The sequence below is a fragment of the Pinus tabuliformis genome, chromosome 7, assembly GCF_031772625.1.
Source record: "Pinus tabuliformis cultivar Carrire ecotype Pingquan chromosome 7, CPIR1, whole genome shotgun sequence".
Classification (NCBI taxonomy): domain Eukaryota; kingdom Viridiplantae; phylum Streptophyta; class Pinopsida; order Pinales; family Pinaceae; genus Pinus; species Pinus tabuliformis.
The window spans coordinates 570341014-570413102 of NC_142293.1; the positions used below are offsets into that span (position 1 = coordinate 570341014).

A 72089-nucleotide genomic window follows, 5' to 3' on the forward strand; every position below is an offset into this window, starting at 1 on the left:
TGCTACCATGATGGGAATGAACTTGAGGAAAACCATTTTGAAATTTGTTGTTCAACTTCTGAAACTATCCTTCATACTGCTACCTACTTCATTCTTGTACTCATCACAATTATATATCAAGCAGATATGTATTTAAATTTTCCCTCTTGTAACTTTCTTTGGTGCCATAGATGCCATAAATGATGGTTTTCTCGTGGGTTTACAAGATGCAATGTTCATATGAGTATATCATTTACTTTGGCATTATGCATCGAAACTTGTGCACACAAGTGTCCTTTCCCAATAGAGATTTTCATATTTCCAACTATTGGAAAGCTAGAATCACTATGCTACCTGGTTGAATGATGAAAAATCACATGTGCTATCCTTATGAAAAATAGTGGATAACAGGTCATCAATAATCTAGCATAGAAATACCAAGGATATCTTGGGTGTAGCAACAATAAACTAGCCAAATTTCACCTTAGCTAGCTTTTTGTCACTTTGGGCTAGTGCATGCTAAAAATTAGAACTAATATTTTTATGGTTTTAAGTAAAAAATTCATTGGTGCCTTATTAAATTGGGTGAATGGAGAAAGAGGAGAAGAAAATATGCAAAATAGATTAGTTAATCCCAATCCTATTGATTAATAATATTTCCACAAAGAAACATTAACAAGAAAGAAATTTATCTAATTGATTAAGCATTCAACATAGAAGAGTAACTCCATTGGTTAAAAGAGAAAGCCTTGCATGAACAACTCTGAAAGTACAATTCACAAGATGACAAGTCCTTAGACTGACTTCTCAAGTTCACCAAAATCAACCTCCTATGTTGCTGCAATATTTGCAAGATGGAAAGAGAAAGAGGGATAAATAGATGAAATGTGAGAAGACTCCGGGACCACCAATCAAAAAAATCCTCACTCACCTCCCCATCTCTTACATAATGAAAATGGGATGGGAGCTTCAATGTCTCTCAAAATATTAAAGTAGATTATCCATAAGAACCCTTGGGGTTATGAAGAGGAGTGTTGAGCAGGGAGATGAAAATTCCCCTTATGAAAATTTATTAGTAGACAAAAATGACTAAAACAAGAAAACATCAAATCCATATTTGTTACGCATTATTCATCAATCCACTTCAAAATTTCTGGATGAGATACATGGGTGTTGTCTATAATAACACAACTCTATCTAGCCTTATATTGTCTTGAGGTATTTATGAATTTTCTAAATGTGTCTATGACTCATATCTAGATGTTACAACACTTGTCCAAGCTATTGGGGGCTAATTAGCATCAACATAATTTTTTTGTGGCTTCTTGGTCATCAAATTATTTTTAGGAAAGCACGGATTTGATAGTATTGGATGCTTGTCAATATCATATACCTTGTATCCATAAAACCGTGTTGCTTATTTTAGAGGAAGGTTTGGTATTGTCTGTGGTTATCCATACCTAAAGCACTGTGTGGAGACATAAATTTTTCTTGCAACCATTGGATCATGTGAGGTTGTTGTAGTTGTTGGGTTGATCCATGACACACTTGATGATACATACATGGACTATGATGAGTTGTTTGACATCTTTGGAAATGAAGTGGCAGATTTAGTACAAGGGGTATGCATTGTCGTGATTAATATTCATTGCTAGTTTCATTTCATACAAAATTCATTTTATGTTAATCATTTACAAAAAATGCATCATGTGTTCCATTTGGGTCTCTTCATTTTCGAGAGAGGCATTGATAGTATAGTATCAATGTTTTACTAATTTTTTTGTTTCTCTTGTAGATGTCCCATTCCCCTATATATTATTTTCCTTGTTGATGTTAAATCCATTTGTTGTGGTAATTTAAGTTGTTGAATTTTTTACATCTTTAATTAATGGTCAACTTCATGTTGACATGTGTCTAGAATAAGTTTGTTCAATAAGATTTCTTGTGACAAGAACAAAAAAAGTAAAATTGTTGAAGTAGACCGTCTCCACACAATGTTTCTTGCAATGATGGATGCGAGGGTAGTCTTGGTCGATTTGGAAAATAAATTGCATAAAATGAGAACCTTAGGAGTTATACCTTTTTCAAAATGACAATGATTTTCAGAAGAGAAACTAGAGATTTTTTCTCCCTTAGCCAACCAACTTGGAATTTGGAGTTGGAAAGCTAAATTAGAAGACCTCTACTTCAAATATTTGAAGCCAAGGGAGTATGGAGAGCTTTCTTCCAGGTTTGTTGAAGGCTTTATGGAAGCAACTATCATGCCTGTAATCCAAAAGTTGGATAAAACTTTGAAGAAGGAAAACATATCTTATTCTGATTTATGTGGTAGACCCAAGAGCATGTACACCATTCATCATTAGATGTTGAAGTAGGATTTCTCTATTCTTTGCGCAAAATGTGTTGTAAGAATCCATTTCCTTTTTAAGCTTCGAACTTAATTAATTATAACATTTATTGTTGATTCACTCTAGTTCATTGGGAATTTCAAGAATAAGCAGAGAATTGATGAAATCCATGACCTATGTGGTCTTTGGTTGATTGTCTTAGATGAGGCTGGCTACTATGCTACACTACAGATTGTTCACCATTTATGGCCGAGTATTCCTCGGAAGCTAAAGGATTATGTTAAGCACCCAAAAATTAACGATAATTCTAGTGTGAGTATTCCATTTTAATTATTCAATCATAATACATCATTCTACTCTATTGAAGTTATGTCATTTATAGATTAGGTTAGGCACAAACCAATTGGATTTTTTGGGGTTACTCACCTAACACTTGTTGTGGTCCAAACAATTTAGGTATCATTCTTTACATACCGCTGTTTTTGGGAATGCTGGTCTTCCAATGGAAATACAAATACAGACTAAAGATATGCATCAACAAGTTGAGTTTGGAGTTGTTGCACATTGGAGGTACAAGTAAGGTGAAGCAACACACTCTTCCTTCATTTTTCACATTGGTCAAGTGAACAAGATGGGTGCTAATGTGGAACAGTGAGATTATGGACACTAAACTACGGTTATCTCCCTAGGATGTAGACATGATACCACCTTACCCTTTCCCTTCCCATATAGACGGCTTCCCACATATGGATAAAATTTGTAGCTCACCATGTGGCACAAATGATGGTATCCTTGTAATTATGTTGGAATATGATAAAGTGAGTATGGTATTCTTAAAAACACCATATTATGATGTAGTTTCTTCGCAATCTACTTGTTTTGAAATTGATTTGCTAATCTTTTACACAATATTTTATGTATTTATTTCTACCATTATATCAATTTCATGAATAAAGGATTGCTTATTGTTGTTAAACATATGAATGTGCAAGAAATACCTTCAAATTCGACTGTGAAGGATTTTCTAGACAAAATATCTTATGGCAGTTCACTTTTTACATCATATGGTTTTCCAATACAAGAGGAGATGAGGCCAAGAGTGAATAACAAAACCATCAGTGATCCTTGTCAGAAGATGAAAATGGGCGATTTATTTGAATTGATTCTGTCAATGCCACATACATTTTTCACTGAATACAAGAAATAAATAAGTCAAATGTTTTGGTAAGGAAGATGAATGCCAACATGAAACGAGCCACGTGCTAGGAAATAATTCACAAGTTGTAGCTGTGACATCACTTATGTAGAAACTAGTCAATTTTTTTGGAGTGAATTAGAAATAATGGAGACCAAATTATTTACCTTGCTGAATGTCAGTCAACAACAAGGTTCAATGTCATTACAACAATATACTTGTTGTGAGTTCAACGTGTTAGTTATGGAAATTGAAAGTGGGTGGGAAGGATAAAAATCATTCCTCCCAACCACTAGAGATAAACCTTATTAAAAACTTTCTTTGTGGATCTTATAATAAATATCATGATAATCACAATTTTTTGTAGCAAATTCATTCCTCTTTCAACAATTTAAAGCATATTATTTTAACAAGGCTAGGAGATGGGTATGGATAACCATGAGAGGGAGACTTGGGATTGTCTGGGTTATTTCAATTCTCATCTTTCTATTTCACTTCTTTAGAGAAAACTATATATTAAAATACAAACTCAACACAAGTCAAACTAAAATAGAGAATCCTAATTATGAATATGTTTCTCTCTCCACTACCTTGCAATGACGTTATTTTTTCTGAAATCTACTTGAATTTCACTGATAATAACCTAGATTTATATATTTAATTTAACACCAAATTAACATCACTGTAAACATATGGATATCCCATTAAGTATGACCTAAATATTATTCAAATAATCTCCCCTTTAGCCTAAGCATGTGGCAAAGTAATTTCTGACGCGTGAAGTTTTATTAGAGGCGCAATTTGTTTGTTTATTTTGGTTCGAAAAGGGTTTTCTCTTGGTTTTATGTGACTTTCAATTTATCATTTGTAGCATGATGAGAAATGGGAAATAATAGTGTGTGACATTTATCTTGTAGAAATTGATGTTGAATGAAAGGATACAAAGTTTAACCAAGCTACAATTTTCTTTGGTAAAGGAAGGGGAACATCTTAAAAATCTACCTAAGAATACACCATACAAAGTTTGAACGCAAGTAATATATGGATTTTTCTTTTGTAGATATGTTCTTTTTTCTACCCAAGATATCACAAAAAGGAAAATATTGATATTGTAGGAATTGTTTAAGGACCTCATTGAGGTCGATTTTTCTGATGTCCTACTTGATTGATACCATCTCATGACACGAAGGATTTAAATATGAATTATTATGTTCCCGAAACAAATCAGATTCAAAGTTTATATATATATATATATATATATATATATATATATATCTATATATATATATATATATATATATCTATATCTATATATATATATATATATATATATATATAAGAATAAAAGAAATGTAAATTCCTTTTTTTGATTGTTACTTGAATCTGGTTTGGGCAGGTTACAGGAGATGGGATTGGAAAAAGGATGGGGAGACAATGTAGAGCATGTCTTGGATATGATTCATTTATTGTTGGAGATCTTTCAAGCACCTGATCCATCGAATTTGGACATGTTTCTAGTAGGGATCCTATGGTTTTTAACGTTGTGATTCTTTCACCTCATAGTTATTTTGTGAAAAAAGGAATGCTAGACAAGGCACTGGTCAACATGTAAACATATTTGTATAATTACAATGTCCATTCCATGATATCCTCTCTTTATTGCTTGTTTGTATTTTGATCATTTCCTTTGATTTTGTTTTGTCTTTCAACTATGAAATTGAAAATACTTGGTATCATGTCCATTTAAACAACATCCAAAGCTTAGAGATTAAATTATTATTACACAATATTAATTAAAATCCTTTTAGTTGTTTTGTGTTAAAATATTTTCATGGCTATTAGAAAAGTTTACTTTCATGTTGTTAGTTGAGCACAAGTTGTTTATGTACTTTACCAAGTTCATGCTTTATAAAATGAAATGTTTTTTCAAATAAAACGACAAGGATTAGACTTTACACCTCAAATTATTTGTTTTCACAAGTTATCTGCAACTTGAGTTTTTTAGCATGTAACTTAGTTGGCATGATTGTGCCTAATATTTTCCTGAAGGTTGAATATTAAGTTACTAAGTTGTTATTTTCTATGGTGACATTTTATTTCCTTTGTTTATATAGGTCACTAGCCTCATAGTGTCCACTATTACTCAACTGAACAAAACTTGTTTTGGTTTCTTGTTTTTATAGGGAAAAATTCCATTAACATTGTTGATGTTTAGGTATATGTCATATAAATCCTTTATAGTCTACATTAGTTTATATTGCATAGTTCATCATCTTTTATGTATTATACTCTTCAATGTTTCTTCTTTTGTTTCATAAGAGGAAAACAATATTGATGGTAAAAAGCAGGAATTGAAGAAAGAATGAAACAATAACACTGAAGTGACAAATGCAGAAAGAGAGAGATAAGAGAACCGGTATAGTGATACCCTTATAGCCAATATCTCGCATAAGACACATATGTAGAGACTAATGGTCAAGTATTCAGAGTTGGTGAATTCACCTGCAATGCCTTGGAAACACAATGATAATGTTTCGAAGTGATGAAACAATATTTCATGCGTAAATTGTAGTTCAACCAATATTAAGTTGGAAACTCATATTGTAATACTTGACATTTATATCATATAATTTATGTGGTTGAAATTATTTATAGTTGCACTTGATAATATTTAGTATTATAATTAACATATGTAACTTTGCGTTTTCATTTTAGATGAACATGCACATTGTATGTCATTTGTTTTTTAAAATTTAGTCGCAAAATCATACTAATTAATATATACTGATTAATAATGAACACATAAAATCAATCTAAAACTACTAAATTAGTAGTTTATATTAATTAATGATGAACACAAAAAAATGAATATTTCACTAAATTAGTCATTTACAATGATTATTAATGAAAGTAAATGAAATGAATATAAACTACTAAATCAATCATCTATATAATGAATATGATTCTACAAAAAAAAAGATAAATGTCTACTGGAAATGATAAATTTGTGAATACAAATGACAACTAAATTTTGCATATATAAAACTTATTAATAAGTAATTTACAATATCTTATAACACGAACACAATTTATTCATATTTCTTTGGTCATTAATTGGTTTGAAATGATGACTATAATTTGCATATATATGACTATTACTAGCTAATTTATAGTATCTTATAACACAACCAACATTTTGGTCATATTTCTTTGGTCATTAATTGATTTTCATGGGAGATCATATAGTAATATATTTTTTTGTATATTTGGTCATTAATTGTGGCAACTAATGACTAAATCAATGACTAAATTAATGACCAAATCTATGACTGAATTACTACTAGATGATACAATTGAGACAACCAATTAATGAATACGCTAAAAACAACTAAAAGTTGGTCGCGTTATAAGATACTGTAAATTAGCTATTATGGGTCACTGACTGAAAAATGGTCATTTATAAGCAAATTTTAATCCTTTTTTGGGTAACTAATTAGCCATTTTGCACTAGTGGAGGAATTTCACCTGTCATCATTCATCCATGGCTATGTTATTGTGTCAATAATGTGCCATATCTGTGACTTGTCTCGTCTCTACTGAAGATTCATATCATAGTCCAGTAGGAAAGGATTAAAAGAGGGTGTGCCACAAGACCCTGCCACTCTTTCCAAAATGACAGAGGCAAGTCCTCATGTCCAGGGATAGAACCTCTACCAGGCTTGATCCTTAGCGACCAAGCCATTGAAAATCATGCATTCTAGTCATAATGAATATAGTAGTACTCGACGCGTCTATCAAGAGTACTAATTAACCCTAACCACTTTTCCCTTCTCATTGGCCAAGTGAGAGGTACTTCCCAAGAGTCCCATACTACAAGGGTAGAATGTCTACTCGGGTTTCCACAAGGAAGGGTGAAACTCAACCTATTTTCATATAGTCTACTCCATAGGGGAAGGTGAAACACTCACCCTATGCTCACATGCTGGGGTATGTACTCCATAAGGGAAGGTGAACCACTCACCCTATGCTCATATAGCTCCAAGAAGTACCTCAGGTCCCTAGGAGCTCCCAAAGTTCAATGTCCAACTCAATTGGGACCCTCATGGGAGGGTCTTTCCATGACTCCAAGTCTCTCTTTGAAGGCTACTAACTTAGTCTATCCCAAAGGATTTGTTAGGATGTTAGCAATCTATTCATCCATCCTAATGTGTTATACCCTTATCACTCCTCGTTGTGCCATATTTTAGTTTAAATGACACCTAATATCAATATGCTTGGATTGGTCATGGAAAAGAAGATTCTATGAAAGGCGACTTCCACTTTGATTATCACAATAAATGAAGGTGGTATCCAGCACGTGCTCAAATAGGTCATTGAAGAGCTTCCTCAAACAAAAGGCTTCAAAATAAGCCATACTAGATGTAATATATTCAACCTCAATGGTGCTTAGTGCAAGAAAATTTTATTTTCGGCTCATCCATGAGATCGAAGTAGATCCAAAAGATAAAAAAATCTGGATGTGCTTTTTTTGTCCACCACATTGCTAGCCCAACTGACATCAGTATATCCATGTAATCTCATATCCACTATAGTGTACTTTAGTCTATGGTTGATAGTACCATGAAGATATCTTAAAAGGTTCTTTGCAATAACCTAATTTACTTGATGAGGCTTAAACATAAATTGATTCAACATATTAACAAAAAAGCATGTTACAGGTTATGTGTTCACCAAGAACATCAATACTCCACAAGTTATCTATATTTGGTAGGATTTTCCAAAACCAGACCAATGACTCTTCCACGTAGATTCTTGAAATTTAGTTCCTTTGGTGTATTCATAGAATTGAAGTCCACCATGCCACATGTTTCTAACAAATTCATAATATATTTTCCTTGAGACAGGAAAATCTCACCTGGAATTTTCCAGACTTCCAAGCCTAGGAAGTAATGCATCAATCCTAGGTCCTTCATCTAAAATTCACATGTCAACTCCCTCTTACATTGATAAATGATACGGTTTGCACTTGTGAGAAATACATCATCAACATATAAGAAACAAATAAGTGGCATGTACTTTTCAATCTTGAAGTACAAGTTTGATCAACATAGCTCCTTGTAAATCCTAGCTTCATGAGATAGCTATCAATCCTCTCATACCAAGCCATAGGGGCTTGCTTTAACCCACAAAGGGATTTCTTCAACCTGCATACATGAGTTTTTCTATTCTTATCTTCAAAACCCCAAGGCTGTTCCAAGTAGACTTCTTCCTTAAGTGAGCCATGTAATAATGTGCTTTTGACATCCATTTGATGCTGACTCCATCCTTGATTTGCAGGAAGAGAAACTATGGATCGTATGGTGGTGTATCCAGCAACATGAGAAAAAACCTCATCATAGTCGACTCCTTCCTTTTGTGAAAAGCCATAAGCCATGAACCTTTCCTTGTATTTCTACGCACTTTCATTAGCTCCATGTTAAATCTCTTAGATCCATTTAGAAGTGACTATGGACTTGTCCTTGGGTCATGTCTAAGAACCACTTCCAAAACATTGTTCTTCATGATTAACTCATATTCCTCAGCCATATTGTATTTCCATACCTAGTGCTTCACATATTCTTCGAAAGTGCAAGGTTCAATCTTAATGATAGTACTCATGGCAGTTGAGTATCCTTGATACATGGTATGCTTCTTAGTTTCTCAAAAATTTCCTCTTGGGGAAGCATGATTCTATGCGTCTTGAAGTGTATCTCGAAGCCATATTGGTATTTTATTTGAGATAGAGGGATCACAAGGAGGTGGATTAAGTGGATCCATCGGGCATAGGTTTATCCATAAGAGGTTATTCTTGAATTTTAGCAGCAACATCATCCTTCCTTGTGATGGGAATATCCCTATCAACTTACCATACATTTCCTTGGAAGTTCCTAGATAAAAATATAAGATATTAAATTCTTTTGAATGGATTCAACTAAGATTTTCTTATCTTTGACCTCTCCTTTTCTATACTTGATTCTAGCAGCAATAAGTGAATTTGAAGGAGGCTCCACCACTTTCCATTGCACATAATCCAAAAATTAATGTTCCTCCAAGGTCAAATCAAGATTCATCATCCAGACATGATAATATGATTTTTCATTGATCTTATCCTCTATTTTGAAATAAGAGTGAGTATCCATGGAGACTTGTTCCAATAGACCTTGTTCACCAACAAAAAATATTCAACAATGATTTCTTCTCTTGTTCCTTGGGATTGTCTTCACTTGGGCTCTGATACCATGTTAAATTTTATGGCATGTATGATGTTTGCAACAACTATTTCAATGTATTATTAGTCCAATAACAACTTTACTACAGATTCCAATAGCAATCACATTAAAACTTTAGTAGCATTTACATTAGATCATCATTGGCAGTAAATGTAGATAGAACATCATCAATAAGTACAAGAAGATATGAGATGATAAGTGAATTGTTTTAAAATGAAAAGTTTCAAGTGAATTTTATACTCAAGATACCCAAGAGACACGTATTTGTGTAGATTGGATCACATATCTTTGTAAATTAAATTCTAGTTTTTTCACATTTACATTTTTACTCATATTTGTTAAAGTGTTGGAGAACCCATAAATAATGTTGGGTAGTAACTCCTAGTAAATATATTTAATTACATCTTTTTCCTTATCCCATCTTTTACAAAAATAATTTCTTAAATTATGGTGGGTAGAAACTTATGATAAATGTGTTATTTAGGTGAGTATGAGTTATTTTCAACGAATAATAATTTCCTTAGAGACATGACCCTTCAACACTAATTATTAGATAATTATTCTTTATTTATGATTGTTATATATGTGTGTGTGTGTGTGTGTGTGTGTGATTCATAAAAGGCTTCTATAAAGGGAAATTAGCCCCTAGTTGCACTCTTTAACAAACATACCTCCGAATATGCATGAGAATATACTGACATGAAGGGAATTGACCCTAATACATATATGCATCACATTTACATTCAAGAAAATTCCAAACTAGTGAGACAACCTCAAAGAAGGATGAATCCCAATCTGAGAGAAATTGTTAAGGGGGAATTACAAAAATTGCTTAATGTGAATTTCATTTACCCGATATTAGATAACCAATTGGTCTCACCTTTAGTGATTTTTCCTAAGAAGAATTGAAAGTGGAGAGTGTTCATTGATTATAGAGAACTAAAAAAGACTACTTTAAAAGATCATTTTCTGCTACCTTTCACCGATCAAGTATTAGATACTTTAGTAGGGAAGAAATATTTTTCTTTTCTTGATGTTTCAAGGGAAATAATCAAATTCAACTCGCACCATAATATCAATATAAAATAAATTTTACATGTCCATAGGGTACGCATGGTTACATGGTACTTCCTTTTGCTTTATGTAATGCACCTGCAACATTCAAAGAGCAGTTTTAGGTATCTTTTTTGACTTGATTCAAGATTATGTAAAAGTTAACATGAATGATTTTGCTATCATGGAAACAATTTTGAAGAAGCTATGGATAAACTAGAAAAAGTTCTCACTAGATGCAAAAAATAAAATCTCTCATTGAGTCATGAAAAATGGTTTATGATGTTTAATGAGGAAATTATTTTGGGACGTCATATTTCAGGTGCTGGAATCAAGGTGGATGCATCTAAGGTAGAGGTAATCTCCAAAATTTCAGTTCCTACTTGTCGAAGAGATGTTAGTTTTTTCTTTGTTTTACAAGGTATTGTAGAAGATTCATAGAAAACTTCACAAAAATTACTTCTCCACTCTTTAAACTTATTACAAAAGATTGTGACTTTGTTTGGAATTCTAACTGCCAAAATGCATTTGAATCATTGAAAGAGAAAATTACTAAAGCACCAATATTGAGAGGGCCTAACTAGTCTCTCCCATTTCATATCTCAACTGATGCTTCAAGTACAACTTTAGAGGCTATATTGGGACAAAAATACTTAACTCCCTATGCTATTTATTATAAAAGTAAAAATTAAACACCTGCAGAGTTAAACTACACAATAACATAAAATGAATTTTCAGTTGTTGTTCATGCCATTAATAACTTTCAACATTATATTAATGGTTAGGAAACTTTCATTCATACATATCATTATGATTTTAGTTATATAATGAATAAACCAATTACTAATGGCATAATTACTCGATGGTTGTTATTATTACATGAATTCAATATTACTATCCTAGATAGGCCAGGAAAGGAAAACATAGTTGCTGATTTCCTTTCCAAGATGCACAATGATCTTATTGATACCCCTATAAAGGATATTTTTCTTGATGAATAGTAAAGGATAACTTTATTAATGAATATATTTTTGTATTATCTACTAAAATTCCTTCATTTTTAAATATTTCTAACTACTTGGCTACAAGAAAGTTTCCTCCACAATTATCAACCAAAGAAGGATATAAATTTATAAAGACCAGTGCACCCTTCTCATGGATAGAGGGAGAATTTTACTGAACTGGACATGATATGATTATCTAGAGATGTGTTCGAGAGGATGAAGTATCAAAGATATTAAAAGTTTTCCATGATGCATCATGTGGATGATACTTCACTGATAAAAGTACTGCATACAAATTGCTTCTTTTGGGATATTACTGGCCTTCTTTTTCCAAATATGGCAAAGAATATGTGAAAAGATGTGATAATTGTCAAATAATGGGAAAACCCATTCCATCAAATGAAATGCTTCTATAACCTCAGGTATTAATATAGCCTTTTGAAAAATGGGCTCTAAATTTTTTTGGCCCAATCAAACCTCCATCTAACCAAAAGAGGTATATTCTTACTTGTACAGATTAGGTTACAAAATGGGTATTTAAATTGCTACTAAAATTGTTGTAGTTACATTTATTTTTTGGGATATTTCCACTTGTTTTGGTGTCCCAAGGGAAATTGTGACATATCAAGGTTCTTAATTTACTTCCAAGTTGGCACAGAAATTATGAATCAATATAGGGTCAAACATCATAAATATAATCCTTATCATACACAAGTCAATTGGTAAGTGGAATCCACCAATAAGGTACTTGAAACTATACTAACCAAGACTGTACACTTGCACAAAAGAGGCTAGGCCAAAAGGCTTCCAGAGGCACTTTGAGAATACCGTACCATAATGAGAAACGCTACTAGACATACTCCTTATGAGCTTGTCTATGGAAAGAAAGTCTTGCTTCCAATTGAATTCCAAGTGGATACTTTTATAACAACAAAAAAGTTGGGCCTTGATCTATCTGAAGCTCAAAAACAAATATAAGCACATTTGAATGACCTAGATGAGATCCAATAGTATGCCATACAAAGAACAAACATAATTCGGAAATAGAGAACCAAGTGGCATGAAAAATTGATTAAATTCAAGAAACTCAAGCTAGGTGACTGGGATCTTCTTTTTTGTTATATGTTTAAGGATTTTCAAGGAAAATTTTAGACACATTGGCTTGGTCCCTATGAAATAGATACTATTTTTTATTACGGGGTAGTTAGAATCATGACTATTGATGAAGAAAAGGTTGCCTTCCTTGTTAATGGGCGTAGGTTAAAGTTATATTATAAGCCCTTGACAAGATAATAATTTGTCAAACATTTGCAAGAGAATTCTAATTTGAAGTTAGAGACAAGGGAATATTTTCTTCCTTATCACTAAAAGAATTGTAATTTCATTTTCTTCTAAAATTATATATATATATATATATATATATATATATATATATATATATATATATATATATATATATATATATATATATATATATATATATATATATATATATAAGAAGAAGAAAAAAAACATAGATATGAAAACCAACATTGTTGCCATTTCTAAGAAGAAAATCTTAGTTGAAAACCAACGGGTCCTTGGAAACTTAGATTTTCACATTTCCCTTGTTTCTTTTTCCCACTCTCTTTTATCGATTTCTTTCTTTGAATAAATTTGCATATATTTGAATAATTTATCTACAACAAGCAACATCATTAATATTTTTAGAGGTCGTCAACATCAATAAAGATTAGAGACATCAACAACAACAAGGTTTTAAGCAATTAATTAATAAGAAGCCGTAGAATTTGCAACATTTCGTAGCCCATTTCAAATTTTGCAGCCAATAATGAACTTGTAAGCATTCTGAGAACACTCCAAATCTACCAAAGTTTTTTAGACCTACATAAAAGGACACTAGTGCCAAAATGTATGTACTATAAGGTATGCATATAGGGTGTTAGATTGATTTTCATTTAAGAAGCAATAGATTTATAAGCTTGTCGAATTTTTATGATACTCCTTTTGTAATAATGAGATAAACTATGACCTCATTTATAATCTTATTCCATCACTCATATTCATATTCTTATCCATCATGTCAAAGAAACTTTCTTCGCATATAAATCATTTAAAATCACCTAGATTATAACGGTCCTATAAAATTAGATCTTTGAATCATGGAAAATCATTTATGTAAAAGGCATAGTTTTATTAAGAATTGACCACTGCCTTAGTAGCCTATTTCACTCCAACCCACTCACCATCAAACCATTCGAGTCCATCGTCCATTTTTTTCATCTACCCTTGTTGAAAGAGGCGATTCAAGAGCAAAACTTCCTTACCGCCATGGGTTTCATTGTTCTGTATGCGCCTAATGGGGGTAACTTTCTTCAAGCTTACCCACAAGTCCGAGATCAATTGCAGAAGGAAGGGTGGATTAGTTTCTTTGAAAAATTTGATGGGTATGAGGTTGAATTCACCAAGGAATTTTCTCATGCTTTTGACAGTGTAGGAGCCGATATTGGGGACACAAAGTTAATAATTATAGTCTTTAGTAGCATAGGTGATAGGATTTCCTAGAAATGAAGAAAGCCGGTTAAAAAATCGAAAGATCAAAGACAAGGATTGGAAAATATTCCTCCATAATATAGGTATGGATACTTCAATATTTAAGAAAGGAATAATAGTAACTACACCTAAATCCAAATGGAGGAATATTTTTCTAGTTCTTCGGAAATTTTTAACTTGTGAAGGTCAATATGGAAGACTTTTATTTACCATACTCAACTCTTAATGCACTTCAATAGAGTAAATGAGTTAGATATACCATATTATCTGATGTGTAGCCTTAGAAAAATGGCCTCTAGTATACAAAGAGACTCAAGGTATATTGGCAGGGCTCTATACGACCATGGGTTAGTGAAAATTCTTGTAGAGGTTCACTTAAGAACCATTGGAGATAATTACCAAAATTTCCTGGTTAGAAATCATTTCTTAGAGGCACCTAAAGAGGAAGAAGTGAAAAATACTAGGAGGATTCGACGCAGAGTAGTTCAAAACCCTAACCTTGAACCTATCATCGAAGAATAGGGTTTGACCATTAATGAACCAGTAGAGATGGAAATTGGACCGGATGAGATAGAGGATGATACTCCCCTTAGCCAGTTTTTGGAAAAGATTAAACATAAAAATGATAAACAAAATGTTAGAAGAAATAAATCCAGTCAAAATACCAAGCAACTAGAAACGATAAAGGACACAAAGGCAACACATAAGAAAAAAGTAAGATTGAGAAAACAAGGCAACAAAAGGAGGAATATACAAGAAGTGGTGGGGCCAGAATAAAAATTAATAAGCAAACAAATTTCCAAGCACTCAAATGAACATGCATGACAAGAACCTTTGGAGACTATTAATCTTGATGAAGAAGACCATGTTGATATAGAAGTAGCAACAAAAATATTCATTTGAACAAAGTCCAAGTCTAGCCAGAAAGACTCTTGAAGTTGATCCTGTTCAACAACAAATTTATTATTACTTGGAGACATTAAAATAGAGGGCACAAGAAAATGTAAATTCTCCTTTACAAGCTGAAGATCCTTTACATTATAAAGTTCCTGTGACCAATGTGGAAACCAATCCTCTCCCTAAGCAGAGAAAGAAACTGTTAATGCTCTAAAACAAGACATCTATCAATTAGAAGCATTAAACAAACATATGAAGGGAGAGAATGAGGTAGTAAAGGCACATAATGAAATCTTCAAATCTCAAAAGGATACCATGTTGTTGAGGATGTGCTATTGGAATAAAATAATAATAAAATTAAGACAAATAACAAGTATCTCAGGCAGAAAGTTAAAGCATTATAGGTAAGACTTTTGATGAGGAATATGAGGTGGTCACTCAAAGTACAAAGCAAGGAAACACAAACAAACTTGGATGTATTAATCCAAGCATTAGAAATAGTCCAATAACAAGTCAATTATCTAGTTTGGAAGTTTTGCTACATGAGGACATGCAACATCCTTAGTGTGGGGGAATGTTGAGGTCCTGAATTGTTCTCTTCAATGAAAACCCTTTTACCATCAGTTCCATATTTTTGATATATAATTTTGTTGCATTTTCAAGATATGAGGTCATCTAAAACATGATCAAGCATAGTTAAAGGTGTACTTCATTCATAGTATATAATCTATAGTTTCTTTGTGAAATTTAATTAAAACATCTCTATGGCTACTGAAATGTACAAATTTCATAGCTAATCAGTCTTTTTGCAACTCAACCCATGGTTAGACAGGTTCGTGTGAGCTTGAAGGAGAAAAAATATATGGATAAATGCCAAATGCCAAGCATATGGACATCCACCTATCACACCTACCTAGAAAATCACAAAGCTCGAGAATTTTGATGGTTCAACTAAAGTGCAACTATGATTATGATAGTATATCCTTGTGCATAATTTGAGGGCATACAATTTCTCACCAAGTGAGCATGGAATCAAGCGAACGTGAATCTAATTTCAAGGGGCTGATGTGTTGATAAAGATCCTTCTCATGATTTTATCTTCTCATATTAAATCTTGAGAATTTGATGTCCCATTCCAATTCAAATATTTAGTTTTCAATCAATGAACTTTCCTTTCAACGTTTATTTATTTAGTTGTTAAGAATTTGAGACATTATAAATATTGCCTCGATCTAGAAAATAAGGACAATTATTAAGAGCCTTAAGTTTGTATTTGTTTCTATTAAGACTCTGTTTTTAGAAATACAAGTTCTTTGTTCTGATTATACTTTAATGCATTGGTGGTTAGTTCATTGAATTGAGTTCTTTTGATCTTGTGCTCAATAGGAGGCCCCCCTAAAGAGCCATAAGTTAGCATAGTCATCTAATTTTATTTATTTCTTAGAATTTACTTCAATTGTTTCGATTTATTAGCAATAATTTACATGATTCATAGATGCTCTATTTTTTCATTTAGTTCACTCATCACTGTTTTGATTGTCGCAAGATTGAGTGTTCAAATAATATCAAAAACAACAAAAACATTTCCTTCACTAGTTGTTTGATTGAATTCATTCATAGATTAGTCTCACATTTATTTCTTGCTTGGATTAATTCTCATTAAACTGCACACACTAGTAATTTGTAGAGATTAGCCATTCATTACCTTTTAAGTTTGATCTTGTCTTATTTTAATTCCACTACTGTTAGGATAGTGAGTTAAAATCTTAAAATCAAGTCCTTGGCTTTTTCAACAATATGGATTTTCAATTATGAAAAAGTAGCTCAGACTTTCAATCTTGCAAAATAGTTTAGACTTTTGATTCTACAAGGTAGAATAGACTTTTAATTCTGTCCATTAGTATAGTTTCCGTTCTACTCAATTAGAATAAATTGTTAATTTCAGTTTAGTAAAATAGTCACTTCAATTCTTAGATTATGTAGAAAGAACAACAGGAAAATAGGAGAAGAAAAACAAAACAGAATGACCAAGAGATACGAAACTGAATTGGATCGGACTTTATTCAAGAATGATTCACTGTCTACATGAGCATTCGATATTTTTATGTCACTAACTACCATTATATAACTAAACATTCGGTATGTAATTGTCTATTTACAATTTTACCTAATTCGTTGTCAAAACTAACAAACTCCACCTTGACAACAATTTTCCCATTCATCATCTTTCCTGCAAGCCAAGAGAAGCTAAACACCACCGCAGCTTCTCTACTGTAACTGGCTTTGTGAATATGTCTGCACAATTTTCTCGTGTATGGACCTTTTTAAGAGCTACTTTTCCTCCATCGATCACATGTCTCAGAAAATGATACCTTACATCAATGTGCTTGGTTCTGCTATGATAGGCAGGGTTTGTAGCCAAGTGAATAGCCCTTTGACTGTCACAAAGTACATTCACTTTCTCTTGCGTCCTTCCAATCTCATCAAGCAAACCCTTTAACCAGATTGCTTCTTTACTGGCATCTGAAGCAGCTATATATTCAACTTCGGTAGTGGACAATGCAACCGTGTCTTGAAGCTTTGACATCCAACTAATTGCTCCACCTGCAAGAGTAAAGACGTAACCTGTAGTAGATCTTCTTTTGTCCAAATCACCTGCATAGTTAGCATCTACATATCCGCAGACTGATCCTTCACTACCATTAAAGACGATGCAATGATCACTTGTGCCTCTTAGATATCGAAGCACCCATTTCACTGCTTGCCAATGTTCTTTACCTGGATTTGCCATGAACCTGCTGACAACTCCAACTGCATGTGAAATGTTAGGTCTTGTAGATACCATCGCATACATTAAGTTGCCTACAGCGTTTGCATATGGTACATGAGACATATACTGCTTTTCTTCATCAGCTCTAGGACTCAAAACTGAAGAAAGCTTAAAATGGGAAGCTAAAGGAACATTAACAGGTTTCACATTATTCATAGAGAACTTTTCAAGTACCTTCTCCACATACTTCTGCTGTGACAACCAAAGCTTACCATTTTTCCTATCTCTGTGTATCTCCATGCCCAATATATGTTTTGCTGCTCCAAGATCCTTCATATCAAACGTCCTAGAGAGTTGAGCCTTTAACCTGTTGATCTCTTCCATGCTTTTGCTTGCAACAAGAATATCGTCAACATACAAAGCTAAGATAATGAATATGCCATTGAAACTTTTGAAGTACACACAATGATCATACTCACTTCTTATAAAGTTCTGGCTCACCATGAAGGAATCAAACTTCTTGTACCATTGTCTAGGAGACTGCCTCAGACCATACAATGATTTCCTGAGCTTGCAAACTAATCTTCTGTTGCGACCTCGTACAAAACCTTCTGGTTGTTCCATATATATATCTTCGTTCAAATCACCATGTAGAAAAGCTGTTTTAACATCTAACTGTTCTAACTCAAGATTAAGCAACGCAGTTAGTGCCAACACAGTACGTATAGAGACAAGTTTTACAACTGGAGAAAAAATCTCATGAAAGTCTATACCTTCAACCTGAGAATACCCTTTTGCTACCAGTCGCGCCTTATACCTTTCAATACTACCATCAACTTTCCGTTTCAGCTTGAAGACCCATTTACATCCAACAACACTTCTCCCTTCAGGAAGCTCTACAAGATCCCAGGTATTGTTTTTGGCTAAGGAGTCCATTTCTTCTTCCATAGCCATTTTCCATTTCTTGCTATCTGTATCATCTACTGCTTCCTGATAACAAGAAGGTTCCCCATCTTCAGTAATCAAAGCAACAAATGAAGCAGAATCTTCATACCTTTTGGGAGTTTTCCTTTCCCTTGTAGACCTTCTCAGAGCGACTGGTTGCTGAACTGGTTCAGAAACTTGCACTGGTTCAGAAGCTTCAACGGCTTCCTTTGTGTCTTCAACACCTTTGTCTCAAGAAGTCACTCCTTCCTTTCGACTGTCACCGAAAGATCTAGCCTCCAACTGAACTTGTTGACTCGGCGATACCTGTTCCTGTTCAATTCTTTCAACATTTGATTTTAACAAGGAGGATTCATCAAATGTTACATCTCTACTAATGACTATCTTCCGCAATGTAGGATCCCACAACCTATATCCTTTCACTACATAGTCATACCCAACAAAGACATAACATTTCGACTTTGGATCTAATTTTGAACGCTGATTTTTCGGAATAAGAGAATAAGCATCACAGCCAAATATCCTCAAATGAGAATAGTCACAAGACTGACCTGTCCAAACTTCTTCAGGAATTTTACAATCAATTGCTACTGAAGGTGATCTGTTAACTAAATAACAAGCAGTAGATACTGCTTCTGCCCACAACTCCTTTTGCAAGTTAGCATTGTTGATCATGCTTCTGGCTCTTTCCATAAGAGTTCAATTCATACGCTCAGCAACACCATTTTGCTGAGGAGTATAAACAACAGTTTTGTGTCTAACAATGCCCTCATCCTTACAGTATTGTTCAAATTCAACAGAAGTGAACTCACCACCATTGTCAGTTCTTAGACATTTAATAGATTTGCCTGTTCTTTTCTCTACCAATACTTTAAATTGTTTAAAGACATTTAATACATCAGCTTTCCTTTTTAGCATATAGACCCAAACTCTACGAGAGTAATCATCAATGAACGTTAAAAAATACAATGCACCTCCATACGACATAACAGGGGAAGGCCCCCACAGATCAGAATGAATGTAGTCTAAAACATCTTTACTATTATGATTGCCAACTTTAAATCTCTGTTTACACTGTTTTCCATACACATAATGTTTATAGAAATCTAAATTCAAGGATTTCAGACCGGGAAGAGATTTACGTTTCATCAGTATGTGAAGACCTTTCTCGCTCATATGACCCAAACGCTGATGCCACAGATGAGTACCTGCTTCTTCCTTTTCTGACGCAACCGCTGCTTCACCGACCTGAGTACTTCCTTTTAACCTGTAAAGATTTCCGACCTTTTCTGCCTTCATAACCATAAGGGCTCCTTTGAAGACTTTCAAGATGTCATCCTGACCTGTAAAATTATAACCATCTGAATCCAACACTCCCAAAGAGATTAAATTTTCTTCAAATCAGGTACATGTCTAACACTAGTTAATGTCCTAACTGTGTTATCATACATCTTAATCCTGATATCTCCCATCCCAACAGTCTGACATGACATATTGTTACCCATAAACACAGAACTACCGTTTACATTTTCATACGAAGTAAACCAATTTCTATGTGGGCACATGTGATGCGAAGCACCAGAGTCTAACAACCAGCTATCAAAACTTTGAGAGACATTACATTCAGGTGAAGTTTCATCTATCATACACAATTCTTCAGCAGATAAAACTTCGTCTACCATACCTGAATCAGCCTGATTCGCTTCGTTCTTCGGGTTTTCGGATTCCTTCCGTTTCCAACAGTCCTTCTTCAAGTGTCCAACTTTACCACAGTTCCAACATTTTGCCTTACACTTCTTGCCCTTCGATTTCGACCTGGATGACCCCCTTGGTTTTTCTCCTCTTTCCTTTGAGCGTCCTCTAGCGACCATGGCTTCTGATGCAGCTGTTTCAGTGCTGGATTTCCTTCATACTTCTTCAGACAGAAGAGCTCCCACGACTGATTCAAACTTTAAAGAATCAGCAGAGCTGAAACTGATTGAAGTTACGAAGTGATCCCATGATTTAGGCAGAGAACACAGCAAGGTTATGGCTTTATCTTCTTCCTGTATCTTGACTTCCATATCTGTTAATTGACAAATTAGTGTATTAAAAACATTCAAATGTTCTGCAACGTTTGAACCTTCTTTCATTCGAAGACTGTATAACTGTCGTTTCAGATAAATTCTGTTGGTTAATGATTTTGTCATATAGAGGTTTTCAAGTTTCTCCCACAATCCTAACGCCGTAGTCTCTTCAAAAATGTTGAAGAGAACTTCATCCGCTAAGCATAACCAGATGGTACTGAGAGCTCGGGCATCCAAGTCCTCCCAGTCTGAAGTAGTCATGGTTGTAGGTTTCTTAGTTGCCCCATCCAATGCCTTGTGCAACCCTTGTTGCAACCCTTGTTGCACAAGCAGATCCTTAACCTTTAGTTTCCAAAGAGCAAAATTGCTCTTTCCAGTGAATTTCTCCACCTCGAATCTTGCATTCGACATCTTGGCCATTTTTCCTCCTTCCTAGGGTTTTAGTCTTTCTAGGGTTTTATATTTCCTTTTTTTTTTTTTAGGTTTTCCTTCAACTAAAGAATATATCTCCTTATTTCTCCAAATAGAAAGAACCCTAAGGAGTATATCTTCTTATTTCTCCAAATAGAAAAAAAAAACCTTTAAAAAATTTCCTTTTCTTCAATAATTAAAAAAAATTGTCTCCTTATTTCTCCAAAAAACCCTTAAAATTTTCTTTTCTTCAAAAAAAATTGTCTCCTGTTCCTCCTATTTCACTCACACATTCCTTTAAAAAACAAATCCTGAGTTGTTGATCCGTCCATGAAGATCAAGGCATATAAGGGATACAAGATGGCGGCGATTCAAGGGTTTCGACTGTCTGCAGAATGCGTAGCCGCAGGTGCCATGAACCTGCTCGACCATGGATCGAACACTCCCCCCTGGCACAGGACGGGATCCGTTGAAGGCAAGAGCACTCATGAATCGAGCCACAGGAAACTGGAGCGTCTTTTCGATCTCTGGCCGCAGGTCTGTCTTGATGCGCCCTTCACAATCGCGCTGCTCAAGAATGGCAGATCCGCCTTCGATCGTCGACAACTGAGGTGTATGACAGACCACAGACCCGTTTTTGATCTGCCGTGGATCCGATCCGCTGATCTAGGGTTGTTTCTCCAAGGCATGGTCGAGGACAAGGTATGGGGTGAAAGTATGGACCTGTATCCTTGGTATTCTGTGTTTTCTCTGTTTTCTTCAATACAGATCGGGGCTGTTACCATATCGAAGCAGCGCTCCAACGGAGGGTTTGAAGGCTATGACCTGGAAAAGAGAAATAGCCTCATCAGGCACTTTGATCGGGGGTACGGATCACCAGAGTGGGTTGAATACTACAGAATAGGAGCGGATCTACCAGATCCGGCCAGATCCAGACAGAAGCAAAACAAAAAGTGGCCAGATCCAGAATACAAAGCAGACACAACGGAGCTGAAGCAAATTTTTATCAGATCAACAGAAGGCAGACACATCTGTGTGCAGATCTGGGATCGGATGAGTGTTTTGGAGCTAAAAAAAGAGATCCAGGAAAAAATAGGGATTCCAGCGGCACTACAAATCCTAATTTTTTCTGGGTACTGTTTGCAGGACCAACTCACACTCCAGCATTACAGGGTGGCAAAGGATTCAACTATTACCCTCAATCACCGACTGCGAGGCGGATCTAAGGGAGCTACCTCAAAACCTACAGGTACCTACCGCAATGCAGCCAAAGGGAAAGAAGCCCCAAAGATGAAAGAAGCTACAACTGATAATACACCCCCAGGACAGTACATTGTGGATCAAGCGCCAGAAAGCCCATCCATCTCGCTGGATTTACCAGAGGTAGAATACATATTCTCAGATCTACAGAAAAAAGCTGTTATTTGTAGATTTAATGGCTTCTGGCCGAGAACCGATGCCTTGTACCAATGGATCTACACGGTCTGGACCAAAAATTGTCAAATAAAACTATGTTCTAAGGGTTTTTTCATAGTAACTTTTCACGCAGAAGAAGAAAAGGAAAAAATCCTTAATGAAGGGCCATGGTTCTGGGGCAATGCGGGACTGTTTATTACCCCATGGTTCCCGGAGTTTGACGCCAATACTATGGTGGTATCGAGGATGCCAGTATGGGTAAGGCTGCATAACCTTCCGATACATTTTTGGCACTACAAGGCCTTATTAGCTATAGGGAATGCCCTTGGAAGAATGTTAAAGATTGATTTAGAGAGACACATAAAAGGAATCTTTACCTTTGCCAGGATATGTGTCGAGGTAGATCTTAGCCAAGGACTACCTGATAGCATCATTCTAAATTTCAACAACTCTCAGTGGAAACAAACTCTGGATTATGAAAATACAGCGTTCAGATGCAGGGGATGTCAACAAACAGGTCATCTGTTTAATGCATGCAAAAGTCAAAACAAGAGCAAGCCGCACCAAAGGAAGCCAAAAGGATGGCAGAACATAGATGACATCGCAAAGAAGAAAGCAGCAGAAATGAAAGCCGCACGGAGGAAAGAAGAAGAAGAAACAGAAGCAGAAGAGGATGATACCACTATAGAGGAAGATGAAACAGAGAATCAGAAGGAAAACACATCAGACAACAAGGCTTCACAGGTTCAGATGACAAGCGTGGACCAAAGCATGGGAGGCACAAAACGGTATCATCACTCAGACACATCAGACTCAGACAAAGAAACAGGCTCTCAGAATGCTGGTAACCAGTTAGTCATTGCCTCGACCGAGCCCACTCAAGGAGAGTGGCGTAAGGTCGAAAAGAAGAAGGGGAGAAAAACTTGAAATTTCTATTTCTTTTCTTTTCTCTTCTCTTCTCAGTTCTTTTTCTTTGTACACGTCTGTGTTGGGTGCGAAAGCACTCGAGCCCAGGTGGCTTCTTACGGAATGCTTCATTGCATCTGCTAGTGTAACTTTTCATTAATTTTTTTTAATAAAAAGTTACCGTTTTTTTCCTTGGAAAAAAAAAAAAAAACAAATCCTAAAACAATTTGTGAATTCAAGCCCAGAATTATTTAGCAATGGAAAAATGATACCCGGTCTGGAACGCTGACCTCCTGACAGAGACTGAAACGTGCACCTCTCACGCAGGTTTTGAAATCTGGAACGCTGAACAGAGACTCTCACGCTGGATGCCTGAAAAATCTGGAACGCTGAACAGAGATAACTCTCACGCTGGATGCCTAAAAATCTGGAATGCTGAACAGAGACTCTCACGCTGGATGCCTGAAAAAACTGGAACGCTGAACAGAGACTCTCACACTGGATGCCTAAAAAAACTGGAACGCTGAACAGAAACTCTCACGCTGGATGCCTGAAAAAACTGGAACGCTGAACAGAGATAACTCTCACGCTGGATGCCTGACAGAGATTGAAACTCCTCTCACGCAGGTTCTGAAACGTGCACCGGTTCTGGACTGCTTTCTTTCACCAGTTTTGGACTCTTGCTGGATGCCCTTCCTTCCTTCCACGCTCAGGCTCTGATACCAATTGTAGAAAGAACAACAAGAAAATAGGAGAAGAAAAACAAAACAGAATGACCAAGAGATACGAAACTGAATTGGATCGGACTTTATTCAAGAATGGTTCACTGTCTACATGAGCATTCGATATTTTTATGTCACTAACTACCGTTATATAACTAAACATTCGGTATGAAACTGTCTATTTACAATTTTACCTAATTCATTGTCAAAACTAACAGATTAATGTGCTTTAATTTTAGTTTAGATGGCCGATCTTACAAAAAGAATATGTGCGTGACTTGGCAAGAGTTAATTTTGAGTAGTTGAACTTTACATGTTTCTTTTGAATTTGAAATTTTTAATAAAAAATAATCTCTTGGTATATATAGTGTGCATACACTTCATAAGTACAAGAACCTTGGTTTGAAAATTTAATGAAGCAATTTAAGTAACAATTAAATTACCCAACATGACTAGTTCCATCTTGATCCCAGGATGAAACCTGTACAGTGATATCTCCTTGATGGTTCCACCCAAGGTTCACAAGTGTGCTTAGTATTTCAGTTTAACAATTTGATGAGCAACCGTGCATGCCATTGACAAGGAATTCGTTGTTAATTGTATTGAAATGTATTTTTTTTCAGCTATTAATAAAATAAAGTGGCTACATTCTTAAGATTAAATTTTTCATTTAATTTTTTTACCATGAATGCATGGTATTCCTAGATTATTTTGATTCCATAACAAGAGTTTGGAAATTATTGTGAAGTTTTCAGTGAAATCTGGAAGGGGAATATTACAGTGGTATAGAGTTGTCAATCCTACGAGCCCAAGGGTTCTTGTCAGTAGATAAGATTTTTATTTAATAAAATTTATTTTCACCCTAATAGACATTTTCCATATTGGGTGGTACTCAATGTTACCCCAGTTGGTATTTTCCATATACTCAATGTTACCCCAGTTGGTATTTTATTTTTCAGTTAATTATTTTTGGAAGTGTTCCTACACCTAGTTTGAAATCCATATACTCAATGTTACCCCAGTTGGTATTTTATTTTTCAGTTAATTATTTTTGGAAGTGTTCCTACACCTAGTTTGAAGGTAGTTTATTTTTCTTACAGGAATTATTAGATTGGATCTAATCAGAATATGGAGGAGTTGAAAATAGATGTCATCCTTAGGCATGAAGTCGAATGATACATTTGAAGAGTGGAAATTTATTGATTATATATGCTTCCAACTATAGATCAATTTTACATTCTTCAGGATTAGATCTATATTTGAGGAGCATGGGAAATTTTTAATTTCCTTTATAGATCAGATATGCTCCTAACCGTGGATCAAATTGACCGTCCTTTGGGCCACATCTATATCCATGGGGCCGAATTATTGTCAGATTATCATGGGTGAATTCTTCTGGTGTGAAGATCGAATTGCTTGTGCATTGAAGGATGAATTATTTTACTCACTATCTAGGCTGAAAGGAAAATTTCCTTGACATGTTTATTGGCAAACCGAGATCTGAATGAGATGATCATGATCTGTCTGGAATTCTGGGCATATTTGTTAGTGGATTGGAAATTTGTAATGAATGATATTGTTGGGCATGCTATTTAATTTATTTATCCAATGGAGTACTGGATATCCCCGAGTTTCATTCTTATCAGTTAAGCATGGGTCGATTAATCATTTGGAAGGCTGAGTCTCAGGAGGCCGAATTGCTTGAAATTTTTTAAATTGTAATTAAAAAAATATTTTAGAAATTTTTTTGAGGGATAAATTGATTGGACAATTTTCCTATCAGATTTCATCCCTGATTAAGATGATTGGATTTATTACAAAGTTTTTACATGTTTAAATGAGTTTTTAATTGATCATCGATACATATTGTTAAAATAATCGATCCCAGGTGAAGTTTATATGAATCTTTACATTGGCATTAACTTGAAACATCTTCTCTTCGGAGTCAGGTTTATGGCTTTATGCGGTGTGGGTTTTGAATCGACCCTTTTTGGTGTTGCTGCATGGTTTGGAGCAAACCCAGTACCTGTTGCTAGATCTGTTGATTATCAACACCTTAACAATAATGTTACCTTATGAATTCTTGCTTTTGAACTGATTTTATTATTCGAGCCATAGACACATTCTTGTTTTGTCTTGAGCGAGATCATTACTTAATGAGTTGGTGGAGATTTGTATATTCATGATTTATAAAAGATTTGCAAGGGTTCGATGCAATACTTGGAGGATGAGTATGTTGGAAGACCGAGTTCCATATATTGTGAAGGCTATGATTAGTATTTAGCAAACCAAATTTGGACTACCAAGGAGGCGAAACCCACCAAGTGGAAGGGGCCCGTGATCATTATTTTTCTAGTGGCCTAGATTATTGGCTGGCAAAATTTATTGTTATTTTATTCTATGAAGCAGAGTTTATCCATCATATTAGGGAAGCAAAGTTTCTTCTTCATCTATTGCTTGTTGAGTTCCTTTAAATGGATGTCGAGTGAGTGCTTTGTTGTTGGTTGTGTGACTGATATAAAGAAGAGCTGATATCTGCTATTTTTCTTGGTAAATCAAGCCACTATAATGACCAATGATCAACTAAAGAAACTCATACGTTTCATGGATTTTCTAAGAGGCCGTATCCATCCTTATAGGTCCAAATAAATCAGAGATTCAGAAACGCCTCAACGATTATCTGTCAAGTCTGTGGCTACAACAAGCCTTATTCATTGGCATCTCTGGGCTGATTTTGATTGAAGAAAAACTTAATTCTTACCTGGATATTGGAGGAGGAAAAAATATACACGAAGTGGCTGAGTTGCTTCTTTCATTTAATCAGGGTTTCTTGGGACCAGTGAAGGGATGTTGGACTGTATTCAGATATTTTTCGAGGATTTAATTAAACTAGAATTCAACTGGAGTGAATCCCAGATCAGAGGAACGAATTGTTGTGTTCAGGAGTTTAATGGGAAAGATTATATTCAGAGGGTAGACCAAGATCTAGGTTGGAGATCTAGGTTGGAGTGAGTTATCCCTCTATGTTTTGGGAGTGAACCTACAATAATCAAACTTGAAGGAGAACAAGTTCAATATTAAAATATTAGAGGTCTGTTCAATTTCAAAGGCCAAACCATAAGCTGCAAGAGGGCTGATTTAAGTTGAGTATCACCATTTTAACAAGTGATTGAGCTCAAATAATTGATAAAATTACCTCCATGTCTCTTGCTATTTTATTTATTTCAGATTTCATGGTAATTGTTTGACATAATGTTTGTATGGAAAACGTTTGATGTAATCTCCCTATGAAGAATTAGTGTATTCTTGCATATTTTCCTGCTTTGGTATCTTACAATATCTTGCATGTGGGAAGATGGCTTTGAAAAGTTGCTAGAAAATTTTAAGAACCTTCTTGATGAACTAGAGAAAATATAGGGTCCTTTAGGCAACAATACGTCCTCAGGCCAAAGAAAAAGTTAGAGTAGCAAACTCTTCTCGAAAATATTTCATGCTATTCTGCAACAAAAGCACTGGTGGGAGACGAAGGAAAGACATGGAAGAGTGACTAAGCTCTTCGCACTTGGATCCATGTTGTAATGAACAAAGTCAATAATTTTCCTTCATAAGTTGGAAGAATTAGACACACGTCTATCCTTGCTGGGGCAATCAGAATGGAAGAAACTCAATTGGGCTCTCAAGCATTCCATGCTTTCTCTGATACAACCCAAATTCCGGGAACATCCTTGTGAAGAGGTCAAGATCATATTTCCTCTTGTCTTAGTAAGATCATAACTTTAACATCGCCATTACCACCTTACCATGATGATGTGGTGAGGGAGATATTCTGGCTAATAGTAGAAACTCTTCAAGGGTTAGACAACATTATGCTTCCTACATTTAAGAGGAGGCGAAAATTTTTAGAACTCATGGAAAAGTTCAACTTTGGTACATTCATGCTGGATCTTGAATGCAGTGACACAACCTTTCAGATGCTCTAGTACTTTTTCACCAAAATTACAAAAACTCATCTAGGAAGTGTCAAATCAAGCATGAAAAAGATTGTATCCCTATTCTTAGGTAAAGATGATGCCATTTTCAAACACTAAGATCCAAAGTATTGACCATTTGGAGAAAGAAACTAATTGTATCACCTCCTTCCTATGAACTAGTTAAGAGGTTGTTTAGGCATAACATAAAACTACTCAGAAGGGAGTTGACCAAAAAGGAGTTGATGAGGACTGATGGAGAAAGCAAGAATGAAGGAAGTAAAACCATCAACAAGAATGAGATTAGAAGGAAAGGTATCTGCTTTATTTGTAAGGGACCTTGAGCACCTAACCATTCATGCCTAGGGGATAGGAGGGAGACAATAGGGGTAGAGTAGGAGCAGATTCCTTCTAACCATGAGTATTCTTCTATAATTGGGTCCATTAATTTTCAAGAGAGCACCCATGAAGAATATGATCCATCAAGTATAGCTGGTGAGAAACATTGTGTTGTTATTTAGAGAGACTTGCACGATAAGATGATAATAATCAGCCAACATAACAATCACTTAGAAGTGCATGGAGAAGGGAAGGAGGCAATTCTTCCTAATGGTGTCGATGAGTTAGACTTTTGTACAATTTAGTCCATATATTTTTAGGAGGATGTCCATGGAGAATATAAGTAGACAATTGTGGATGTTAGTAGCTATCCACCTCAGTAGCAGACCAATTCTATGAGCATTTAGGGAGACTTGAACTTGAGCCAGTAGTGGTGAACCAACATGATGAGCACTTAGAGGTACATGGGTATGATGAGGATGATACACATGATGTGCATAACTAGTTAGAATCTCAAGTTGGAGTTGTAACTAATGTCATAGATCATCCATCTTTTGAATTGGTTATTAATGTAGTACAGGTATATATAAAGGCATTTAGTGGGGTACTAGAACTTTCAAAGGAAGTCCACCAAAGAGAGTTTGAGCATGCAATGATTGATATCATGGTAAAGGATAAGGAGACTCATACACCCCAAGACACCATTTTGCAACATATCAATGGTTTTGAGGACTTTGGGGTAGTATACCTACCAATTTAGCAACCAAGCTAACTAGCGTAGAGGGACAACTGAAGTTCCTAGCCTAGGGGAAAGAAGAGTACAATTAGGATTTGGAGAGAAGCTTTCTTTAGGGATAAATTAATAGGAGTTGCATCTCTATTGACCCACCTCTGCATGCAAAAGGAAAGGGGGTAGATATTTCTAGGTTGATCTTGCAAGTTGACCAGGTTGAGCAACATGAATTGAGCATGGAAAAGCATTAACATGGTGGGTTTTATCCATGCATGTGTATTCATGCATTCGATTCCTCCCATGGGATTGGATGGCCAGAGATATTAAGTTGGTACCATATGGAGTGGGATATATATGTGGAAGCGAGGGGCCCAACTCAACCGAGATCTTGGCATTTTGATACAGGTGGTGGTTCACACAACATTGGGTCTATTGATGAGAAAATGATCCCGAGGTTTATTTGGGACCTCCACATCAAGATATCTATCCATGATAGGGTGGTAAAGAGGCACGTGGTGATGCATTGATTCATCTGGGATCTTGGCATTGGTGCTCAGATGCATTTGACAAGTAGACTGGTAGACAAATGTGGATTACTTGAAGACAAGCAATCTTGGGATGAGAGGATTTGTCATGTTCCTTTTTCTAATTTCCATTATGGTGCAGACAAGATGGACTTACGACATTGGTGGAAGTAAGGCCAAAAGAGAAAAATAACCCTTTGTGGTGCAAAGGAAGGAAAAGTGTACTATTGGACCGTGGTATTTGCCATGGTATTTGGCAATCGTATTTTCCCTAGTAATTGGTCGTGGTATTTTCCATGGTAATGGTGAGACCATGGTATTCGTGACAATAAAGGAGAATTCTAGAATATTGAAGAAGGATCTATTATCTCTTTAAAAAGGAAAGATAGAAAGGAATTTGGGGTATCCTAGATTTATTTATAATATTGTGTATTTTTTAGAGAAATTTGTATATACAGTTCCATATTGATCATCAAATGAAACCTCCGCGATGATATCTCCTTGGTGGACCCATCTAGGGTTCATAAGTGTGCTTCAATATTTCAGTTTAGTAATTTGATGAGAAGTTATGCATGCTATTGACAAGGGATTCATTTGATCTGGACTTATGCAGGAACACAATAGAACAAAGATATAAGCATAAAAAAATATGCAACAGAAATAAAAATTCATTTCATTAACATCAAAGTACTGAAATATGCTTACATACAGAATGAAAATAAACTAGCTCGGGCAATGGTAGCTTATCTCTGAGAAGAGATGTGACAACTACATGCCTATGAACTATGTTACAATGAGGCTCAAGGGCCTTTTTATTATTGAACAACAAAGTGAAAAGCTAAACAACGAAAAACTTAACCCTAGGAGATGGAACACAAATATTTTGTGGGCCTCGTTGGGGTTAGTTAGGCAGCCAACTTCCTGGGGTCGTAACTTGGTCATATGATCTCCATTTGCCGTGTATGATACCTTGTTAGAAAGATATCTCAAATTATTACAAGATTTGTGGCAAACCCCTTCCTATCGTTATGGGCCTATGACGGACCTCAAAAAGACGTCATTTAGGGGGTCAAAACAACTCCGGAAGTTTAGGACCCGAAAAATTGCTAAAAATAGTAAATGCTACTATAATAAAGGAAAATGATTAAACTAATTAGAGGTCAAGATGGAATAGGCAGGTAGCCACCAATATCCACCTAGATTATCATTGTTAATTATGTTGACATGTATTGTTTTTCCAACTACTAATAAAATAAAGTGGCTGCATTCTTTAGATTATTTTATGTTCCTTTTTTTGGTTGCATGTGCTTTATTTTAATTTTGGTAACCCATAAAATTGTCATTTAAATGTTTTACCATGAATGCATGTTATTCTTAGATTATTCTAATTTCGTAATGAGGGTTTGAAAATTATTGTGAAGTTTTTAGTAAAATCTTGTAGCGGAATATTACATCACTCTCCCTAATTTAGCTAAGAACGATAAGACATCACACACAAACCACCCATAAAATTTGTTGGAAATGTACAAACACTATTCACACCATTTCCATCATCTCCCATGTTTTCACGACATATTAATCATCCTTTGCAAAATCAAAGTATCTCATATAGGAGTTTCCACCCCGTGCATATGGCCCCCAACACGTTTTCTATGCCACTTAAAGGAGTCAGTCTATGAATCATAAAGATTAGTCCTCCTATTGTGGAGATGGTAGAGAATACCTTACATATCCTCTACTTGTCATCATCTATGGGATCGACATCTTCAGACCCCCTCACAACATATGATTGCAAACATTCATACATACCCTCTTTGGTTCAGTATCAACAACGATGGAACTTTAGTCCACTAATCTTAGTCAATCTCATTAGATGTGGTGTATTTGAACCATGTCTCTCATGATGATGATTCAAATAAATCTTCATATATGCATTTTGATGTTTATTTGTAAGCCATAATATTAGCCCATGATATGGTAACAACGTCTATTTACAAGTTAAAAATCTCTATGGTAAAGTGAGAGTTTTTTAATTTTGACAATGTGAGATGTATTATGAGCTAGGTGTTTTCATGCCTACGGATTTTTACCTTATTTAATTTATATAGTTTCACTAATATTAGGAGCAGTTACAAATCAAGGTTGATATTTATTTTAAAATTAGTTACTTCCTTTTTGTCCTATGAGTTATGATTTTTGGGTACGTGGTATTAGAAATCCATGAAGTTGTGACAAAAATTATTTACAATTTAGGAATGTCCATGATAAAGTGGGGTGAATCTCAGTCATTAACAATCTTGTTACATCTTTTTAAAATTATATATATATATATATATATATGCCTTACTCATAAATTAATTATTTTTATAAATAATAATAACAAATTTATAGTTTAGTTAATTTTTATGATTTCTTTGGGAAGCGCTGCCAAATGTTGTAAACAAAATCTTGTTCTTTCTATTTAATATTTTGACTCAGTCAAATTACATAAAAAAAGAAGAAGATAAAATTAAATAAAAGCTAAAAGAAATGTAAAGTAAAAATTAAATAAAATCTAAAAGAAATATAAAGTAAACATTTTAACTCATGATATATTTCAATGTTCATACTAACCTATACTTTATATAACTTAGAATTTATATAACTCATGATTCTATGTTATTATTTTTTTATTAATTTTTGTTTATGGTCAAGTTACTCATGGTTTTTGAATTCCAATTTGTGAGAACCTATGGTATTACCCATGTTATTCATGGTGTTATGCATAGTTTTTTCCCATGGTATTTTTCTCTAAGGTAGACTATTTAAAGGCCTAAATTTCAATCATTTTTTCACACATAAAAATAACCAAGCATTTGCACATGTTTGGATGCTGATTGTGGAACATATTGGGGAAAATTTGGTAACATAACCACAATATCAACATTTTTTTTTGTTTTTTTATATTAAAGTATGTCTGGCATGTTTAGGGTTATATTATTTAATTCATAACTTTTATAATACTTTTTAGGGTTTTAACTGATTTGGGAAAAAATTGGGAAATTTTTCTAACAAGAACCACATTATTAAAGATAAACATTTTCTATTAAGGTATGTCTTGCATGTTTAATATTTATATTCTTTAATTGATTTCTTTTATAATACTCTTTAGGGTTGGAACATAGTCTGGGAAATTTGGTAACAAAAGCACAATATCAATGACAAACATTTTTATTAAGGTATGTCTTGGATGTTTAGGGTTTATATTCTTTAATTCTGGAGTTTGATTCAGGCATGCGTTTTCTTATTGGATTTCTAAGAAGTAGACATGCCTCAATGAAGAGGAGTGAATATGCAAACTATCTACTTCTTAGAAATCTAATTATTGACTTACTACATCGTGAATGATATTTACATAGAGTAATAATTATAAAAAATTTGGAAATCAATCCTCATAGGGACATCTGGGGTGGCATTTATTGGACAAAAACCTCAATAGATATGAGCCATGACAACTATTATTATTAGATGAAATAAGTATTAATATATCTATATAAATAATATACTAATAAATTAATATTAGTTAAATATTTTTGATAATAATAGGTTAAAATTAATATTAACATGGGTTATTATTTTAAACATAAATAAAACTAAATTAAAGGAATATTTACCTTCTCTTTACATTATCTTCGATGAGAAAGACCCAAATTGAATATATATTTACTTTCCAAGATATGAACCGAGAAATATCCCATTCTACTCAATAGATTAGATGACAAAGCCAGAAAAATAATATCAACAACATAAAACTATATTAATATTAATTATAATTGTATAACAATAATATATAAATTATATCATTATTAAAAACCATTTTACAATGATTATTGAATGATACACTATGCAAATTTCATGACAAATATTATTATTAAATGAAATAAGTATTAATATATCTATATAAATAATATATTAATAAATTAATATTAATTAAATATTTTCTATAATAAATATTTTCCATAATAATAGGTAAGAAATAATATTGATATAATTTTATGTTGATATTGTTTTTTTTTAAATTATATACAAATTAGTTTTAAACCTAAATATACTTTAACTATAAACCTAAAACCAACTATATGATAACATGTAAATATTGTACAATGTAGGTATACACACATGCATAATAGGTTTAGGGATGTTTGGTTTGAAAACACCCAACAAAAAGATATACTTGACCAAACAATGAACTCCTGACTTATCATCCAACTCTGACTCTCTCACACCCTCAACAAACCTTCCATCCTTGGCTTCAATTTTAGACTTCAAACAAGGCACATTCCTGCTTAAAGCCAGGGAGTAACACCCCTAGCTTTGACAACTCATCCCTTTGCCATACACGGGAACCTCACCGGAGAGACAGCGCACTGCCCCTCCTCACCTCCCATCACCCCTCGAACAACATGCAACGTAGACTTTTTGCTACACATGAGACTAGGGACCGGCTTGTGGAAATTTCCAGGATGATGATTACTGATATATTGGGACTCATATCAACAAGTTTGATTCCTTACTACATAACCCTAAAGTCTGCGCTTTATGGCATATGACTCTTAATGTTTAAAAATAGATTGAAACAAATCCTCAAATACCCAAATTGAATATATATTAGGATAGATTTCAATGTTTATGGAGTCACTTTGGAGTGATTGATACATTTTATGGGAGAGACTGCCCATTTGCGTTCACAACTAGTTCTTTATGTTTTCTTTGGTAATAGTGGGTTGTTTAATTAGCATGGAATAATAATGACTATGGTCATAATTGTGAATAATATTATTAATTAATTGGTCACATATAGACATGTATTTAGTATATTGTAATTTTGAATTTTTTATAACGGTGCTTCACAATATACAAAGTTATATGACGCTATTTACAATTAATGATACTTTTTATTTTATTCTTAAGCATTTATATAGTTAATGGAGATTAACATTTATCCCCAATATATTTTCATTTATAAGTAATTCTTTATAATTGTTGTGTATTGAAAATGTGTTTTGATACTCACACTTCTCAATGTTTTTTTATTTATTACAATATAATTTCATCCATTTGAATAATGAGTTGTATATATACACATTAAATTAATGTAGATATAATTTTGATATCAATTTTAAGTAAATTGAATAATTACTAATATAATAACAATATATTAGATAATATTATTTTACGCTTAAAATTTATATGTAATGTAATATCATTTTAGTTATGCGAGTGTAGATCCATGTTAACTCTAGATCTATCATGCCCAAGGATAAAATCTAAGGTGAAAACTTTTCCTCAAGCTTTAGACTCAAATAAAGGTTTGCACCTTGAGAGATTTGATCCATCTCATTGCTTAATATATCCAGAGCTAAGATCAGAGCTAAGATGGATCTGGTTTTATTAATTTTGAAAATGTGAAATATATCACTAGTTAAGTGTTTTTGATGTTTACTAACTTCTATGAAATTTTTTGTTGAATGCAAAAATTACATATCCCAATATTAAACATATTATATAGGTAATCTATATTGATGTAATAAAACTTAGTTACAATCTACATATCTTAATGATAATCTTATATATAAATTAGAAATCTATATGATAAAATGGTTAAATAAATTAATAATAAAAATTAACTAAATTATTATTATAAAAAGAATTAATATATTAATTAGTAATTATTTTTTATAAAATAATATAGTTAATTTTTATTTATTATTAATATTTAAATGAAAAATAACCCATCAAATAAATGTTTTGAGGTTTATAAATACTAATTAAGCAAAACGTACCTATCCCAACATTTGAACGAATAATAAAATTAATTCATTGCTGACATCGAAAATGATATATAACAATTACTCTTCATTTATTATTAAAAAAAACCCAATTATATAATAAAAAAGGCGATTTTCATAGATCACTCTTGGACCATTTTCACAGATCGCTCCTTTAACCTATCATACCTAAGCAATAATATGTGGTGCTCAAGATAATCATCCCCAGTTTTGCATGATCCAACGGATAGGGTGTGCTTCCCGAGAAGCAATTTCCTTCTACCTTCCCTGTCAACTATACTCAAATCCTTGCACACATCAACTCTAAATTGAATTCTCTGGTACTCTCTTGCCTTCACTTCCACCCTGTTGAATCCAATTAGTTGCTTCTTTGGAGAACCAGCAATATGATAAAGAAAAGGAGTCTTGGAGAAGAGCAAAGCCACGTGATTGCCCGTTCGCATACCTTTATTTTTCACTTCTACAACGAAATCAAACATCAATCCTTTGCAATCTGTATCACCAACTTCAATAAATTCTTCTGCGTAAAGAGGGTCTTCGTTGGTATGCAAAATATTACTCTCATTGGAATGTGAAGAGAGCTTTTTGGTTGTTTCAAGAGATACTGAAAGGACCTCTGGTGCAAATACAAGGGAAAACTGAAAACTGGTATAACTCAGCCCATATCCAAAATCATACACAGTCTCTCCTGTATAGAATCTGTAAGTTCGACCAGGGTATCCTGTTGTATGATTGGGTCGCATATTCATATCTGTCATAGGAACCTTTGTGACGAAATCCTGAGGATACCAAGTAGAAGGAAGCCTGCCACCTGCATTCAGTACAAATGGATTATTTAGTCAGTGATAAATTTCTAGATCTTTGTGAAATCAATCAGGTAGTGCAAGAGTTTATTAGAATCGGGCAGAGTTGTGTGCTGCATAGTTTAATCCAGAAGATTTGGGATAGAGTCAGTGGAAGTAGAAGTGCAATTGGGATTGTCTTTATATTCCTAAGCTTAACCTAACAACTCACAAAGTTTTTAAACTAATCAATATAATTTTCTGGAAAGAATTTTAAATTAGTTGGCAAACATATTTTAATGTAGAATTTCTATTCTTAAACTATTAATTTAGGCTAAATAAATTTTGGTTATATATAAATGAATGTTATAAATAATAATGAGTAACTTATCATGGAAAAATTTATTAAAATTTGAATAATTTTAAATCCTTATAAAATTGTTGGGTGAGCAGTTTCTTAATATAAATCTAATTTTTTAAATTTATTAAAAATCATTGCAACGTAACCAACTGTGTAATACACTACTACTATTGATTAACATTAAGACTGAGCATATACTAATTATATTCCCTTGAAAAACAATTATGCCCTCACTTTTTAACCTGAAATACTTTTTAACTTTAAATAAAAAACCTGAGAACTAAACATGACCCGTAGAAAAAATTACTCCATTATTTTTCTAATAAGCTTCTAATAAGAAACCAACGGAAGAACCATCACAGGAGAGCATTGCAATGCCACTTGGGTGGGTAGATGCTCCAAGCCGAACCCTTGGAATGGGAACCTATGAAGTATGGAGAGGTTTGCACTTGGATGTATGCTATAAGGTAGATGGAGGAGCAAGATAGAGTAAGAATAAACTTGGTTTGAGCAGCCAGGATCTTCAGAATTTTGGAACCATGATGAGAACTAAAAGAAAGGTAATTTTGGAAGTTTAGTTTGAAGGGTATAGAAAAGAGAAAGTAAGATGGATTTGGCTTCTTTTGGGCGGTCAGGATCTTGATAATTCGCAAGATTTTGAAATAAGAGTTTAAAAAAGTTAAAGATGTTTTGGAAGTTTAGTTTGAAAAGTATAGAAACGATAAAAGTAAGATGAGTTTGAAAGAAAAGTTTTAAAAAGTTATGACTAAAATTAGAGAAAATTAAAAGTACAGTAATGAAAATGATATGCCATAAGTTTATTAAATGAAACATTCAATGCTCCTCTCAAAATGCTTAATACATTTGAACTTTATATAAATTTTACTACTCACTTTAAAATTAAAATTATGATCGAATCTGGCTAAATTGTCCACAATTTACCTGGATTGTAATCACCAAAAATGGTTTGAGCGATAGCGTCTCCCCCAGCTTGACCAGGATATCCTACCCAAAGAATGCCAGATATCTTGTCATTATATTTAGCGAATGATATATCAATAGGCCCTGCTGACATGATAACCAATATGACGGGCCCTTTCGCAGCACTAGTCACGTTAGATACTAGGCTTTGCTGGTTTCCAGGTAAGAGCAAATCCACTCTGTCACGACCTTCGGCTTCTTTGGACTGATCAAGACCCACAACTAATACTACTGCATCTACAGTTGTTGCTGCTTGCACTGCTGCGTCGATCAATCCACTCCCACTACAAGAAACATCTGTACATCCTGGCTGATAAATTGCCTTGCTGTATTTTTGCAGACCTTGCAAAGGCGTGGTATATTTGCATGGCACTCCTGTACACATGATAACAGATGCTATCATTGTGCATGGAGAATAAGGTATTTTAAATTTCTTATTGACATTCAAGTCTTAGACTCGAACCGTGCAAGCAAAAGCACTTTGTCCATCACCGGTCGATCATTATGTTAATATTAATAGGCTGACTTCACTCCTTTGCCATTGATATACAAATGAATGAATTGCACAATGTTAATATTTATATTCTAAAATACTTTTATCTTTCTAAACCATCCATAAATTCACAGTTAATATATCTTTGCATTCATCGATATTATAATAATACATTTTAACTTTAAATATTTAGGTAATATAATAATAAAGTTTATAGTTTATCTTCTTTAATTAATCTGTTGAACTGGAATATTTCAAAATTTAATTAATCTGCTGAGCTGGAATATTTCAGAATCTATTGAATATGAGCTAAGTCAATGTTTGTATCACTTTTAAATCAATTTCAAAATATTATTGTACACCAAATTCCAAAATATTTTTAAATCCACAATCAAAATAAAAATATCCCCTCTAATCACTGCCTTTTGCCCTCTAATCACTCCCCTTTACCCTCTCAACAATTCATAAATCCACAGTTCAGAGATATGTTTACATACATGGATCATGTTGTTGGAGTAACTCCTAGTCAGATAGTTACTTGCTATTAGAAAAATATAGTGAGTTAGAAATGAATGGTTATATGATTGGTTAAAATAGAATAATTGAGTTTAACATAACTGTTATATAAGATACTAAATGTAACATAGGAAATGGCATAATTTAATGTTTTCCTCTGTGGAAAATTTCTTTTTTCCTCCTTATTTGTTTCAGACTATTAAAACCAATACATATATAACATTAAAGTTTATACTTTAAACACTTCTAGATAAAAGTGAGATTATGAATGCAAGTGTAATCCTTCTAAACACTTCATAAGGATGGATTCTCCATCTTCATGGATAAATGATGAAGTATATACCTTACACTAATATATATGATATTTTACACTAATATATATATGATATCTTTATTTCTGTTGTAGATTCATAAATGATTTTGATCTTTTACCCCTCAAATTCCTGGATATTCTCTAAATCTGCCATTGACATGATATATTCACGAGTATTATTAAAAAACTATAAAAGTGGTGAACAGAACCGCAAGACACTGATCAAATTACTTGCATGGATGTTACATTACCTGCGTAATTGCCGATCATAACTCTGGTTACATTTGCATTAGGACCAATAACTGCCAAAGACATTGTGTTGTTAGGTGATAGTGGCAATGAACCATCGTTTTTCAAAAGAACAATGCCTTGCTTGGCTGCGTCCAAAGCCAGTTGTTGATGCTCCGCAGTGCACACATCGCTCGGGCCTAGATTCCCGAACTCTTGCTTCGACGGATCCCCATCGAAAAATCCAAGACGCATTAACACCACGTAATTATTCACAAGCGCTTGATCGACCACAGAGATGTTGACTTTTCCAGTATTTACTGCATTTTGTGTGTATTTTCCAAGGAATGTTCCACAGTTTAAGTCCAGCCCTGCCAAAATATTTAACATAATTAACCATTTCAGTTGCACATCTTAACGATCTTAATATATTTACAAATAAGTAACAATTTCACTTTCACGCAATAACGACGATTTTTTTTATCCTTTCTAATAACCATGTGAATGGTTGGAGTAATTTGAACATAGATTAGAATTAAATAGACGTAAAAGAATATATCCAACAACCAATGATGTAGATATTTCAGTCATTAGAGTTTCAATAAAAGAAGTGCCTGGGAACTAGAGTTCTGATAAAAGAGGAGCTTGGAGCTTTGGAATTGGTAACTTATGGTAGCATTTTTATCGGTTGGGTGGTCAGTTTTATCTTAACCTTCTATTGCCCTTATGAACACAATAATTTAGTTTGATGTACAATATATTTTCTCAAGCAATGAAGTAATGGAAAGGGCTCATTGCTATCTGGCATTAAATGGCTGTTTAGCTGCAAGCTCAATAGCCATATAAAACAGACGCATGTGGTCTTTTCCGAACACTCTGTCCCCACTGAAAACTATATAGCTATTGAGCTTGCAGCTAAGCAAGCATTTAATGCCCGATAGCAGGCTCATTAGCCTTTGCCTTTCTCTTTGTACTTTATTTGCTGTGCTCTTTATTTTTAAAAAGGATTGAGGTACTGTAGTCTCTAGTTATTTTTACAGGATTTTTTTACAGGATTACATGGTATCTTGACTGTAACTCTTTCTCATGATATCTGAAATTCGTTGTTTTTTTTTTTTTTCCTTTATTTTCTTTTTACTTTTCGTTTATGAGGTGTTAAGAGTTCCAATAATAAAGCTTTGGAATTGGTAAGCTTATCTTCTAATTATGATTAGAAGTTTCCATTACTCCTATATGCATAACATATATTCAGCTTTGGAATTGGTTAGCTTATCTTCTAATTATTATTATTAATTTTCGTTTATGAGGTGTTAAGAGTTCCAATAATAAAGCGTTGGAATTGGTAAGCTTAACTTCTAATTATGATTAGAAGTTTCCATTACTCCTATATGCATAACATATTTTCAGCTTTGGAATTGGTTAGCTTATCTTCTAATTATTATTAGAAGTTTCCATTACTCCTATATGCATAACATATTTGCATAACATATTTTCTCACACAATAAAGTAATTTCTCTTAATTTTTCTTTTGGTACGAATTTTTTTTATAGAAGGATTGTTAGCCTTTGCGGTCTGATCCGAGACTATTTTTATATTCTTAAATCAATAATACCAAAAATGTATATCCAACCACCAGTAAAACAGATATACCAAAAATAATTTACCTGATATAAAATAAACTGTTGTTATTAAGTAGTACCTGCTTTTAGAGCAACAGCCACGGCGTCCTCGGGCGTTTCTGTATAGTTGATTGATTTGTACAACACTTCAACAGAATCGCAATCCGAAACAATGTATCTATCCAAGTACAGGATGCCAAACACAAATTCGGACGTTAGATCATTCGAAAAGGGTAAACATTATGCACGGAGCTGTGTTAAATGCTCTAACAGGAAATGTATATGTATATATTGCATTGAATTGCAATAAATGTTTTATAACTCTATACTTATTGATCTCCTTTGAATAGGGCCACCAGTAACGAGCATAACCCACATGTAGTGTTTTCCTCAGTGGAGTGCGAGAAGTTTCAGTGAACCGTCCATGTCGTGCTTCAAAGAGTATATATATATATATATATTAAGTGCTGTCAATAAATATGTGGATTTACGCTCTTGAACTTAACCTTATTCTACTCATGGTAAAGTCCAAATATAAGCTTTTATGAAATGCTGGAATAAAACTGTTAAACGTCATTACTGATTATATACCTGTAAACCTCACATTACTGGTTATGAATTGCTATTTTGACGAAAATTCATGAAATTAGAAAGGCTATTAATGTTATATATTTAGGTCATCAAAACATGGGTTCAGGTTTGTGAAGTTTGTCAAAGTGGGTTAAGGAGGGTGGTTGGTAACGTTGAGGGGGGAATGTTTAAAAAGGCTGTCTGCTAATGTTATATATTTAGGTCATCAAAACATGGTTTCGGGTTTGTGAAGTTTGTTAAAGTGGGTTAAGGAGGGTGGTTGGTAACGTGAGGGGGGAATGTTTAGAAAAGCCGAGTAGTCATACAGTATCAGAGGTGTGCAACCCGTAATTACAATTGAAGGGTTAACCTTGTAACCTGGCAGGCAAGTTGGTTAATTGAGTATTTTACTGAGAGATCAGAGTTCAACGGTCGTCCTTATCTTGATTGTCTGGTTGGACAATTCAGTACAACAGTTAAGTTAACCCTTGATTTCACAGATAGTACATCCGATTACCCCAAACTCAATTAGAATAAGTTCACATACAGTCGAAAACCAAATAGATCACAAACACAATATAAATATTCAACGAAGTAAACTACCCACTTACACTAAGACGACTTGACTAGGACACTTCACTGCATACGCAAGTGCAGAGGAAAAGAGTGATGTGCATTTACTATTATACCGATTTAAGTTCAACATTAAGTAATTTTCACATTTATTGGGAATCAGTTATATGAATTAATGATCATATTGGAAATAGGGGACTAACTGATTTAATGGTAAGGATTTGGAAATTTACTAATGTTTGTGGTTTTTCGTGTAATAGCAAACTCCAACATAGTATCTTAGCCTTTGTCCAAGTCTTATTGTTTGAGGCAGATGTTAGAGTAATTGTCACACACCTCATCGAGAATCAATTACATGAACAGTCACTCAGAATAATGGGAAAAGTTTAGAAGTTTACTAATGCCTAAAAATTTCAATGTATTTAAAACCTAACAAAAATGCATCACTAAGGGAAACTGAAGTTTTGTTTGAAGGGTGTAGGGAGCAAGAAGGCAGGGGAAACACCATGCCAAGTGCATTCATATTGGATATATATATTAAGGGAAAAATGACAATATATTGAGCATATAATAAAAGATAAAGGGTTTTTTTATATTGGTATATTGAGTTCATATTGGTGGGGGTTAAATAATGCCATTTTTAGAGGTATTTTCCAATATGTAGTTAAATTAAAAGTAATTTTTAATATGTCCAGAATTCACTAGTATCAAAAATTCATTTAATAAAACCCCTTAACAGTCACCCTAGACTTCTCTCAGAAAGAAGTTGCAGATGAATAGGCTTGTCATAGAAAAAAATTGAGGCCTGGTTGAAGGAATTGGGGCAGGCGTTTCTCATATGGCTTGAGATCAGGATAAAGTGCGCTCAAATTGCTTATTCAATCATCTCATTTTTACTAATAGAGGAACTCTTCTGTGGATAACTCAAAGGCTTAAAACTCTCAAAACTTAAAAAGAGATATCACACATTTTTCCATCTATGATATTTTTCCGGATTCCTTGACAGAAAACTCTGTAAGTTACACTAAGCATGGTAATCGTATGAAGATTTCTGATAATACAAACATTGCCTTCATTTCAGTTGGCTTACCCGTCCAAACCCCATTGGTCTCTCACAGTTCCTTTGAGCAGATTCTCATCAGCACAAGTAGGAATGCCATTGACTCGATTGTATGAACACATAACGCTGCTCACATGTCCATCTTGAACACAGCTCTTGAAAGGAGGTTGATATGTATCCTCCAGATCTTGTTGAGTAACCTACAATAATCAAGCAATAGCCATAGAAAGATAATAAGTCACCTTGGATCCAACTGTATTTGACAAAAGCTAAAAGATAATTGTGGAGATTAGTTAAAGCCAATGTATGCACGGCAAACTATACCTTGGCATCAAAGTGAAAACGATCCACTCCTTGCCAGTTATCAAGATCATAAGCAGTGTAATGTTTGCAGCAGGCTGAAACCTTGAGTTTGTCATTAGTACTATCACCCGTTTCCTGAAGACCTCTAACATAGTTGGCAGCATACTGGCTTACAACCAATGGATCTTCCCCTGGAGTTTCTTGGCCACGGCCCCATCTTGGATCTCTAAACACGTTTACGTTGGGGCTCCAATACGTCAAACCAGCCAACCCTACGTTGTGCATCGCCCTTGCTTCTGTGGATACAGCCTGCAATAATCCATCATGAAATTATGAATCAAAAAACTATTGAAGCTTACGTTACATGAGTAACCTAATCCTCTCGTAAAATAATAATATTTTATTACAAACAAATTTATATGAATTAGAATATTATTATTATGCGTTGTCTAACTATTTTATAAGCTAAGTGTTGTTGTTTTTTTATAAATAATTATTATTTGGAGATACAATTTTGATATGAATTAGGATACTATTATTATGCCAGGTCTAATTGTTTAGGTTTTGATTTTGATTTATTTATTATTATTATTATTATTATTTAAATTTGTTGATATAATTATAAATAAAATTGTAATTTTATTTATATATATATATAGATATATATATATATATATATATATATATATATATATATACTTGAATTATAAACTTTAACCTATATATTACAAAATTTACATAGAAATATATTAAAATAATTCAAAACAAAAAATAATTAAATTATACTTTATCATTATTCCAAATCTAGAAAATGAAGTATTATCATAACTGCACCATGAAATTACACCATGAATCAATTGGTAGATGAGAGAACGATGTTTTAAGGATTTTGTTTATTCAGATAATAAAGAACGCCAAAATTTAGAATCAATTGAATTCCCAACCTCTCGTATCACACTGACATTCAAACTACCAAAAAAGGGTTTTCTCATACCATGCTTGGGTGGGATATTCAAACTACCAAGAAAAAAAGGTTTACTCATACTATGCTTGGGATATTGTGCTGGAGTGTGTGTTAGACTATGGCAAAGTTAATTTCCCATAGTTTAAGTGTTTTATTGTTCTTGAGTATGTGTTAGACTATGGAAAAGCTATAGTTCTCATACCATGCTTGGGTAGGATATTGAAACTACCAAAAAAAGGTTTTCTCATACCATGCTTGGGATATTGTGCTTGAGTATGTGTTAGACTATGGAAAAGTTAATTTCCCATAGTTTAAGTGTTTTATTGTTCTTGAGTATGTGTTAAATTATGGAAAGGCGCCTACAGTTGAAGTGTTTTATGTTTAGAGTGTTTTTTTTTAATATTTTTAATGGAATTTATTTAAAATTTAAGATTTGGTAGGATTTAAAATTTGAGTTGTAAAGTTTGTATAATTTAAATAATTTAATTTTTTTTAAGAAATTGAATTTATTTATTATTTAAAATTATATTTGTAAAATTGAAAATTGAAATATTTAAAAATATATTTTAAACCTTAAAAAATTACAACTTCAAACTTCTAAACTAATTATATCCCCTAAAATAATTACACAAATACATCATTTTATTTTTTTATCGCCTAAAATAATTGCAAAAAGAGATTTAATTTTTTTCACAAAACTTACCTGTCCAATCTTGTACCACAGAGTTACATTGAAAGAAGCAGCAGTGAGTATGACTTGAGGAAAGCTTGTAGCACCAAGCACAGGTGTACGGAATTTAACGCCAGGACCGACGTTGGAGACTCCATGTAAGGCTTCAGACCACCATTCATAACTTGGAACTCCCAATCTAGGCACACCTGATGCTGAATTGACGAGCTGTCGCACTTTCTCTGTAAGATTAAGTCTCGCCACAAGGTCTTGGGAGCGCTGAGTAAAGGACAAGGAGGTGTTGCAGAAACGAAGCCTACTTATGTCGATTTTTCTTGGATTGCATGCATAATCAATGGTCGATTGTCCCTGAACTGCACAGGGACTCAGGACAAGGGAAATAATAATAAACAGCACAATATGACTTAGTTCCATGGTTCGTTGATGGGGGGCAGCAGCAACAGTAAATACTGTGAAAGGATCCCATCACAAATCCAGCGAACACATCTCCTTTTTATAAGGTTGTGGAGATGAATCGGTCCTCAGGGTTGCTGCAAGAGTGCGCATTCTTGCTTTCGAGTGTGAACTATCCATTCCTCATGGCCCTTTTACGTAAAAGCAAATTTTTGAATTTTTTGTCACCTTGGAATCCACTCACACTCATGTCCAGGTAGCCATGAAAGTGAAACATGATCAATAATCAGAATTCGTATATACACTACTTTAATACTTTAATAGGATAACTTGTAAATACATATATCTTCTGGTTAATAATCAATGCAAGCAATGGCCTACCAGGTGATGTTATGTTTAAGGACCGACAGGCTTACTTTAGGACGAATACTGCATTCATAAATATAAAAATGTACGATGATAAAATTCGTTACACTATCCTTAGATTTGATTCACGGCTTCAATTCTAAAAGAAGTAATGTCCAGAATTAGTATTGACATAGACTGGTGATCTGAACATCTTTTACAATCTACTCATTATTCCCTAACCGGGATTTACTTCTGTTACAAAATTCCTCCCTTTTAACGCTGATAGGACTTTTAACGCTTGCAGACTGGAGTTCCTGTTGCTTGAGATTTGAAGATACGTTTAGTGGAACGGTATTTTGATGCGCACCTCCTTTTGATAGTGAAATGCACGAATATCTTGTGTAATAATCAGTGGGTTTAAAAGATATGGCTCGGTCCTGCAATGTTTTAGGTGGTTGTGGGGAACATTATCTTCCCACTCTTTTGCATTGTAGAATTATTAATGGTAATAACTATTTTCAAATTTTGGCCAGTAGTAAGCGAGGATAAATATCGATTATTATATAAGTATAGATCTATTAAAGTAGGTATTTAATATGAGTCAAGAGTGGTTAAATTTTTTTTAGGGATTAATTTTAGAGCGTAAAATTTGGAAACAAAATTGTATCTTCTCATTCTATGATAAATCCCAATAAATCTGTAATGGTTATATTTATATGTAATGTGTAATTTTTCATTGTATTTTCTAGTGCTATATATTATATATCTTAAATTTGTAAGTCTGATAAATCCTAACGAATATGTAATGGTTATATTTATATACAATGTGTAATTTTTCATTGTATTTTCGAGTGCTATATATCATATATCTTGAATTTGTAAGTACAAAATACTTTTGTTGGATTTTGGAATAGATTAAAAAAAATACTAAAAAGTAAAATAGTAAGCTTACTCCAAACATTTTAACCATAAAAACCAAAATTGAAAATAGTGAGACTACTTAAAATGTTGTAACCATAAAAAATATTTTTTTTTCAATTACTTTAGAAGTTATATGATATATACATATTTTTTTAACAATATATAATATATACATAATTGACATTAAAATATTTTACATAACATTATTTTTTTCAATTACTTTATAAGTTATATGATATATACATAATTTTTTCTAACAATATATAATATATACATAGTTGACAATAAAATATTTTACATAAAAAGTGCATTGAGACATTTTATCCAAGAATTACATTGAGCACATTAAAATGTTTATTTTTGTGATTGATATATATTTTAGGTATTTATCAATATTAATTAACCCTGCGAATTAAAACATTTTATTGATAAGTCATGGTGATTTTTTAATTATTATTATAAATATTTGTAAATGTCATATTAATTTTATATTAAAAATTGAATGTATATCTTTCTTATTATTCCTAATAAGTACTTGATATTATTTTTAATTACTTTTTTGTTTTGGACATTGAATATTTTATTATAAAGAACATTAAAATATCTTCTTAACATTGTCTTTTCATATATATATATATATATAAAGTTGATACCAACATAGTTAACATAGATCTTCATATAGTTCATTTAAATCATGCATTGAAATATTTTTGAAAAATATTAGGGTTAAGCATTTTTTTACTTCTAATTATTTTATCTCATTTTAAATTGGATATGAAATTATGGTACGTAATGTGGACAACTAACTAAATATGTGTTAAAAATGGAAGACAAAAGATATATTCATCAAACTGAGGAGCTCTCACATGACGAGCTTCACATGGAGACTGCCTCTCGAAGAAAGGGCTTCACATGGAGACTGCCTCTCCCAGAAAGCTCTACACCTTTATCATTAAACATAAATAATATACAATTTACGAGAAAATAGGACAGTTAGAGAAAAATCCTAAAATGTAGGAACTAAATCCTAATTTAAGGCTCACACATAACTAATGAAGTGACTCTCTCCAAGAATACAATTCTCCATTAATTTCAACACTCCCCCTTAATGGAGAAAGGGTTCACTAGTACTTCTAACATCTCCCTTAATAACTCAAATTTAATTCTTCCAAGAGGCTTGGTAAAAATATCCGCAACATTGTCACAAGTATTAAGATATTCAATATGAATTTCCTTTGATTAGACCTTCTCCCTAACAAAGTGAAACAATGTGTCAATATGCTTTGTATTTTTATGAAACACTCGATTATTTGCAAGTTTGATTGAGATCTGGTTGTCACATATGATAACTATTACATCTTTTTGTTCTTCTCTAGCATCATGGAGAAGTCTCCTCAACCAAACTGCCTCACACATTGTTGCACACATTGCTTGGTACTCTGGTTCTGCTGAAGACAAGGACACAATTCAATTTTCTACTTCTTGTTGCTCCATGCAATGACCCCAGATCGAATGTTGAATGCATAAACTATTATGGATCATCAGTCATCCAAATTTGCGGCCCAATCTGAGTCTATGAAACCTGTCAATCTAACATCAAATGAATTAGTATGTTTAATACCAAAGTCTAAGGTTTCTTGAAGATACCTTAAGACGCGTTTTGTTGCAACCTAATGATTCTCAAGAGGCTTTGACATGAATTGGCTCAATATAATGACTGCAAAAGACAAATCCGACCTAGTTGTAGTCAAGTAAATTAGACTCCCAACCAACTGTCTATACAGTGTTGCATCAACCTCCTTAGAATCATCATTATTATGAAGTTTGGCATTCTATTGTAAAGGCATTGAGGCAACTTTGCACTGATCCATTCTAAAATTGTTCAATAAGCTCCTCAACTACTTTCCTTGAGACAAAAAAGTTTGACCAGAATCCCTCCAGACTTCAAGACCCAAACAATAGTGTAACTCTCCAAGGTCTTTCATCTAAAAAACATGTGACATCTTCTCATTGATTTCTTTAATGAGTTCATCAACATTTCCTGTAATGATAAGATCATCTACATATAAAGAAATCAAAACAATTTTCCCATTTTCATCAAACACGATATATATATATATATATATATATATATATATATATATATATATATATATATATATATATATATATATATATATATATATATATTAGGGTCATTCTTGCTTATTTTATAACTATGTTGTAGGAAAAATGAATTAATTTTATCATACCATGACCTGGGTGCCTGTTTTAGTCCATACAATGCTTTCCTCAATCTACAGACTAAATGTTCCCCCCTCTTTAACAAATCCTTCAGGTTGCATTAAATACACTTCTTTTAATTCCCCATTTAAGAATGCAAATTTCACATCTAGTTGGTTTATCATCCAATTATGTTTAGTAGCTAAAGCAATTAACATTCTAATTGTGTTTAATTTAGCTACAAGGGTGAAGGTTTCCTCATAGTCTATGCCTTCTTTCTGCAGGTATCCCTTTGTGACCAACCGAGCTTTATATTTATCTATTCTCCCATCTGCTTTAAAATTAGGCTTGTATAACCATTTTAAACCAATGGGTTGTTTGCCTTTAGCTAGTTCAACTAGATCCCAAGTTTTATCTTGAAGTATTGACTCATATTCCTCTTCCATGGCTGCCCTCCATTCACTATATTGACTTGCTTCTTTATAATTAGAGGGCTTAACAACATTTAACATACTAGTTATAAGAGCATGATCCCTATATCTTGATGGTAACTAAATTTCCCTACCTGATCTCCTGAGTGGTGGATTGGCTTCAAATAAGTTCTGATCATCCCTTGGTGGACTTGGCTGCTAACTGCATCTGTACCATCCTCTTCTTCCTTTTTCTATTGTTTCTCCTGCTACTAATGGTTTTCTCTTGTTTCATCACTTCCATCTTCCACCAGCAAAGGCATGTGCCAATCTTCATTGCCTCTATCATGGTTTCCACCATCAATATGCTCATGGAATACTACATCTCAACTTGAAAACACTTTATGAGTGGAGGGATTAAACAATTTATAAGCTTTAGGCTCTTGCAGTACCCAACAAAAATGCATTTAATGGCGTTTGAATCCAATTTCTTCCTATAAGCTTTGGAGCCAAAAACTATTAAATGATTAACTGCAAGCTTAAAACATAATAAACTTCGAATGGAGTTTTAAAATCAAGGCTTTTTGTTGGGATCCTATTCTTCAAATATATTGCAGTATTTATTGCTTCTTCCCAAAAGCCATTAGACATGTTCTTACCTTTTAACATGCTTCGTGTTCACTCCAAAAGGGTTATGTTCTTCCTCTCTGCAACCTTGTTCTATTGAGGAGTGTGGGGTACTGTGAAATGCTAAACTATTGCATGGCCCTTGCAATATTTGATGAAACCAACCTTCTTGTGTTCTCCCCCTTGATCTAAGCAGAGAATTTTGATGACTTTTCTTGTCTGTTTTTCAATCATGCCTCTGAACTCTTTGAAATATTCAAAAGTATGACTCTTCTTTCTGAGAAAATATACCCAAGTAAATCTCATGCAATCATAAAAAAGAAAAGAAATAATAGGCACCTCCTAATGACCTTGTTTTCATTGGCCCACACAAATTAGTGTGCATAAGCTCTAGTATATCTATCTTCTTTCTATCTAAATTTACAGGAAAATCATCTCTGTGCATCTTCCCAAGAGCACACACTTCACAATCAACATGAAAATTCCTTAATATAGGAATACCATTGACCATACCTCATTTTTGAAGTAGTAGCAGTTCATTAAATTTGATATGACAGAATCTTTGATGCCATAAGTTCTTTGCAGTCATAACTGATGAAGTCAAGACTTGGCGTGGTGCTCTTCTTTTATTCAACTTATACAATCCACCCACTCGAATACCTCATGCAATTGGCTTCATACGATCCAACGGATCTTTAATAACATAATAAGACTTAAAAAGCTCTGCCATAAGATTCTGATCTATTATCATACAAACAGATATCAGATTCTTTTTTATTCCAGGTACATATATTACATTTTGAATATGTATAATATTTCCATCAGGAAAAATGACAGGAACATTACCATACGCTTTGATTTGGTACCCTCTATCATCACCAAGGTAGATATTAGCACCACTGCTGGTTTCTTTGAAATTTTAAAACCAATGTATGTTACCTGGCAAGTGATTGGAAGCTCCTGAGTCCACAAACCAAGTTTCTTCTTCATCATCCTCAGTAGAGAATGCAAAATCAGATACAAATAATCTGAGATTTTGATTTTGATCTTCATCAGAAAAGTTCCTTGCATGCTTCTTATGTCTATGTCGACCTTCATCAAGCTTCTTTTTATGGAAATTCTTAGCAATGTGACCAACTATACCACAATAAAAACATTTGGGTCCTGAATCACTTCTATTTGAAGACATACCTTGAGGTGGTTTTCTTTGTGGTGTACCTCCGCCTTTCTATGCTGCACTTTCCTTCCTTATGAAGGGTTTCTTCTTCGCCATGAGAGCTAGTCCTGAACCCTGGGGTTTCAGATTCATATGGCTTTCTCCTTCTTGTATCACGATCCCTATCAATTCTTCAAATTTGGGGGCTTTCTCTCTCGCATTCAAGCTTGTGATAAACATCTGATAGTCATCAGTCATACCATTCATGGTAATCATGACGAGATCAGTGTTTGACACTGTCTCCCCTATGTCACCTAACTTACCTCTAAGTTCCTTAATTCAAGAGATGAACACAACCACTGATTCATTCTCCTCCATTTTAATGGAGAGAATATTGCTCTTTAAAATGAGCAAATGATTTGTGTTTTTGATCTCGTGCAGGTCCTTGAGAGTTGTTTAGATGTCATTTATTGATTTACATTCTCAGATGTGAGGGATAATACAATCTTTCACTAACAATTTTAACAACACTTTTGCTTTGTTATCCCTCTTTTCTCAGTCTTGGATTGTTGTTGTTGTTCTACCTATAGCTATGGTCGGCTTCAACTCATCACCGCTTGCAATCGCCTATGCATTTTTCCCCTCCAGCAGGGTCTGCAACTTAAATTTCCAATTAGAATAATTTGATCCGTTGATCTTATTACTCTCATTCAGGTATGCCTTTGCCATCTAGTTATTCATCTTGACAGGACTACCTCAAAAAAACCTTTCCACCTCCAACAATGGAAAGAAGACGAATCTATCTCTAGATCTTAAAACAAAATGGTGTACCCTCAGATAAGCGCCACAAACCACAATGTTTTCCTTTAAAATTATAACCCTTTAAAAACAAATTCAAAAGAAAAAAATTTTGAACAATACCCACAACTCACCAATTTGTCTCTCGAGCCAATATTAAAAAAGCTCTACTATAGAAGCCACAACTCACCTATTTGTTGGCAATACTAGGGATCCGCACGATCTAATACCACAATGTTACTCCACAACGAAACACAAGATGGCATCCACTACTCAGTGATCGAGTTGCACGCCACAACCCCGCGATGGGCACCACACCAGATCCACTGCACTACACTTGGATCTCAAATTTCTTTCAATCCGGCCTTAAAGAGTTCTAATCGGGTTGCTTCGATCACCTTCGATCACCTCTATAGGTCTTGGCAGCCAAAAGACAGTGCGTCAAGGCGCCACTTTGGCCTTGCTGCACCAGCACGCATCCACTAGTCCTGCGCTGGATTTGTGTATCTCGGCCACCAAGGGGCCACCAAGCAACAATTGAATAAGGAGCCAACCAACGAATAGACATGCAGGCTGTCGCAAGCTGCCATCGCTGCACCCGCTTGGCCTCCAATTCGACCTCCACACAACGACTTCACAGTAGATCCACGACATCAGCGACTACAACAAATTTGTTGCGCCTTCACTTCATTTTTGTGCCCAGAGACCACGATGGCTATGGATTGACCCTTCTACACACTGCGACCCCAGATCCTTTGATCTCACTGGTCCATCGGATCCACGACACCACTGACTAGGAACACAATGGTCTGGATCCTCCTTCCACAATCACATGCTGCTGCAGACTTCAACCACACCTGCCACCACTGTGAAGCTACGAATCATGCCCTTTGATCCCTTCGTGAATCACAGGCTCGAAGTCCACGATCTCTAAACCGGTTATCTGCATGGAAATCTCACAATGTCGAAGAAAATGATGAGGGAATGCAATCTGGACTTGGCCTTCACGACAAAGCGCTCCAACGAATAGTCCCCACACCAAGTAACACACTTTAACACAACAGCTAACAAACCCACTAGCACACAGACTTCGACAGATTTACCAGCACGCAACAGCACACCAACCTCTGGAATCTCTGCACGTGCACCACACAGCCAACGGGCCAATTCAGTCCACGTCGACTTAGAGCAACACCCTTTTTCTGGTCAAATCTGCATTGGTGGCCCGCACGGAGGCAAATCGCATAGAGTAAAGGGTGATAAGCACGAATTCTAGCTATAAATCCCGCGTTTCTCCAAAGCTAGGGCAGCGCCACTTCCAACTATTAATCCAACACTGCTTCAAATTATGTTCAGAAAAAAAAAGAAATCTTCGTGCTATACTTTAGCACTTTTGCCTCCTCGCCACCAGGTCTCCTTCGTATCACTAAGGCCACAAACCTGCCCTAGCACTCACCCAATCACCAAAGCACTCTGGTTTTGACTCACTCAACCCTGAAGCTCCAGGTCTCCTTTGTATCACTAAGGGCCACAAACCTGCCCTAGCACTCACCCAATCACCAAAGCACTCTGGCTTTGACTCACTCAACCCTGAAGCTCCGATACCATGTTAAAAATGGAAGATAAAATATATATTCATTAAACTTATTAGTTGAGGAGCTTCACCTTGAGACTGTAGAACACTCTACACCTTTCTCATTAAACATCAATAATATATAGTTCACAAGAAATTAGGAGAGTTAGGACAAACTCCTAGAATGTAGGAACTAAATCCTAATCTAAGGCTTACACATAACTAATGAATTGACTCTCTCCAATAATACATTTCTCCATTAATTTCAACAACATGCATAGCATATTGGTTTTTGTTTTTTTGTTATAGGTGATTTTTTATTTTTTTCTATTTAGAGAATATTTTATTTTATTTAAGAAGACACATGTCAATTCCATGTTGCCCATAGACAAAATTACACATTGCCTCCTAGTGGGTTGTAAAATGAACCTACAAGCTCAAAATTTGTATTATTATTATTATTTTAAATATTAATTGAAATTAATTTAAAACTGAAAAAATTATAGTTACAATAATAATTGATTTAAGTCATGGCATATATATTTTTTCCAGGTAGATTTATGTTTTGGTGTTTTGTTAGGCAAATATGTTTGTGACTTTCATAATTTTAATTTAATTACCAATAAATATTAGGTGGATTGTAGGGATTTAATCTTCACGAAATATTGTAACATATTCTTAGTATTATACACAAATTAAATGTTGAGATTTACGTCAAAAGTAGTTGTGCAAATATGCATGTCTATTTTGGAATATGGCTTCCAGAACTTTAGTTTAATTATCAATAATTATAAGGTGGATGGTAGGGGTTTAACCTCTATAGAATATTCTTATAAGTATACACATATCAAAGACAGAAATTTATTTCCAAAGTTGTTAGGTTTTTTTTCCTTTTGACTAAATTCATTAATTAAAAAATATATTATAGAACAAGCGTAGAATGAAATGAGCTATGGTTTTTTGGGAATGTGATATTAACAAGTTATTGTATTGTTCATGGTATTGTAACAAAGGCTATTTACAAATTAAGAATGTCAATGATAAAGTAGGATAAATCTCCATTGTAAGAATCTTGTTTTTTATATATATATTCTTCTTTATCATTAATAATAATTATTATTATTATTTTAAATAAAGTTATCATTTAGTTAATTCTTATGATTTTTTAGATTTTAGCAATTTGAGATGTGTCCTGAAGTGTGGGTTTGGATATTGAGTATGGGTTAGTGCCTATCAACATTAACTTATCATTTTTTTAATTAAATTGATTAATTAAAAAATGTCTTATGCACAAGTATAATATGAAATAAGTTATGGTTTTTTGGGCATGTGGTATTGATTAGCCATGGTATTCTAACAAAGTTGATTGAAGATTAAGAATCTCGATGGTAAAGTGAGTGTGAATCTTCATGATTAAGAATCTTGTTACATTTTTTTTCAAAATGTATTGTATGTTTAATTTGTATTCGAATTAGTTTTATAATTAAAAAATATATAATTTAAATAAGATATATATATATTAACAATATGAGAAGTATTGCCCACGGGGCTTTGGATTGACAGTGAATGGGTGCCTTGTTAAGGCACTCCTTGCGATAGGTCACTGGTTCAATTCCCCGTGGGTACTTAGTTTAGTCTTAACCTAAAAAAAAAAACAATATGAGAAGTATTTTTGATATTTACTATGGATTAATGTTTATTAAAATATACCAATTATTTAATTTATATAATTATAATTAAGTGCAAGGAATGGTCTATATTAGAATTGGGTTTGAAGAATTTCAAAAATTTCAAATTATGAATGATCAAAATTTAATAATCTAGGAATATTCTTCATGTAATACATGATCCAACTAATAATATAGATAGTATATGAATGATTTTCCAGTTTTTTTGATCTGCTCTTATATTTAATTTATTAAAAAATAATTAACCAAATATAATGAGAGTACACCTCCTATTTGATGTTTAGAAATGTAACTGACTTTGAACCATTTTTAAAATGATCAGAAATATTGCAAAAAACTATAACTTAACCGCTTGATGAAAATAGATTCAAGTTGGAACTTTCATTTTTATTTTAAAAGCTTATCATGTTTACAAATTAGTATGTTTATTAGAGAATATGCTAGATTAATCATGATTTTGATTCTTTATGAATATTGCATATTGTGTTAATATTGATTGATGTGTCTATGCCGAGCCGAAGTTGTCCAAACCACGCATCTCTTTTCGGGAACCAGGTGGACATTCAACAATTATAAAATTGGATATACTCCATACACGCTTGATAAAATTGGGAGACACATTGGCACTCACATGAGTCCATGGGTTCGTTTGGAATTATTTTGTTTTTACAAATATATCGTTCCTAATTCTCAAAGAATAAATAACGCTGATTCTTCCGTAGTAGTTTCTGAAGATGAAATTAGATTTGTATATTGTTTTTTCAAAATGCAAATTGTGAATGATTATGAATCCATGAAAGCCTGCTCTTTCTATGAATTTTAGAGTGACCATCCCTATGCATCTCTGTTTCTTCTCCATACACTAAAATATACATTATATACATTTGTAATAAAATTCATATATATATTTTTTAAATGGTTCTATTTGGGAGATTTTGATGTTAAACCCTAAACAATATGGAGTTGCTAGGATTTTACAAAATCAATTTATGTATGTTATCTAGAAACCTTGGAGATTTCCAATAAATCTTAATGTAAAAATATGTATTTTCCTCTCCTATCCAAATAAATAAATATAAAATTGAAAGACCAAGCAGACAACTCTCAACTGAAAGACACAGAGAACAACACGCAACTATAACTGCTAACAAAACCAACATAATTTACATAACAGTGAAACGTTTAAGCATCTACAAATCCGTTACAACTCGAGCTATATATCCCTTTTATGCCTCATCTATATTTATAAAAAAATATGTCTGTAAATTTCCCTTTCAGGTTGAAACAATCATGGCAGTGATGCCCCTACGGTGTTGAACATACTAGGGTAGTGTGCGGTGAGGCGGTGCATGAGCCGGAGGCGGTCCGTTTGTCTCTAATTCTTTTTCTTAATTACGATCGCCAACATAATTTTTACTCAACATAACTTAAATAATTTAATCTTGACTCAATATAATTTAAACATGTCTATTGGACTAAGTGTGCTGGATTTATTTTTCTTTTTCTTCCGAATCTTGTATCCTCTGAACTGGCTTCAGTTTTTCCTTTTTGTTGTAGGTTCCAAATTTCAATATTGCAACTCTTTCATCTTTAAATCTTTGTTTATGATAAAAACATGGAAAATAATTTCAGGTTGTCCATGACTTCTTCAAAAATTTGCTAGTATCTGGATCGCTGCCACATGTCATCTTTTATAGTTTGTTCTTTATCATCAATTTGTTGCAACATAAGCACATAATAAAATTTTCTCTTCAGAACTCTAATACATGAAAATTTTATCGACATTTTCATTTTTAACTTCGTGCAACAATCATTGTTGCAAGCCATGCTTCATGAAACTTTAATTCTTCTTCAATATTTGTTGCTTTTGTCACTAACCTCTGCACACTCAAAATCAATGTTAAGTTTATATGAAAGCTTTCTCTTCCTTTGTCGTGCCTTTCTCTGCTTTTGTAGTTGTGTCATAATCTTCATTTCCCACTTTTTTACTAATCTCTACTACTACAAACACATTGTCTTCCACTTCATTTCCAAGACACATATGGGCTTATCTCACCAAATAACAACATACTAATAAGTCATTTCTTTTGCATCATGTGCAACCACGCATCACTAGTTAATTGTTCTTAGTCAAAGTTAATATCAATAATTTCAATTGTTGGATCCACTTCACTGATTGATTCTCCATTCGTAGAATTATTTATGCCAAAATCAGGTCTTGCTTGTAATACACCATCAACATTGTGATCACTTTCAAGTGGGATTCACCAAACTCTTCACCTTTATGTAGTTTTGCTGCTACAGAGCCATCTTCATTTTCATCTTCAATCACTACTATAAGAGGTTGTACAATATTAGTATCTTCGAATTTATTACTCTACTTTACACCAAAAATACTCTGAAGGATGCCCACGGGGCTTTGGATTGAGGGTGAATGGGTGCGGCACTCCTTTCGATAAGTCACTGGTTCAAATCTCTGTGGGTACTTAGGTTAGTCTTAACTAGAAAAAAAAAAGTTACTATCCCAAACCTCCTTTGCTATTTTTGCATCTGCCATGAGAAGAAAAATGGGTTGATCTATACATTCGTTTATGCATTTTAATTTCAATGCATTGTTTTACCTTTTAGTTTTCAACTCTTTCCCATACAGGGTTGGCTATTGCCTTGACTTTCTCAACCCTTTAGATTTCCTTTTTTTTAATCACATTATACTTTACAAGTTCATTAAATGAAAATGACATTATAAAACCAAATATTTTCTTAAACCTTTTCCTATGGAACTATTCACCAAATTTCTAGGTCGTCTTTGCTTCACATATGAGTTGAACGTTGCAGGTACAACAGCTTTTACACCCGTCACTTCCACTTTCAAGTGAATTCAAAGCTCATCTATCTGCCTTCTTTCTCTAGCTGCGTACTTCTTCACAACATAGCTTCTCCAAATCAACTTAACTCTTACTTGGCTCAACTCACGGTGACAAACAATATGCCTCAACGATCTTTTTCAATGTATCTGAAGGTCTGCAGGCTCATGGCTTTTTCAACCAGGTGAAGAAATTTGTATCACATCTGATGCAAGTGGTTAATTTCAAGTGCTCATAGCGCATCCATTGACGAAGACTTTAAAGCGGTGGTATACACAGAGATATATAACTAATACTTTGTCTCCAATTTTCTGGCTTGAATCAAGACGACAGAAAACAGGTGGCACAAAGCCGCTCATTGGAAATTACAAAACTAGAGGTTTGGAAGGATGAGAAGAATATGCATCTGCAACTTCCACGACTAGTTTTCATTTAGAGAATACGATTTGCAAAATCTATACCTCGTCCACATGAGCGCGTAGATATTTTGAGCGAAAAGGATAAAACTTCTGTCTTCTTGTCAATCGCTACGCGGATTCACAATCCCTTCTGTATAATATCTATTATCGCAATACAAACGTGAGAAGGGGGTCCAAATGATAGAATTCGAACCTCAATATCAGAAACTTTTGAAAAAAAAACGACATTCCTTCTTGCTTTATGATGAAAAATTCAAAGGTGATAAAAATATTCTATATGTCAAAATATACTATTATTGGATTAATGGCCTCCAAGCAAGCGGTGTTATGGAAACGGATAAACGTATCAGTCACCATGCCTCACTCCACGCACAGGGATATTGACATTAATCCACGGAAGCAAATAACACTGGCCACAACCACATGTCATCTTTATCTCGATTACTGATTCTTCGGGAATCTCAAGGATATGGGTGCACTCAAGCTCAGTCAAACCAAACCACAGGTCATCTTCATCTGGATTGCCGATTTATTGGGAATCTGACGGATATGGGCGCAGTCAAATTTTGATCGGGCACAGGTCATCTTAATCTGGATTGCCGATTTTTTGGGAATCTGACGGATATGGGCGCAGTCAAATTTTGATCGGGCCTATGTCTTTCTGATTGCGAAATATTTGGAGATATTTTGGGAATCCGCAATTGAGATAAGCTCAAGGGCTTTAGCTATGTGTCGTTATTTGAGTCTTTCAATTGATAGTGTGCTTTGTCTTTCAATTGTATCAGAGCCTGTTTTTCAATTGGTATTGTGTGCTCTGTCTTTGAATTGGTATCAGAGCCTGATATAGTTTGGAGCCAGCCGGATTGATAAAATTTATAAACGTTTTTATAGAATCTTTTTCTGCGTGAGGTTGAAGAAAGTTGTTATATAATGAGCCTGTAACTACCCTGACTTAATCTCGATTGCAAATTCCCAAAATATTCAACAATGCTAATAAAAACAACATAACAACAGTGAAATGTTTAACCAGTGAATTGAAACAGTCACAACGGTCATGCCCATTAGACGTTGAACAGGTTAAGGCGGTGTGTGGTGAGGCAGTGCATGAGGCGGAGGCAGTGCGTCTGTCTCACGGAGTAATAATCTCCAACAAAATTAAATCTATATTTTTAATAATTTCAAGTCCATATTTACGCCGTAAGGCGTTTCCTCTGAGAAAGACATCCCTAAAATGTGATGTGTGCAATCCTGAGCCATTGATTCTGTGTTAGACGATTAGGGTGTTTTCCGCCGTTGATTTAATATGTTTTTTTAATTTAAAATGTCTTTTTTTCCACCGGGCCACACGAAACGTGTCTTTGTTTCTTCCCTGCATGACGGCCGCGTAGCTCGCGTAGCGTTCTGCTTCCTACCAGAGCTTTATATAGGCACAGATTGTCTTTGTTTCTTCCCTGCATGACGACCGCTCTGCTTCCTACCAGAACTTTATATAGGCACTGATTTTCATCCGGAGGTAACCAGCTCCACACAAGGGTAACCAGCTCCAGACAAGGACAGGTAATTCTTTGTTTTCTGTTAACGTTTTGTTTATGAAACTTAGTCATGTATCTTAGGGCTTTCCCATAGACTTATTCCTCCAAGATTATTCGCATAGACTTCACAGTATACATCGGTGTTTCACAGGTTTACTCACTTCCAGTTAATGAATAGGATTGCTGAAATCTCTCTTTACAGTTCATTCTATAAATGAATAGGGTTATGGGTTTCATTCTTATCGTTTTGATGAATATTGTTATTTGCATTTGCTCGCTGTATATAATTTCTACAGCGGAGATTTCCTAGTTTCCCCAATGGAGCTCTTTCTTTGAAATTGGGGTTTCTTCCCCAAGAGGGTCAATCTACCTGAACAGGTTACCCCGGCTGGAGGATAGGTATTTTAATACCTCACTTACCCTCAGACCAGTGTATTGGCACTATGAACATGGTTCATTTACTCCCTTTACTTTAGTTTATCAGTCACAGTGTCTCTGTTGATTACGGGTTGAATAACATTACCATTTCAATCCTATTAGACAGGTAATCTAATCTTTTTAAGTAATAGGACGAATACAACTCTGAAAAAATGAATCTCATAACAGCTTCCTGGAGTTCTGAGTCTTTCAGCAAAGGGCATTTTATAATGTCAAGATCAACATAATTGACACTGTAAATTTCCAATAATCTCGTGGCATAAGGACGGTTCTTCACATACATGTCAAGGATCCTCTGCTCATCTAATTTGATCACATGAACCGGATTAGGAATAGGGTTGTAAAGTGGCATTGTACTTAGAAAATTAAATACTGTGGCGAAGCTTGATCCTAGCTTCTTAGCTGTAAGTGAATAACGGTGGCAGTGAGTATCAGAAGGTCCATATTCTTTTGCGTCTTATCAGTGATAATATTGAGTATGATCTGACACTAAGAAACTCCATGATCTCATGTTCCAGAAGGAAAAACCTTGCCAAATGCTTTAATCTTCTTTTTGGAATTTCCAGGCGCTATCGGTGATTAAATCTATTAGGGTATAAGCAAATACTTTTAAGGATTTGTAAAACGACCCATATTTCTTACAAATTCAAGTTTGAACTTCTATGAGTTTGTACTATGTCTTAGAATCGCGGGACACTGGTTATATGAAAAATAAAAGTAACTTACCTTCAACTCTGGGTTCTGCAGAGGATCTATATAAGGTTTCGTCATTCTCTCAAGGTTGGCGTGCAGAAGAGAAGGTGCCCTTTTTCAGAGACGTGATGAAACTAGCGTTCAATGCAAACATGTTTCGAAGATATTGGACTTTAGGGGTTTTAGGGGTCTGACATTTTTGTAGACTGATGTCAAGCGATCTGGATGCCTTCCATACATATGCCAAGTCCGTTCCAGTAAGGCCCAGCTGGATGTTTTCATCAGCTCAATCTTTGGCTTCAACTGCAGATCAACATTAAGAAAAAGAACAGCTGGGTACACAACGATCGCGCTTGCCAGATCTCCAGTGAATCCTGGGTCTCTGAAGAGCTCAACCGCTTGGTGGGTTGTTTTGGTTGATCTAATATGAACATAGATGCCCTGATTCTCATGACCGCTGATAGTTAAAGGCAGTCAATAAGGGTATCCTTGCTCAGAACGAGATCCACCAAAACAGCCCAGCAAGCGGTTCAGCGCTTCAACGACTCGTGCCCTGCTGAAAGTTGAAGGTAACCCAACTCACAGTTGTTGAGTTAGAACTGAAAGTGTGATAATTCGGTTGGATGTGTGTTTCGTAGTTACGGGTTCGTCATTATCGTGCTTAGAGCATTGCATTTGCTAAATAATCATGAAACATAATCATTTCTCTTTGATACTGGCATCACTAACAATGTCAGTGTCATATTCTGTAGGTCCAATAGGTCCAAATTCTCTGTATAAGATCTACTATGACTATTTATTTTCTGCAATGTAATTTAAACGGTTTGACACATTCAAATTTGGTTTAGGCTGATGATACTCTGTATCCGTTATGACTGTTGCATTTCAGCGACCAAAAGGTATGCGGAAATTATTTCTGTCCCTCAAGATCACTCCCAGCATAGTAATAATATTCATTCAGTTCAATGCCTAATTAAGTTCTGGAGCATCTTTTCGCCCTTTCAGCAATTGTATTAGTCTTTTTAAAAAAATGTTTTTATGTCTGGAAGAAATGGGGTAGTCATGCTGTTACATCTCCTCGGTGTTTCACAGGTTTACTCATTTCCAGTTAATGAATAAGATTGCTGAAATCTCTCTTTACAGTTCATTCTATAAATAAACAGGGTTATGGGTTTCATTCTTATCGTTTTGACGAATACTGTTATTTGCATTTGCTCGCTGTATATAATTTCTAATCTACCTGAACAGGTTACCCTGGCTGGAGGATAGGTATTTTAATACCTCACTTACCCTCAGACCAGTGTATTGGCACTATGAACATGGTTCATTTACTCCCTTTACTTTAGCTTATCAGTCACAGTGTCTCTGTTGATTATGGGTTGAATAACATTACCATTTCAATCCTGTTAGACAGGTATATCTCATAGTATGCTCTATCAATTTGTACAATTTATTTGTCCAAGAATGCATACTCAAATAAGTACTGTGTAATTCTTACATATACCAATTTCTCTAAGTACATGCAGGTCTGCCTTCATTCTAATGGAGCTAAGTCATCCCATCGAGCTAAGTCATCCCATCATGTTGCATCTTCAACTTGTCCTAATAAATGCATATTCAAAAATATCCTCCATATCCTTGAGAATTCATCATGTTCGTTTAGATATCCTCTTGAATTGTTGTGGTAGTCCAATTTCTCTAAGTACATGCAGGTGCACAGAGAGCTTTCCTTCCATTAGTGTGAACCAAGTACAGTTTTGAACAGTATTCCATCAGTGTGAATAACGGTGGCAGTGAGTATCAGAAGGTCCATATTCTTCTGCGTCTTATCAGTGATAATATTGAGTATGATCTGACACTAAGAAACTCCATGATCTCATGTTCCAGAAGGAAAAACCTTGCCAAATGCTTTAATCTTCTTTTTGGAATTTCCAGGTGCTATCGGTGATTAAATCTATTAGGGTATAAGCAAATACTTTTAAGGATTTGTAAAACGACCCATATTTCTTACAAATTCAAGTTTGAACTTCTATGAGTTTGTACTATGTCTTAGAATCGCGAGGCACTGGTTATATGAAAAATAAAAGTAACTTACCTTCGACTTTGGGTTTTGTAGAGGATCTATATAAGGTTTCGTCATTCTCTCAAGGTTGGCGTGCAGAAGAGAAGGTGCCCTTTTTCAGAGACGTGATGAAAGTAGCGTTCGATGCAAACATGTTTCGAAGATATTGGACTTTAGGGGTTTTAGGGGTCTGACATTTTTGTAGACTGTTGTCAAACTCATGAAACAAGAAGCCATAAAATCAAACTGAAAGTCAGGCTGAGGAGTCGGTAAACTCAGGGCTAACACTCGCACTCAGATATATTCTTTTCTTATGAGACCAAGAAGATCAACTTCTTATATTTCTTCACTTCTTATGTTAAATCTATTGTTTACTGCAACTTTGTGATTGATATCAAGCAGGGGACAAATCTTTGAATGGAATGTTCGTAACGAATACTGTTATTTGCATTTGCTCGCTGTATATAATTTCTACAGCGGAGATTTCCCAGTTTCCCCAATGGAGCTCTTTCTTTGAAATTGGGGTTTCTTCCCCAAGAGGGTCAATCTACCTGAACAGGTTACCTTGGCTGGAGGATAGGTATTTTAATACCTCACTTAGGATAGGTATTTTAATACCTCACTTACCCTCAGACCAGTGTATTGGCACTATGAACATGGTTCATTTACTCCCTTTACTTTAGCTTATCAGTCACAGTGTCTCTATTGATTATGGGTTGAATAACATTACCATTTCAATCCTGTTAGACAGGTAATCTAATATTTTTAAGTAATAGGACGAATACAACTTTGAAAAAATGAATCCTAGAACATCTTCCTGGAGTTCTGAGTCTTGCAGCAAAGGGAATTTTATAATGTCAAGATCAGCAGACCAAGAAGATCAACTTCTTAAACAGAACAAATCTAACTTAAACCTGAATGCAGGGATAAAAAGGCAATTAAACAACAATTAATAGATCCAGGGTTTATATATATCCTATTTGTTTTTGTACGGATAGGACCATTATGAACACAAAGACATGAAGAAATGACATCTTCCCCATCAGGGCATTAAAGCACCTCATTTCTATTTGATACTGGCATCACTAACAATGTCAGTGTCATATACTATAGGTCCAATAGGTCCAAACTCTCTGTATAAGATCTACTATGACTATTTATTTTCTGCAATGTAATTTTAACGGTTTGACACATTCAAATTTGGTTTAGGTTGATGATACTCTGTATTCGTTATGACTGTTGCATTTCGGCGACCAAGAGGTATGCGGAAACTATTTCTGTCCCTCAAGATCACTCCCAACATAGTAATAATATTCTTTCAGTTCAATGCCTAATTAAGTTCTGGAGCATCTTTTCGCCCTTTCAGCAATTGTATTAGTCCTTAAAAAAAAAAGTTTTTATGTCTGGAAGAAATGGGGTAGTCATGCTGTTACATCTCCTTGGTGTTTCACAGGTTTACTCATTTCCAGTTAATGAATAGGATTGCTGATATCTCTCTTTACAGTTCATTCTATAAATAAACAGGGTTATGGGTTTCATTCTTATCATTTTGACGAATATTGTTATTTGCATTTGCTTGTTGTATATAATTTCTACAGCGGAGATTTCCCAGTTTCCGCAATGGAGCTCTTTCTTTGAAATTGGGGTTTCTTCCCCAAGAGGGTCAATCTACCTGAACAGGTTACCCTGGCTGGAGGATAGGTATTTTAATACCTCACTTACCCTCAAACCAGTGTATTGGCACTATGAACATGGTTCATTTACTCCCTTTACTTTAGCTTATCAGTCACAGTGTCTCTGTTGATTATGGGTTGAATAACATTACCATTTCAATCATGTTAGACATGTATATCTCACAGTATGCTCTATCAATTTGTACAATTTATTTGTCCAAGAATGCATACTCAAATAAGCACCCTGTAATTCTTACATATACCAATTTCTCTAAGTACATGCAGGTCTGCCTTCATTCTAATGGAGCTAAGTCATCCCATCATGTTGCATCTTCAACTTGTCCTAATAAATGCATATTCAAAAATATCCTCCATATCCTTGAGAATTCATCATGTTCATTTAGATATCCTCTTGAATTATTGTGGTAGTCCAATTTCTCTAAGTACAAGCAGGTGCACAAAGAGCTTTCCTTTCATTAGTGTGAACCAAGTATAGTTTTGAACAGTATTCCATCAGTGTGAACCAAGTACAGTTTTGAATAGTCTTGCTCAGGATAATCTTAGTCTTGGTTTCTTTATGTATAGTTTTGAACAATCTTGCTGAGGATGATCTTAGTCTTGGTTTCTTTATGTTGGTCGATCACTGGAGCTTTTCACAGCTAATAAGATGCCTAATAGTATATCAAAATTTCATGCAGGATTAAATCCAAACGAGTTGCAATCCATATATTGCAATGTGGTTTTAGAAACAATTTATAACTTACACTCTGTGGTATTGGATCCAAAATCCTTGTGATTAGATTCCTGACCCCATGAGAGAACCATGAACGGAAGGAAAACTCCGCTTTGCAAATCTATGACCCAATAAAAACTCTACCATCAGCTGACAGCAACCAAAAAATGTTGTGAAGTAAAATATGATTAAGTTAAAAACAAGATTACAAGATTGATTTTTCCTATGCATCAATATCTGAGACATAGAGCCAGGACTGTTACCAGTTTCCCCTTACGGGCAACAGAAATTTCAGGGTTCTGTATTTTTTTCTATTTGTCACACTCAAGAGTTTTGCAACAGAATTTTTGAGGTTCACCATAAAGTTGAAAGTCATTTTGAGTATACCTTACGATATTGTTCAATTTGATTAGAACCTTCAAAGGGACAGAAACCTGCAAGAAGTTCAAAGAGAATGACCCCACAAGACCAAATGTCTGCTGCCCTTCCATCGTACTTCTGACTAACAATTACCTGCCAACCATAACCAATATGCTAGATTGATAAAGGAAAAAGACCTGTGGTGTAATTCCCATACTATCTCTAACAAATCCTAGATGAAGAGTTTGATTTGTATACCTCAGGGGCAATATAATTTGGGGAGCCACAATATGTAGAAAGTATAGGATCTGTCTGCACAAAGTGTGTATAGACACAACATTAGGATCTAACAGCAGTTGAAATAAGAAAAGGGGATATGATTACATTATTAATTTTAAAAATTCCTTGTCAGAATTTTGGAAATGGGTTTGTGATCAAATGTTAAGTTGATGCCTTTCCTAACCACAGCTCTCAGAATCCATTCTGAACTGAGCAGACAGAAATGAAATGAAATCAAATCAATCTCCAGTACGAGTAATAATAGGATGAATGCCTAGGGCATCCCTTCCATAAAAGATAAACAGAGACCCGCTGATGTTGCTTTTATGCCTGGACCGAATTTTTCTATCTAAATCTGAATTGAAGTTTTGAGTTGCATATCAACTGGTCGCTCTTTTGCCCCATGTGATAAGCATACTATTCTCTGTGTTTTTTAGTTACAGGTAGTTTAGGTGGGTGAACAGGGTTTCCGGTAGTTTAAATAGGTGACTGTGATTTTGAAACGTTAAACCTTTAAGAACTCATGGTCGGTACAAAAGCATTATGCAAATACAATACCTGGTGCAAGATACTCAGTCCAAAATCAGACACCTTCAGATTGGCTTTCCCATCCAGGAGTAGGTTTTGAGGCTGCTCACCAAATTCGAAACCAATTTAACATTAAATCGTATCTTAGCACAGAGCATTATCAACTAAAATTACATAAGCTCTCATTGGGTTCATATACAAAGAGAATTTTTCATAAATATTGAAAGTCAAACTGCATAACTTGATGTCTCTGTGGTATACATTTCTACCATGACAATAATCTACAGTATCTATAAGCTGATGAAAACATTTCCTGGCCTCTTCTTCAGTTATTTTCTGAAGATAAGCCTGTACAAAAGCCAGCAAATCATAATGAGATTTTTGATCTCCATATTAACCATAATATTATTTCTATAAGGTGGTCAAGTTTATGTATCTCAACTTTCCTAAAAGTGTAGTCTAAATGTTCTAATTTTAGAACTTTCACTGGAATAATTTCTAGTTAGATTTTGGCGGAAATCTATTCAGAAAATTGTTGGAATTGTAGATTTGAATTTTCCAGTTAGATTTTGGTGGAAATCTATTCAGAAAATTGTTGGAATTGTAGATTTGAATTTTTGAATCTGTGCAATTTGAATGTTCCAGAGATTTTTCATGTTGCTGAATCCATTTATTTATTCCAAAATGTAATTTAGACTCATCTTTTCTGAAATTCATATGATAACAATAAACAACTATGTCTAACAACACTATCACTTGACAAAATAGAGAAATATTTATGTCATAGAAATAATTCTAAGATGCACAAATTTGTTGAGTCTTTGCAATTTGAGTGTTCAAGGAGTTTTCAGGGTGTTGAATATATTTATGCATTCAAAAATGTAATTTAAGCAACAAAAAAAATAGAGAAATATTTATGTCATAGAAATAATTCCAAGATGCACAAATTTGTTGAGTCTTTGCAATTTGAGTGTTCAAGGAGTTTTCAGGGTGTTGAATATATTTATGCATTCAAAAATGTAATTTAAGCAACAAAAAATTGTGATATCACCAACAATTATATAGCTGGATTCCAAAAATGGTTGACAGAATAGTCCAAGATAGAACGTTTAAACTTATCATCTCTAAAATGCCATATGATAACAATAAACAACTATGTCTAACAGCACTGTCAGTCAGTTGACAAAATAGAGAGGTATTTATGTCATAGAAATAACTCTAAAATGCAGAGAGTTTAGGCAAATCTGACTCAGGGATGGGCAATTTAGATGGGCATAATGTGAAAGGCATGTTGTAGAATACTGCTAGTGAGAACTCTTTTCAAATTTTTTGCACGAAGAGAGGGAAAGGCTGAGCAACCAGCATAATCACACCACAACCAAACTATGTTAGTAAAAGACACCACTCAATTACAGAAATTACATTACTTATGTACAAACAAAAACGATCAGTGAACTTTGATGGTCTGAAATTAGTTGCAGCACACAAAATGAGAGGACCTCGGCCATGATAACAACTCACAATTTTGTCAGACAGGTCACACACCTCTTACATATTTCATGACTAGATAAACCTTCTTCTTGCTGGCTATAACCTGCATTTTACCATTAAAACCAACGATCAAAATCTCAATTTGCGCCCCATGTCATTATTCCATAAGTATTATATTTATCCTCAATAATGAATTCCAAAGATTTCAAAAGTTTGTTTTCTTGTTCAACCAATGTTTAGAAAGGACCTATTTAGAAAAGTTTTTGTTTAGGTTTTTGTCTAGAAAAGTTTGCTATTCCATGGAGTCATTTCAATTTTAGAGTATCGGGATATCAACCCACATGCAGAACATGGTCTTACCCAACATGAAATGGGGGTATACCTCAGTACTAAAGGAGCCCAACGGCAGGGGGCGGGACCTAGATTTGTTTCACATCCTGTTAAATTTTTAACACAGAAACAAAAACAACATGGGCCCTAATGCCAAAGGATAATTCTGGCAATGTGACACTATATTCTCCATCTGCTGCAGAATATCCAGCTTATAAGAATCCCCTACGACACACTTAAACAAACCCAAATTTCATAAAGGGCAGTACGAAAAGAAAAAGCAGCATGTCTTGCAGTAATCGAATCACAGACATTAAGATCAACCCCAGACCAAGGTACTTACTTTTCTTCTCTGATCTTGCTGCATAGTTCTTTGTCTCTGTTCACTTTTAGATCCACGCTGTATTCTTATGTCCTGATACAAGGCCAATGCCTCAACTATCTGCGAACCTTCCTGGAACCGTGATTGCTTTTGTTTGCATAGATTGAAGTAGAATTTTTAACCGGACTAGCTTGATGATAATGTTTTTAAATTCTCTCTGGATTTCATTCTTTTCTTTCTCTTCATAGTCCGCTCTTTCTTTCTATGTAGTTTTCGATCTTTAACCCTGCTCTGTTCTGTTCTTTCTATGTAGTTTCTTTCATCGTGAATGATACTAAGTTTATGTTTCTTGAATTAAAATAGTTGAATTAAAGAAACCTCCATTACTCTCAAAGCAAAACCCAGTCCATTCATCTCAATTTTATTATTCCATTTCCCTTCTGGTTTCCTCGGCTCTACAGTTTCTTCTTAATTCATTTCAGCCTATAATCTCATTGAATTAAAATTATTCGCTCGATCCGTTTCATTGTTTTATGTTGCATTGTATGAAGCAGAGCAACACAAACCTCCTTGGGCTTCAATTACAATTACAATTACAATTCTATTTCCTCTGAGCAAATATTCCTCTCCAAAGTATTCAGGGGATCCGTTCCAGTGTTTTATGTTGCATCGTGTGAAGCAGAGCCATACAATTACAATTACAGTTCTATTTCCTCTGAGCTTTACTCTCAAAACACACCCCAATCTTGTAATATTCCTGAGTATTTCGTAAGTTTCCAAGTATCAACTGTGGAATTTTATACTCCGCAAATTTCAACTAGATATTCCTAACTATTTAGAAAATAATAGCGAGTGATTTGCAAAGAGGAGTTCTCAATAATAAGTAGGTATGGAAGAAATTATGAGTCAATTTCGGTAACAATAATAAATAATTCTTCACATCTAAAATTTAAGTATAAATCAAATCTTTTGGCATACTCACTTTTCTTTGATGTTTTTTGTAGTGTGTTCTCCGGATTTTGATTTTATAGATTATACTATTCCTTAATTTTTAATTGTCTTTCAAATAGAAGTAATTTAGAATATTTATAAATTAATAAAATAGTAAACATTGTTCTTGGAGCTGGACTAGGAGAAGAAAATACAGAAATTGGAGAATTCCATAAATACATAGAAGAATAATTCGATTTTATTTAATAATTATTTTTTTCCAGCCTTCTAATAACTAGAATGTCAAACCACAACAAGAATAAGGTATATGGTATTTTCAATTAATATTTTCAGTAATTTATGTTAAATATGTCAAAGCCACCTACCTTTATTTTCTCGTAGATGTAATTTGTGTCCATCCTCTAAGCTCCTCTCTTCATGGAAACCTAATCCTTTCATTTCAGTTTTAGTTATGCTAATATATTTAACACTAATGATTTAGTTTTATGAGAGTGGTTTTTAGTTGGGTTTAATTTATTATTGTAATTTTATTGTTCCAATTTGTATTTCACTCCTTTCAGATTATTACATTTATTCATTGATTTAGTTTATATCTCTAAAAACTTGTGGTTTTATTTAAATTGGTTTCTTACTTTTACATTTATATGCTTGTGAATTTTCTTTCTTAATTAAAAATATAGTTGACTTAACCTATGCCTCTGAGAATCAGCTTTGGATGGGCCCTCCAACTATATTTTTTAATTTTACAAATATATTTTTCATTTAGAAATATATTTTTTATTTGTCTTATAAGATATGGTACATTTAAATTTTTAGATTATTGGATTTCTCTAAATGAATTTCAATTATATTTTTATATTTTAGAAATGTGTTTTTCATATAGGAATATGGTTTTTATTTATATCTTATAACTGATGTTACATCTTCTTTTTACATTAGTATTGTGGTTAAATTCAATGTATTTTAAATTGTATATTCATACATTTAATTTATTTTAACTAAATTTTGTTATATTTGAGTTCTTATTAATGGTATTTAATTTAATTTGTTTTTGAATGATTTCTTTATTAATGTTGTTTAGTTAGATTTAATTTTTCAAATGATTTTCAAATTAAATATTTAATATGTTATTTAAGTTCTGCACTATATTTATTAATGGTACAATGATGTATGATATATTTTTTTAATTAAAATAATATAATGTACAAAGGAAAATGTTTGAATTTATATAATATAAAGTGATAATGCTCTTAAATTTAAATATTTATGATAAAATTAAATTGTAATGTAAATATTCTTTAAGATTGCTTTTGAATATATATTTTATTAATCACACTCACACTCACACTCAGATATATTCTTTTCTTATGAGACCAAGAATCAACTTCTTATATTTCTTCACTTCTTATGTTAAATCTATTGTTTACTGCAACTTTGTGATTGATATCAAGTAGGGGACAAATATTTGAATGGAATGTTCGTAGATTTATTAGTCCATTATTTTGCATTTCAATAATGGGTTTGAGTATGGAACAAAAATAATGGGTTCCAGTATGTAACAAATAATGAAATGATGTTCTTTTGGTGAATTGGCATCACTAACTGGAGAACTAGATGAAGTCATTGGAATTTTTTCTTTGCTCTGAGCCTCATTTTGCAGCTTTGGCATTTTTGCAATCGTGCTTACATTGCCAATGAGAGATTTGACGCCCCCCTGATTGTCTCACTAAGTTTTCCATTCGTTCCAAGGGCTGACAGTCAGAGAAAAAAACAACTTGCTTGAAAGCAGAAAGTGTTTTTCATATATTTAACATTATGTATATTATAGAAGTAAAAGATGAATCTTTTATCATATTGTTCAAGTTCCTTTGGAGACGATGCTTAATAGTAAGTGGGT

General features: G+C 34.0%; 1 protein-coding gene, 2 long non-coding RNA genes and 1 pseudogene across 7 annotated transcripts; 2 read left to right on the forward strand and 2 right to left on the reverse strand.

Moving 5' to 3' along the window:
• Positions 1 to 3534, forward strand: part of LOC149248698 (putative GTP diphosphokinase RSH2, chloroplastic) — a 4392-nt pseudogene extending 858 nt beyond the window's left edge.
• Positions 3535 to 35993: 32459 nt separating this feature from the next.
• LOC149248699 (putative beta-D-xylosidase 5) lies at positions 35994 to 45822 on the reverse strand. Of its 2 annotated transcripts, XM_089456100.1 has the most exons (7): positions 45393 to 45822; positions 43747 to 44034; positions 43453 to 43622; positions 41300 to 41397; positions 39624 to 39971; positions 38012 to 38425; positions 35994 to 36737 (listed from the first exon to the last, which is right to left on the reverse strand). In XM_089456100.1, the coding sequence occupies exons 1-7, from the start codon at positions 45792 to 45794 to the stop codon at positions 36049 to 36051; spliced, it is 2409 nt and encodes an 802-aa protein (XP_089312226.1). In that variant the 5' UTR covers positions 45795 to 45822; the 3' UTR covers positions 35994 to 36048. The 2 variants fall into 2 exon arrangements, with proteins under 2 accessions (XP_089312226.1, XP_089312227.1); XM_089456101.1 differs by lacking the exon at positions 38012 to 38425.
• Positions 45823 to 60150: 14328 nt separating this feature from the next.
• LOC149248700 (uncharacterized) lies at positions 60151 to 64267 on the forward strand. 4 transcript variants are annotated; one of them, XR_016266697.1, is made up of 4 exons: positions 60151 to 60357; positions 61518 to 62032; positions 62312 to 62362; positions 63580 to 64267. It is a non-coding gene; the product is annotated as an uncharacterized LOC149248700 (long non-coding RNA). The 4 variants fall into 4 exon arrangements; XR_016266696.1 differs by having other exon boundaries at positions 61518 to 62362; XR_016266698.1 differs by lacking the exon at positions 63580 to 64267 and adding an exon at positions 62990 to 63505 and having other exon boundaries at positions 61518 to 62877.
• A 2000-nt stretch (positions 64268 to 66267) lies between these two features.
• Positions 66268 to 67282, reverse strand: LOC149248701 (uncharacterized). Its single transcript, XR_016265761.1, has 3 exons — positions 67129 to 67282; positions 66550 to 66603; positions 66268 to 66444 (listed from the first exon to the last, which is right to left on the reverse strand). It is a non-coding gene; the product is annotated as an uncharacterized LOC149248701 (long non-coding RNA).
• Between the last annotated feature and the right edge of the window lie 4807 nt (positions 67283 to 72089).

Coding starts and splice junctions, on each gene's coding strand:
- LOC149248699 (XM_089456100.1), bottom strand. CDS start 45,794: ATGGAACTAAGTCATATTGTGCTGTTTATTATTATTTCCCTTGTCCTG. Junction 43,623..43,746: donor GTTTTCACTTTGATGCCAAG/GTATAGTTTGCC, acceptor TGATTATTGTAG/GTTACTCAACAAGATCTGGA. Junction 38,426..39,623: donor TATGATCGGCAATTACGCAG/GTAATGTAACAT, acceptor TCATGTGTACAG/GAGTGCCATGCAAATATACC.